The sequence below is a fragment of the Netta rufina genome (assembly GCF_964035555.1).
Source record: "Netta rufina genome assembly, chromosome: 2".
NCBI lineage: Eukaryota > Metazoa > Chordata > Aves > Anseriformes > Anatidae > Netta > Netta rufina.
Window position 1 is genome coordinate 117,000,974 of NC_140124.1, and position 72,089 is coordinate 117,073,062.

The 72,089-nt window shown below is 40.3% G+C and overlaps 1 protein-coding gene across 1 annotated transcript; it reads left to right on the top strand.

Annotated features, from left to right (window-relative positions):
• Positions 1-1,975: 1,975 nt before the first annotated feature.
• SS18 (SS18 subunit of BAF chromatin remodeling complex) lies at positions 1,976-40,668 on the top strand (the record flags this gene model as incomplete). Its single annotated transcript, XM_084281317.1, is given in 12 exon segments — positions 1,976-1,996; positions 1,998-2,045; positions 2,610-2,686; positions 3,873-3,957; positions 16,003-16,156; positions 21,458-21,679; positions 30,218-30,385; positions 31,085-31,189; positions 33,322-33,414; positions 34,135-34,257; positions 36,748-36,881; positions 38,992-40,668. Coding segments are annotated over 12 exon segments (1,257 nt in total). The 3' UTR covers positions 39,019-40,668.
• Between the last annotated feature and the right edge of the window lie 31,421 nt (positions 40,669-72,089).

The window sequence follows — 72,089 nt, forward strand, 5'->3', positions numbered from 1 at the left end:
GAGGACAGCAAGCCAGATTACCGTCACATCGAGCCAGGGTGCCGTGTAATCAGGGCATGGAGAGGAACAGGCCTAAAACAGGGGCCTTGGAGAGGGGGATGCAGTGGGAGTGCAGCAGCTTGGGGACAGCAGTCTGGGAACAGGGGAATGAGGGCGATGGGCAGCGGCAGTCAGTGCCAGGACAGTGGAGCCAGGAGGAGCAATCTGGATGGGGAGAGGAGGCAGCCTCGGAGAAGCAGGAAGCAGGGAAGGAGGCAGCACTCGTGGCCCATTGCTCAGCACATAGAGAAGTGGACGTGCCTGGAGAAAATAAAGCATTTTCCAAAACTTCGGCTGTGCATCTTCTGCCTCGCTTTGCAACCGCCCTCAGCGACTCCCAGCCCTGACAGGAACTGAAGACTTGGCAAATCTGCACAGGAGGATCCGCGGTGAGGCCAGAGCCCCCCCAGCAGCAGCAGTGGAAAAGCGGGGCTGCAGTGGGCGACCTGACCCTCGGCAGCGAGCGCTTCTCCTTGCCCACTTCGCTTGGTAAGGGGGAAGCTGCAGAGGCCGGTGCTGAAACCAGCCCCACACCAAGCAGCCGGGGGCTCGGGCTGCCCACTGCTGCTCCCCCAAAACTTTTATTTTATTTTATTTTATTTTATTTTATTTTATTTTATTTTATTTTATTTTATTTTATTTTATTTATTATTTTATTTTATTTTACCTTATTTTATTTTACCTATTTTATTTTACCTTACTTTATTTTTACCTTACTTTATTTTACCTTACTTTACATTAATTTACCTTACTTTCTTCTATTTTACCTTTTATTTTATTTTATTTTATTTTATTTTATTTTATTTTATTTTATTTTAATTTTATTTTATTTTATTTTATTTTACCTTATTTTATTTTATTTTATATTTTACCTTATTTTATTTTACTTATTCAATTTATTTTACTAATTTTATTTCTTATTTTATTTTACCTTATTTTATTTTACCTTATTTTATTTTACTTATTTTATTTTACTTATTTTATTTTACCTTATTTTAATTTATTTTTACCTTGCTTTATTTTACATTACTTTCTTTTCTTTTACTTATTTTTCTTTTATGTGTTCTTTTTTCCTTTCCTTTCCTTTCCTTTCCTTTCCTTTCCTTTCCTTTCCTTTCCTTTCCTTTCCTTTCCTTTCCTTTCCTTTCCTTTCCTTTCCTTTCCTTTCCTTTCCTTTCCTTTCCTTTCCTTTCCTTTCCTTTCCTTTCCTTTTTACTTATTTTGTTCCTTATTTTATTTTACCTATTTTATTTTATTTATTTTAACTTAACTTTACTTTAATTTTATTTTATTTTATTTTATTTTATTTTATTTTATTTTATTTTATTTTATTTTATTTTATTTTATTTTATTTATTTCCTTTTATTTTATTTTATTTCTCCACCTGTCAGTTTTGGCAGCCGCTCGGAGCGGGCTCTGCGCTTCCCCGCCCCCTCCCCCCTCGCCCCGCCCCTCGCCTCCCCCCGCCCCGCCCCTCTCCCCGGCGCGGGCTGCCCGGGCGCGACCAAGTGCCGCGAAGGGCGGAGGGGGGAGCAGCGCGGCCCTTGTAACATCAGCCCCGCAGAGCACCCATCCACCCTCCCACGTCCCCCCCCCCGCTGGCTGTACCACTTCGCCGCCCGTCCGGCGCTAGGGAGACTTGGGATGGAACGTACCATTAGCGCACAGGGGGGAAGGGGTGTCCGGGCAGGCGGCGTGACAAATAGCGGTGTCAATCAAACAGCGCACCGCCAGCCCAGCCTCCCACTCCTTTATAAAATATCTCTGAAATGACTTCGGCTCCTTCGCTCCCCTCCTCCCTGCTCCAAAGCGCGAGAAAACCCCCTCTCCTTTCCTCCCCCCCCCCCGGCGGGCTGGCGATGGTGCGTCCCGCCGTGTCGGGGCGCCTTAAGGGGCGGGGGCGGGCGGGGGCCGTGCTGCCAGCGGCGCCGCCGCCATGTCGGTGGCCTTCGCGGCCCCCCCGGCAGCGGGGCAAGGGCGAGATCACGCCGGCCGCCATACAGAAGGTGGGCGGGGGGGGAATGGGGCCCACGGCGGGGTTATGGGGCCGGTTTGGGCGGCTGGTGGCTGGGTGCGAGCCCGCGGGGGGCTGCGGAGGCCTCGGGCCCGCTGCGCGGGGAGGGTGCGCGGCTGAGGGGGCGGGATCGGGCCCTGCCAACGGCCGTTTCGGGGCCTCTGGGGACCGGGTTTAGTTCACGGCTGTGCCCTGTGGAAGGGGGGGAATAAACTCGGGGTGTGCGCTTTGAAGTATGTTTCTTGGCAGAGGTTAAGTGAAGAAACTGAAAAACTGCTCGTAGATCAAGCACAGGTGGCTGAATGGGGAACTACACAAACATAACAGTGGCTTAAAATCTTTAAACTTCAGTCTCTAACTAAAATCATTTCAATTTCTAAAGCTAAGGGGGAAGGCTAACAGTGCTGTATAACTAACTGGTGAAATTAGAGCTTTCTGCAATGCTAACTTTTCTTGAAGGAAAAAAAAACCTCTAAGGATAAGAGCAAGACCCAAATTTATCTTCAGTATCCCCTAAACAAACCTAAACTTAATTCACGCTTCTTTATCGTTTCAGATGTTGGATGAGAATAACCACCTTATTCAGTGCATAATGGACTATCAGAACAAAGGAAAGACATCTGAATGCTCGCAGTAAGATACTGGTCCAAATCCTGTGGACAGGATAAATTTTCATCCAGATCACAATTGTTGATTTGTTTAGCTCACATTGAAGGAAAACTGCTGGGAGGAATAGCAGAGTATTGCTGCAGATACTGCACTTTGTGTTTTTTTTTTTTTTGCTGTATAGTTATTGCTTTTGTCAATTAAATGTTGCAAATTGATTACTGCAAGTTGGTAGTATGATGATGCTAATAAAAATGGGGCTGTATAACTGAGATAATCTCCTGTATCATAATTAAGCTTTGGGAAGGAGGGACTCCTGCCTAAGAACAAACAAGATCTATCCTAAAAGTCTGGCTTGCTAAAGTATCCCCTGCAGATCTGTTGTCTACTGGGCTTTCTGGGGAGTGATCAGGGAGACAGCTGCGGAAGGAGGGAATTATTTTCCCATTACTTGGACAAATATTCCATCATGTGATGACAGTGGAGTATCACAGTATGGCTCTTGAGGCCCTTCTTCAGAGAACTGGTAGTCTGGGGGGAAGATGGGGTCGTACATCAGTGTTTTGGCTTTATGGGAATGCTTTTGTTGATATGAGTAGGGTGTAGCACAGTTACTATATTAAGCTGCGTGCAAGCATGTAGCTACATATTTGTACTCTGTTCCTGCTTTCAAATCTGTTCATGTGACTGTGGGCTGGATGTTGAGACTCCGGAATGTGGTTCTGTCGCAAAAAAATAAAAATCCCCCAGCAAACTTCCAAAGTTCAGGGTCCTGATGGAACGTTTGCACTGTTCTTGGTTGTGATTCATATTAAAGTGATACCTTGCATCTGGGGACGTAGCAAAAGCAGCTCCCTTTCCCTAGTGTTTCTGATAGAAATGACACCAAACAGCCACGCTTACTCTAGATGTCTCCTGGTGACTTGGTTTGAGGCAGGAAGTGAAACAGTTGAGAGCAGCATCGCCACGTTTTAGACTTGAACTACCAAGACAGGAGCTGTAGAGAACAGGCACAGATGTCACAGAAGATCTGGGAAAGGTGAGGCAATAGGGAAGTGTGGGACAAAGGTGTAGGATTCCTGGTAATGGTACCCCTGTCTCTTTAATTTTACTTTACATAAGTAGCTTTCTTGACGTGCATGGAGTTGAAGTAAATGAGGTAACATTGTCTTCCTGACTTAATGTCTTTTTTTCCTGTTGTTCTCTTGGGTAGGTACCAGCAGATGCTGCACACAAACTTGGTTTACCTAGCCACTATAGCTGACTCCAACCAGAACATGCAGTCTCTACTACCAGCAGTAAGTATGGAATGGTGTAAAATTGAGGGAAGAGATTTTATTTGGGCTACTGGGGTGGGTAAGAAGGTATTTAAGGTACTATACAGTGAATACAAGCTGCAGTGTCTCTTTGTGCTATGTTTAGAGTCTGATGTTCTCACTGCTTCGGTCAAGCTCACGATCTGACCGGTTTAGCTGAAGACTGATATTCTGGGATGCAGCATGCAAAGGCTAGCTAATAAGTTAAGCCAGACAACCTGTGTGTACTGCGTTTTCTCACCTGAGTTTTCCTTGTGCGTCTCATCATCACCTCACATAACAGTACTGTTTTTTTCCCTTGCTACTGTAGGGAAAGGTTGGGAGTTCAGGGGATTTTCCACTTTTTTTTTGCTGGAATATCATCCATTCTTCCGCCTCCATGGAGCGAGGTGGTTGGATAAATGTCTGCTTTGCAGGATTTTAGGGATGTCTTAAATGTTTTGCTTCTCTCCTTTATCTGAAAGTGACCTTTGTGGTAGATAGTGATGTGTAAGAAATAAGGTCATGCAGACTCATTCTGAGAAACTGCATAGCTTTACAAATGAAACATTTGTTGGATTTGCCTTTTGTTTAATTGATAGTTTCTCTGAATTGGTATTTCTGAACTTGTATTTCGTATCATACCACCAATTTTTACTTCTTTTCCCCTCCTTTCCATTCCATATGGAATGGTAAGGAAAGATACAACAAACATGAAAATAGCTTGCTGTCTTTTTGTGTGTGTTAATCAGAAAGCTTGGGGAGTTCATTGTGAGTAACACGAGTAAGTTCTTTGTTTTTTTGGTAATAAGACTTTTCTTGAATTAATATAGTCTTGATTCATTTCTGTAATATGAAGCTAAAAAGAATGTCTATAAAACAGCCATTCCTAGATACTAGTTCTCACCAACTGAAATTGAATTACTTTTTCTTTGGTCTCTGGAGGAGTGTTCTCCAGTCATTGCTACTAGCAAAGCATCTTTTCAAGTTGGTACCTAGAGGACTATAGAAACCAGTGCTTCATTACGTCCAACCTGTTGTGCCTGCAGAGGCTTCTCTTTTTATAAATCCAAGCTTGTAGCTGTGGGGGAAGGGAAAGAAACCTTTAAGAGGGTTGTGCATTACTCAGCTAATGTTTTTTTGGAGGCTTAATTCATATCCTGGTTCTGATGACAACTGGAAATGAATTTGACCTTATTGTAGTCCCTGGTGCACAGCCCTGTTCTCACTGTTGAATGTGGTGACATTCTCTTAAGAAAAAAATGAAGATAGGGCTGGGAAAGACTCTTGCAGATCAGGACTGAAGTACACTTCTGATATTGCATGTGAAGTGTAGTCTGTAGTAGTGACAAAATTAGCTTTTCCTTCTTTGGATTACTGTGTGGGGGATAGAAAGGCAGCTTCCTAGTTTTTCTTCTACGATAAAATACAAAATGAGATTTCAGTGTTCAGCCTTACTGAAATGTAAAGGCAGTGACCTACCAAGTCAAATCTTTGAAGGTCTGCCTGAGATGTGGTAATTTCATCAGTTAAGCATGGCTTTTAGCTGAGGCATTTGGAAAATCATTCTTTACGGTAGCTATCTTCCCAATGCATTTTAGCCAGGGAAATTTGGGAACATGCAAGCTACAGCTTTTTTGAATGTAAAACTTGTTCAGACTTCATTTGTTATCCACTTCAGACCTGAGGAAGCTTAAACTGACTTGGAAGTCACTTGGCCTCTTGGACTCGATGATCTTGAGGTCTCTTCCAACCTAGAAAAATTCTGTGATTTGGCATGTACTTCTCTGCCAGCTGTTCAACAGTCTTACTAAATTCAAGGGTTGTGGCAGGCAGCAATGCAATGTGGAGTAAGATGCTGGGTGTGTAAAAACCTATGTTTTTTTAATAGAATATATAAACTTTATGTGGAAAGCTACTGCAATGGTAGTAACAGTGTAGTGAACCAACTGTGTTGTGCAGAGAAATGCTTTGATGAAGGGCTTAGAGGTGAGGAAGAGGTGAAACTAAGCATTGCAGGCTGTGGTTGAAGAGATCTAGAAAGACTTGAAGCTCCAACAAAGTTCTTGTTGTCTTTGTATGCACAGTAGATGTTGAATATTATATTTACTCATGATAAGGGGCCTTCTTCACATCAGAAGACAAAGGAAATGTTCATCTCCTTGAGCTGACCAGTCTATTTGTTGAGTTGACCAGGGCTATTTTGTCCTGTCTTCTGAACAGGATGGGAGCAGTGGCTAAGTCTGCAGTTGATGCAGCTTTTGGTGCCTCTGAATGAGTTATGACGGTTCTTTTCTTGGACAGCAGTGGAAAGTCTATTTACTGTCATGGTATAGGGTCAGCTTCCCAAAAAGGGTTTGTGTAATTGAGAAACTCAACACGTTTGACTTCCATTTGTCTGCTTTTAAGGGAGGCAACAGCAAAATACCAGTCTTCTTGAAGTGTAGAGAACAAAGATGCAGTTAAAAGGTGGTTACTGGGACTTCCAAGACCAACCCCCCAAAAACAGCGGTGTGCACAGAAGCAGTATGCACACAGTGTGTGTTCCTAACTACGTGGTGTCTCAAACTGCAAAGCAGGCATCTTGTCCTTCCCAACTTTTAATTCTTATGCTTTCTTGAGACAATGCTTTAGTGACATTAAAAACCTATTGCTAACTATTGAATGAAAACAGCCTTATCTCCTCAGGCCTTCTCTCTTCCACATGCTGCTTCTTTTTACCAAGTATTTATAAGAAAACAACTCATGGCTGTCACGTTTCTGGAAGAAATAGAAGGAAGTTCTTGTACTGCACTTGAACGTGTTCTTTTTGGCATATTTATAATGGGCAAATATGGAAGTTTGCAGGAATTATGTGATAGGAAAGGTTTTTTCTTTTTAAACACAGAAAAACTTAATTCTTCAGACTTGCTCATGCAATGCTGCTTGCCTTCTGCCAGTATGTGGAGCAATTGATTTCAGTGTGTATTTCAAGAATGATGAAGATAAAGGGTTATGATGATTATTCACTTCTGTAACATACTATCTTAACTATCTTATAAAAAGTGCTAGTTTATTCCACCAGCAAGGTAAATTCTGTATGTGAAGTGACTTGTAAGAAAACTCACTGAGTTGCAAAAAAAAAAAAGTATGCATTCATTAAACATTTCATTAATTTTTTAATAACCTTTCCAATATTACTAAATTGAAGACATTGAAGTGACTTTTCTTGAGAATTTTCTCTCAGAAGTGAATCCTTTTTATAGGACTAGTCATCCCTTCTGTATTCTTCACAATCTAGTCTCAGTCTTGTCACAGGCTGTCATTATAGTTACAAAACACATTATACAGTGATGATGGATGTTTATAAAAACAAATGTCAATAAAATGAAATATTGGTTACTTCCAAAGAACCTGATTCAAGAGGTAACAATCATTACAACATCTTAAAAGTACTTCAGTACTTTTCAAATGGGCACTGTTCCCTCTGTGCTTCTAATGTACTTGTGACATGATCAGCTTATAGGAAAAAAAATTTGTCTTAGGAACTGAAGAACATGCTTTACTTTTAGTCCTTCATTCAGAGTATAAAGTTGTTTAAAATATGCTAATTTAAAAAAAAGACAGCACCCAGGAAATCCAACTGTGACTCACATTCAATAACTTAAAATTTACAAATTCCTCATTCTTACCAAGAATGGGGGATCCTAAATTAATGAAGTTCATGTCTGAGTGCATGCTAAGTGCTTGGTAAAGTCTGGTCTCTGTGACACCACACTAGAAAATCTATTAGTGGTATCTTCTTTCCTAATGATCACAGTTGGCATTGGTCTTTGAACCTCTGGCTTAATTCTTTATGTAGTGAGGAGTAGGGTAAGTGTTGATAAAATTATTTTTGAAACAGATGCAGAAAGCACTATGGTATATTGTTCTGGATTAGCCTTTCAGAACACAAGTCCATGCCAAACTCAAGTTCAAGTGTAAATTGGACTAATAACGAATGGCATAAAAAATGTTGAATGTTTCCTGCCATAAGGCAAGTGAGCTATTAGAAGTGGAATGTGAATTTTGAAGAATAATTGCTCTAATTAAAGGTTTGATAAACAGTTCTCAAAAACTAATTTCTAGAACACTTTTTGAAAGGCAAACACTCCATAGGAGGTGATGACAGGAGCATGAAACTAGCTAATGTTCCTGAGAAAAGGAGGAATGGTGTTGGCGTTCATACCCATCATGTTATGCAGGTACACTCCAAGGAGGATTTCTTCCACTGTCAGCAATTGTACTCTTTTTTAAAAAAAAAAAAAAAAAAGAAATTTAGATACTTTTCAATGGGGAGTTTCATGTTAGAGAAACTTTAACAAATGAGCAATTTTCCAGCTGCTCTTTGAATGAGGCAAGTGGAGCAGCTCTGGGATAGGGAAAAGAAATTAAGCTTTGTGTTTCTGTACTGTTACTAGGAATTCTCAAGCTGGTGTAAATCCTTATTTGATAAAAGGTAACTTATTTGTGTCTGCAGTCTCAGCAAAGAATATAGTTTCTTCCATTATTTCTTCTTTAAATTCTTTTTTCATTCTACTTTATTTGCTGTTTTGTGCACCCAAGTCAGAAGGGGTAAGGCTCCAACAGTAATAATGTCTCTGGTAGACAGTTTTAGGCCATCTTTGTTGCTAAGGAATGAGAAATTAAGGAACATTTAGGTTCCTTTTGTAGTACTACAGTTCTAATAATTTAGCATTAACATTGAGTATCTCAGTCTAAACACTTCACAATGAAATGGTGAAGAAGATTTTTTTCTTGAGGTTTTACGGTTCTATTAGAGATGAGATGTAATTACTTCTGTCAGTAGACTAGTTCCTAGTTAGGACTAATAACCAGTCCTAAAATCAATGCATCATTGTGGAGCTGTGTAAGTCCTTTCAGAGGTATAGCGTGTCTGTATCAATTAATCCTTTGCTCTATGGATCTGCTGTACCTGTTTCCTTTGCTTGAGGCTTTGGGTGCTATTTGAGTTGACCTCTGGATGAACACTGATTTCTACGTAAGATGAACGTGGAGGCAATGTGGTTATGGCGTATTAACCAAATGAACTAGTTTTACAAATAACTAGTCAGATTTTCTTTATTTACTTGCTTTAAGCAGAGCATGGAAGGCATCTGTCACCACAGAACTGAGAAACTTCGCTTTATTAGGAGGATAGGAGATCTTGTAGAACTGTTAATGTGGTGTTTTTTTTTTTTTTTCCTAGGAAAACTTAAGGGCAAAATAACTAAATTGCCTATAATATAGGGTTTGTGAGTTGCTACTTACCTAGTCTTTTGCTGAGTCTCTTCAACAACACTAGTACATACATTGCTTTGTACCTTTTGGGGCTAGTAGAGTCATCCTGCTTTAGCAAAAGGGAATTAAATATGATGCATTTAAAAAAAAAAAATTCAGACTGTGGACCCTCGGGTTACCCATGTGTGTTGTAATCTTGTAATAAAAATTGCTTTTCCAGGTTGATTGTTTTGCTCTGGAGAGGCTTTTAAATGTTGGAAAGAAGTCTGGCTGTTTGACAAATTTCCTGTTCCCTGTGCCTGGTTAAGCTGACATAACCAGTGCTGTTCTCTCATCAGCTGTGGTTCTGCTGTTTGCTGTTTTAGTGTTTCTGTGTGATGAACCAATCTGGAGAATCAGTCCAGGTTAATTACGAGGGAAGGTGGATATTCTCCATCTGGGTTAGTTCAGATTAACTGCAGGGCTGTGTTGGTAAGACTGAAAGGGAGATGGTGAGCAGCTGCAGGGAGCTGCTTAAGCCAGAACTTCAACTAAAAGAAATTCTTACCAGAGCATGGGGTTGAAGATGTTACCATGTAAGGGGTGAGTTCAGACAGTGTGCTACTGCAGGTGAAATAGGAGAATCACTCCAACTTCTGAGAGCTGCTGTGCCTATATTGCTAATCAAATGTCCACATGGGGAGCTAGTGCACTGTGTGCAAGAAACTATGTTGCCTGCTAACTTCTGAAGCTGTTTCAGAAATCACTAAAAGCTAACAGCCAATTTCATTAAGGGTTATGCTCCAAAATGTAATTCTCCTGTACTTGAAGATGTGATTTGCCTCTCTCCAGTAGTGTCTGTACAGTATGTGTCTGTTTCAGCCCTAGACAGTTTGCCGAGGGTGGTACCAGGCACTCTGGCAGCATCAATGTTGTATGGATACCAGTCCTTCTGGTTGTACCATTTTGCTATTTCCCCGATGAAATGTGCCTCAGCTTCTGCAGGATTCCTTGTGCCTTAATTTTTTGCTGAAGGTCTTCTGCCTGGAATAGAGGTGGAATTCTTCTCCAGGGTTATTGAATGCAAGCAAAACTTGTAAATATTGGACCAGATATTAAAGCATCTTAAAAGCCAAAGAGGCAGGGTGTAAATGGCTGTGGAACAGGAAGTTCCTGCTTTTGAAGACAGATATGAACTGTGTTTTATGGAGCTGTGAAGTACCTTTAATTTGCCTAGTTTCTATAGCTGAGGGTTCCCCAAGCTAATGCCTACAGTTAACTTATTCCTAGTCTCTCACAACAAAATCTGAATTTGTACCAGATCATTTAACTTGATTTAAATAATTTCTAGTTGTATTGGGAGTTAAGAATTGTGTGATGACTTTAAGTAAGAGAAGAGCTATTGCTATGGAGGCATTAAGTAATTTAGGGTTAAATTTTTCTGTTCCTTAAAATGATGTTAAGGAATATTTGTACAGTGAGATATTTTTGTGAAGCCATTTGTACAGTTTGAAACAACTAAAGATTGCAGTTTCTTCTTTGAGTAAAATGCTTAATTACTATGTCACAAAATACTGTAACATTTTGTTCAAATATCAAGTCAAGAATTTTTCTGGTTATTGGAGGTAGTGATGTAAATCAGGACTTAAGAATTGTAATTTAACAGCCAGTTCCTTACTGCTGCTGTCACAACTCATACTTCTGATAATGGTAGCACAAATTACATTTGTAGTTAACAGTGGTACATTAATTAGTAGAGGCCATTGTAAATGTTTTCCACATAGAAATCCCCTCTCTTCAAGTATTACTGAGAGGTGATTCATTTTTTTCATTTTTAGAGGTGGTTCATTTTTTCATTTAAGATGTTCTCAGTACAAGGTACCCTGCACCTGATAAAGAAGAGTCACAGCCCAATTACGTGTATCTTGGTGATTTCAGATCTCAGAAATGTATCCCTTTATGATCTTATTTCCCACTCGGACACCTCAGGAAGTGCTCTGCAGGTGCCATCACTGTCTGTCAACAGGGTACTGTTCTCTGAGACTGGGACAGGTGCTGTGATATTAGCAATGTGATATTCACAGGGCAAGATATCTCTTGGGATGGGATATCTTGCTTTGTAGAACAGGGTATTTGAGGACTGAAAATAAAGATGACTGATTAAATTCTGAGTTAGGGCTTCTCTTAGATTAGGAAGCTTTTATGCTTGCACTGCATGTGGTTCTTAATTGCTATTCTAAGACAATTTCAAGAAAATTGTATTTGTGGTAGTGTACTTTCAGTATTTCGTTAGATGTATTGATTAGTGATACTTTTTTTTTTAAGTGTGCTGAACACTATTTCTTGTATTTTACACTTTTACTGCTTTAGGAATGTTGACTACTGAATTGGTATTCGGCCTCAGTTGATATAACAATAAATTTTCCATAAACAAATCTTTCAACCTGCTATTGATGGTAAGAGAAATCTGATAATTTGACAGAGGGCAGGGAAGAAATGATAGATAAAAGTTCCAGATGTACCATTCCACTATAATAGATTTTTATTGTTTGCTGTTGTGCATTTGATCTATTTTATAGCTTATTCTTAAAAGTTTATGCTTTCAAATAACTTTTGGGATTTGTAGGATTTTGCTGAAAGTTGTCAGTTAAAAATGTTTATTTTTCTTGTCTCAGTTTTTATTAATTTATAATTGCAGGCAAATTTAATTCTTTATCTAGTTTAGCTTACCAGAATTAGGCAGAATAGTTCTTTGTTTTTCATGCTCTGATAAATTTTAAATGCTTGTAGCAATAAATTATATTCGGTATGTTTGGGGAAGTGAGCCAGAAAGTAGTGTTTAACAAGTTAAGCTATGTCTGACACTACCTTACTTCTAATTCTTTGATTTTTTCTTGTAGTAAAATTTCAAATTTTCTACTAAATAACTGGAATAAAATTAGTAGAGATCTTAACTTGCTTTCTGTCACTTAGCCAGCAAAATAAGAAGTGGCCTTTCCTCTGGTTCTGTCAACCCACCTACAAGCGGATGTAATCTCATCCGAATGATGGAGATTAGGATTCATGTTGGGTCACTTTGCTTTCACAAACTGTGCCGGTTTTCTTTTTTATTTTTTAACTTCTTAAAAAAAAATTTGGCTTTTGAATATTACGTGGTCATTTTGGACTTCAAAAGGTCTTCATTGTGCCTAGTGCATATTACCTGGGATAATCAATTTCCTCAACTTCTGTAAAGAACAAAAAAGGCTAAATGACCCAAGGTTATACTCCTTTAATTAAAGGTGATTTAAAAGAAGTTTATTACCTCTAGAAGTGTGGAATAACTGATAGAAATAGGGAAATTGCCATTTTAAAATATTTTCCTTGTTTTCTTCTGGGTGTAGCCAGTAGAAAAATGCTCTGGCAGAATTTCACTGGGGAATAATTATATCTGCAGCAGACACTTCTTTTTAATTACTACTGGGTAGTGATTGGTTTATGACCCTGACATAAAGGCTTATATCATGCTTAAAAATATTCTATATAATCTAACTCTGTTTCTATTGCATATATGTATGTGTAATTATCTCCAAATCCTATTTAAACCTTGCTCTCATGTCCTGTGTTGATGAATTCCTCAGGTTTATGTGATTTATGTGGTGTCTTATATGTTTAATGTTATTCCTCAATTTATTGACTGTTCTCCTGGGGTTTTCTTTGTTGTTAAAGTATAAATTGGATGATCTACTTTTTCTGTGGATCATACATTAAATTGTATTTCTGTCATATCCTTTTACGTTCGTTTCCTCTCTGTTTAAAAAAAAAAATTGTCCTTTTTGACTTGTTTTGCGTAAAAGGCATTCAGTCTTTAATCACTAGTTGCCTGTCTTTGGAGTCCTTCTGCTTTTATAGTATTTTTTTTGTGATTGCTTTCCCCAAACCAAACATGTACCACGGTCACCAATACCATGGCATTTTGTTCCTTGTGTTGTGTGCCTCACTGTTATTATATCAAGTGCTGCAGACTTGCAGCTTGGAGAACAGGGTTCACAATCTGAGAGCTCTGTGATTCCCAGAATCAATCCTGCTACTTAAAGGGTGCAGGGTTTGCTACCTCCTGGTTTTCTTATGGGATAGTTTATATTAATGAAAGATTACATTTATTAGCAGCTTGGACCTTTTTCTTAACATTATTTTCAATGCTCTCAAATGGGTTCACACAGGTCTTTGTCCCTTTCTGTATGTAGAAACTTCTTTTGCTAAATTATCTGGTAGTACCTTTTTGGGTGCTTTAATTACTCCTACTCCCAGTTCCCTGTGGTTTGAAGCCTTTTGCAGGGTTTTGCACCTATTGGGATTTTAAAAATCCTCGGTGGTGTTTTTTTTCCCCCTTGTCCTTGAATGTTCTCTGAACACTGTTTCTTATCCCTGCAGCATCTGTCTTAGTATTTAACAATAGCTGACTTCAAGTTAGAATAGATCTCAGAGTTAGAATATATAGTTTTGTCTCAAGCTTTGGAGTTTTTTAGTCCATCTTTCTATGCATAAGGGCATGCATGTGTCCGTGCAGTGGCATTTGCAGAATAAAACCCAACTATTAGGTAATTTTTTTTAGGACTTCACAGTATTTTTCAGTATCAACATGTTGTATGAACATCAGATTTAGTTGAGATTCTTAGTTGGAATCTAAGAAGTTCATCTTAGTTTTGACAAGTGCTAACAGGACTTGCTAGCATTCAGCTGGGATGCTTTTTTGGTTTTGATCTGTTTCCTAGTACTGGGTTGTTGTTATTCCCTGAGCTCCAGCTCCTCATGCAGAACCACCAAGTATTGGTTTTCCTTGTATGCCAAAAAATACTTCCTAAATAAAATCTAAAATGTGTGTGTTCTCATTTGTTTCTCTGTACGTTGGTTTTAGATAATTGGTAGATGGAAAGGTAGGATGATAGCAGACTTTAAAAGGTGAAGGAAAGGAAAACTTAGCTCATGTGGCCTTACTCATCCCTTCTGCTGCTCACTAGTGGAGGAAGATGAAGCAAAACAGAGCTGCATTTCACTTACTGTTCACAGCTGCCTTTCACTTCCACCTTCACCTTCTGCTTCTATTATAGGTTGAGGAAGAAGCTTGCTCATGAAAGGTCATTCTCTTTGTTGTGGAGGAGTGGAAGGAATTTAATAAGAGTCATCTACTTGCACTTTTCTTTATCTCCTTCCTTCCTCCTCCTGAGAAAAAGTATTTTACTAATTTCTTGAGGTATTTCTAAGACTATTGCAGGGAAAATAATACCTGCTTGAGCCATCTGAAAGAATGTTGAGAGAATAAACCAGTACTGCTCCCTCCTCCCCTCTCCCTAAGAAGTGAATACATGTCTCTATTGCACACATGTCTTAAAACCATCAAATATCTGGAGTTGGGAGGGACCCACAAGGACCATTGACTCCAACTCCTGGCTCCACACAGAACCACCTAAAAATCAGACCATGTGTCTGAGAGTGTCTGAACACTTCTTGAACTCCAGCAGCTTGGTGCTGTGACCACTGCCCTGGGAGCCTGTCCCAGTGCCCGACCCCCCTCTGGGTGCAGACCCTTTCCCTAACCCCCAGCCTGACCCTCCCCTGTCCCAGCTCCATGCCGTTCCCTCGGGTCCTGTCTCTGTCCACAGAGAGCAGAGCTCAGCGCCTGCCCCTCCTGCTGCATGGGTGTTACACATTGCTATTAAGAGCCTTGTAATGAGGAGATGTAGTGGTATGGGGAGCTATGCTAGACAAGAACTTAGTTCACCCCCTCTGTTCTTTCTCTGAAGAGTTTCTGAAAAATACACCCATCCCTCTCTCACGGGAAGGGCTTTTGCATGAATAGTTACAGCTTTTTAGACGGGGTCCTCAATTCCAGAAACCCATGCTTTCTCTATCACAGAGATTTTTATTCCCCTGAAAGCGTTTGGCTAGGATTCGTGAGGAGGCTAGCGTGCTCTCACAGGGGTTTTTAATAGGAAAATGAAGCTGGCTACTGGCCGTTCCTTTGCCTCCTTCCATCGCCAAGCGTAGAACCTAATAGCGAATTCCCCCTTGTATTTGTTGTTTTTCTTGCTCTCCCTCTTTGAACTCTCAAGGTTATTCAGTTATTTTCCTCACAATTTCATTAGGAAATTTGCCAAAAACATCCTTTCTAGGCAGCTGTCTCTGGACCTTTGGAGGCCAGCACTAATGTGCTTCCAGTCTGTAGGGGGTGTTTGGCACAAAATTATGAACTAGGCCTTCGGTGCTTCAGGGGAGAGAGGAGCGATCTCAAACATTTTACCACACCCAGGTGCAAATTTTTTTTGCTGGTCTACGAGCATTTAGAGACTTTCATCTCTTCTTGTACCTGTTTTGTCCTGGTGCGAGGTCTGTTCACGGCCACAAAGCGGTGATAGGAGAGGGCTGTGACGGAGGAGTTATTTTTCCATTGAACAAACGTTGCCTTGAAGGAGAGCTGCCGTGTGGGAGGGAGCAGTTCTGGCAGTCTCGAACTGTTCAGGTATAATTTTTTAATGAGGCATTGATCTGTGTTTTTTTTTTTTTAATTCTGAAGCAATGCTCGAAGGTGCGGTAGCGCTGTCTGCCTGTAATACCTCATGTAAAATTGATAGAAATATTAAATGTTTGGCGAAAATTAATACCGAGTTAAGCGTATGAGGGGGGGGGGAAAGCCAGAACGGCTTCCCTGTGCCTCCTCCTCGCCCGCCGCCTGACAATATAGGCACGCAAGCAGCCGCCGTGCCATATGTAGGTATAATATATTTGTCAGCCTAACTGCTTCCCGTGTTTGACTAAACTGTCTCCTTTCAGCCACCCACACAGAATATGCCTATGGGTCCGGGAGGGATGAGTCAGAGCGGCCCTCCCCCGCCGCCGCGCTCGCACAACATGTCTTCCGACGGGCTGGTAGGTGGGGGCCCTCCTGCACCACACATGCAGAACCAGATGAACGGCCAGATGCCTGGTAAGTTTTTCTCCTCCAAGACATTAACACCAGCGTCGCTTAGCAACGGGAACGACATGGGGGCTCAGGGGATACTAGATTGTTGATGACAAAACTGCTTTGAATGCCCCCGAGTACGAGCTCTCTTAGAGTTTGTTAGCTACAGAGCTACGTGACCTGTATTCAGTGTTTATCAGGCTGCCCTTGGGCTTTGATGTAGCTGACACACAGCATTCCTCTGATGAACAGAACTGGCTAAATTTAGTCTGTTTGAAACCATGCAGTACAGCTGGCTTTAGGAGGCTTACTGGGGAAAGGTATTGGCCTGTGGCTGAGCGAATGCAAATCCTTCCGTAAAAAGGTGATGTGAAATGGTCACGGCTAAATAATTAGATAATAAAACACATCTTAAAGCGTGAATCTTGGACGTGGGTAAATATTTAAAAATAAAAAGTTAAAAAAAAGATTAGATCACTACTTTACAGGAAGTCATCCAGTTGCCGCTAATCCTCTGTGTTCTTTATTATGGAAGATGCATTGAATGGTAAGGTATTTGTAGAGAAATGGCCTCCAGATTATTGTTCTAGGTATAAATTTTGTCGGTTTTTATGCCATCCTATTTTGCAATAAAAAGAAAAGTGCTTGAGAAGTCAAAAACAAAGCAGTGAAACAAGACAGTAAAATTCCACATCGTGCCTACTGGTACTGGCTGTGGAGTAACTACTCCCTCCAGCAGTCAGATCAGAAAGAAGGGAGCCCTGGAAAAGCATGCGTCTTTATAGAGAGGCTGTTTTCCAGGATTTCCACTCATAAAGTCGAACTGCCTATTTTGTGTGAATTGGCTTTCAACTTAAAATTGCATTCACAGGATTCCTTTTGTTCAGGACTCCTTCGTTGTTCTGTATGGAAGAACTTGTCATACAAAAGCTCTTCAGGGTACTGATTCTTCCAGGAAAGGAATCTGTGGTCAAAGGATCTTTGAAAATTTCACCTCTCAGTGGTCACGAGGATAAGCCCCATGATAATAAACACAGTAAACAACTATGCAAAAACTATAGCAATTCTTACAATTTTTGCTTAAGTCTCTAATTTGTGTTCAAATCTTGATAAAATGGACTTGATAGTGACAGCTTTTCTAGGAAGAGTAGCTGAATAAAGTCCATAGGTTTTTTGTAAGTATAGTAAAAGATCTAGAGATGTTAGTTTCATCATACATGTTGGTCATGGTCTGCATTTGGAAGTGGAAAGAGCAATATATACTGCTCCCTAAGTAGGGCAGAGATACTCTGGTTAAGGAGTCCTCTATCCATCTAAGATCCATCAGCTCCCATGGAGAATAGCATTGCTTCTCACAAATCAGTCTCTTTGACCCTCCAGTGTAATCATATTATTGTTATTATAATGATCTTTTCCAAGGAGAAGGATTACTAAGTCACAATGTGAGCATAATGACTTCACTGCAGAGCCACAGGGGAGAAAAGTCACTCCTTAAACATACATATTTTGTAATTAGATGGAATAAGAAGAGTGCTTATGAAGATACGTGAAAGGTAAATAGATTTGTTTGGGTATTCACCTAGACAGATACTTAAATAGGGTTTCCAACAAAGCTTTAATTTAGCCTTTCTTCCAACATACACCTCTTTTGAATGTCTGTTCCTTCCCTTCTCTGTTTAAGGTTGTCTCTGAGGATGTGAAGATAAACAGCTTAGGATGAGGGCATCTCTAATATCGGGAAGGCATGCTAAAATCATTTCAGAGTTACACTCTGGAGAAGGGGAAAGAGAATCGTCTTGTGAAGTGGATAGCTGAGTAATTTTTCTTAAGTGTTAGCTTGCTTCTATGTGAGCCTTTCCATATTTAATGGATGCATATTTGCAATTTATTCAATCTGTGTAGTTTTCTTTTTATAGTTTTCTCTTTATAGGGTACTTAATGTAAAACTGCACAGATACTTTGTCACAGACACCAGACACAAAACTTGAAATACCTGAAGAGATGATCTGTCCAAAAGAAGTTAGGTCGCTAGTGGGTAAGCGAAGAGAATCCAGGGTCAACAAGTGCAAGTTGACTAGCCTAGAAGTAAAACGTGTTCTCTTAAAAATGCTAGCTAAGGATTTCTGGAAGGCCTTATCCAAGTAGGGGCTTCCACAGGCCTGAGTGTTGTTGGAAGGGCTGTAACTAGACAGTTCCTCTTCAGCTGATCAGAAGAGTTGTCCAGTAACACTCAGCGCATGAGTTGCTAGAAAGTTTTTGCCACAGCCCTCTCCCCTTACGTGAAGGGCAAAGAGTGATTTTTCTCATGTTTGTTCTGGTCAATAGAGAGCCTAAACTACTGTTGAGGCCCTTAATTGCACCCAATGACAGGTGAGTGTCTGTATCCTCTTGCTGGGGAAGACAGCCATGACAAGCATTGTTCAGGTTGTAGTGCAATTCAGTGTTATCTGTACCTGTGACAAATAATGGGTTTTACCTTAAAATTTAAAAACAAATCTTGTTTGAAGAGGTGTATTCACTGAGTTTGTGTGATGTCAAGTGTAAGGGTGGTCTAGGTTTGGAAGGAGATGATGAATAGTGTTTTTCTGGTGTGAAGTTACCTTCCTGATTTCTTCAGCTTGTTTAATAATCTTCAGAAAGTCAAAAGGTAAGCCTAGCCGTAGGATTCTGTGATCTTTGTCTTGGCAGTGGTAGGTGTCCTTCCTGAGCAGTAGATTCTTGAGTATTTTGAGTTCTCCCAAATTCTTCTTTGCTTCTTGCATGTGTAGTCTCAAATGCACTTAGGCTGACTTGCAACTTAGTCTCAGGGCTACTATACTGACCACTAGTAGTTGAGAGGAAAAAGGACTTCCTGTTATAGTTAGGTAAGGTTCTTACTCCACTAACTTGAGGATAACACAATCTCATACAGCATTTAAAGCAGTTACTTTAATGACAGTTTTGCACTTCATGTGTCATTCATACTCCGTTCTTCATTCATATAAAAAATTGTGTTCTTATGCAGAACCTCCTGTTGTCAAACTGTATTAAAAAGTTGTTTTTCAGATATGTTCATGCTATTTTTCATTTGCAAGTGTTTTTATTTTCATACTGCGGTATTGGCTTTACCTCTGTCCTTGTCTCTAGCTAACCACTAACAAACTTCCTGCTCTAGATCCCAGAACAAGTCTGATATTTCCTCTGCCCGCTTGCTCTTATGAGTGCTTTCTCCTATTTTGGCTTACACTTCATGGCTAGGGTAGCACCAGCCCATTAGGGAAACTATGAGTTCAGCAATTTCTTTCTTGTGGTGCTTTGTATCTTCCTCATTTTGCTTCACATATTACTGGTTTTGAAAAACTTACTCCACTGTATCGTTGGTGAGCTCTCTTAATACCTGTTACAGATAACTTTTTTAAAAAAAAAATCCCACTCCCAGATCCTGACTTTCTGGTACTAATCCTGTGTCTTCCTTCCTTTTCTTAGGAAAGAAATTGAGCGAGTAGTCTTCTCTCAGTCCTTTAATAGTTGCTTGGCACCATGGTCTGGAGATTTCTTCACCTTAGCTTTGCTTCAGCACATTAATGATCACATCGTTAGAGATGAGCTCATTTTTCCTAATTGAACAGTCTCCCTGTTCTATCTATTACAGGGTTAGACTGTGTTAAATTGAAGAAGGCACAGTGCTGGCAACTGTACTTCTCTGTCATGGTCATAGTTCTATTCACTGTCTCTTTTTCCTGTATTTGTGGATGATCTGCCTCTGTACAATTCAGCAATCTCTGCTTACCTTGTTTTGCAGGAATGGTGAACTGCACGTATGATACCTTTTATTTTCCTTTTCACTTTCCTCAATATAATCCTATCTATTCATTTCAGTGAAGTGTCTTGAAAAGGTCAAGTGGATAAACATATTCTTAAATGTATTTTCTTTCTTGGTGTTTGCTTTTAGTAGCTGTGTTCCTTAACTTGTTACCTTCTTGTTACCTTTTTATTGTGTTTTTGTTTACAGGTCAGTTGGTATTGCCTTTGTGACCTTGTGTACAGCTTTTAGCTCAAGTCCTTATTTTTGCCTTCATTCTGTTCTAGATTAGCCCAGCTATTTCCTTAGCCAGGGCAGAACACAGGAGCTGTTTACATGTGAAGGCAGATGCTTTCTGTGCGTGTGGAGATGCATAACCAGATCACTGTCCTCCTGCAGCTCTACTGGAATAGTTTCCTTTATGTTCTTTTAAGTTCTCTGTATTCCTTCTCTCTATGTTAATGAGAGAAGCCTGTGGCATGTTTGGCAACAATGGTGTCTTTTTGGTGAACTGTGTCAATGCTTCCCTTGTTTACAGTTGACCTCTTCTCTCTCACATACTCTAGTTGTACATGTCTTCATAAACTCTTCGTGTGATGCTTGTCATATGCATAATCCTTGCCTTTCATTTACTTTTCTCACTTCTTGTATTTATATCTAGTCTCTTACTAATTTTACTCCTAATAGCTGTTCACTTCTCCCTGATGAAGTAATGAGAAAACGGCTCAGATGGTATTGTAGCATGATGTAATTAATGTTTGTACTTCTTGAAATATCCATTTAGAGTAGATCCAAGTCAAAAAACAGTCCAGTTCCAACCTGGGTTTCAGAAAGAGGGGGATTAAATTAAAATATGTAGATGGCCTTGTGGATATAAGAACCGGTTGTTCTTCCTCTGTCGGCATGAGAAGTGAGCTGATAATTTGTTGGCTGTCCTTTTAGTCATCATCTCCCACCCTAATAATCTGTACATACAGTTGCAGAATATGGACTATAGTTATGTTCAAACAATGTTAAATATGACTACAACCCTTTTTGTTCTACATTTATTTGTACCATGTCAGTGTTAACACCGTCTGACTTTAGAAAAAATGTTACCTTTCAGAAATACCTAGTATATTCATTCAAATAAACAAATGTTATAGTAGTTGTAACAACTAAGCTTCAATAGAGCTACTGAGCTCTAACTAAATTAACTGGTCCTGTGCTTGATCTTGTGCTGTTAAGGGTGAAATTTTGGGTGTCTTGTGTGAGTACTAAAAAGACAAGTTTTGTTATGGTTGTAAGATGAGCTGTAAGATAATTCACACCTTTGTTTTAGTAGCTTCAGCTGCTCTACAAAAGAAAATATATTGTGTAGTAGAACTGCACTTTGATATTGTTTTTAAGTTAAAAAGGTGGGAACGTTGTGAGCAAATACTTCTGTTTTAAAGTAATTGTATTTAATAACTTCTATTTAGTTCTTTGATTCAGTGTTTATATTTGCTTGTTGTATAGTGCTTAATGTAGAACCTTCCCTCCTCTCCCCGCTTTTCTTTCCGAAGGACCTAACCATATGCCTATGCAAGGACCTGGACCTAACCAACTCAACATGACGAACAGTTCCATGAACATGCCTTCGAGTAGCCATGGGTCGATGGGCGGCTATAATCACTCGGTGCCATCCTCGCAGAGTGTGCCCGTGCAGAATCAGATGACTATGAGCCAGGGGCAGCCGATGGGCAACTATGGTCCCAGACCAAACATGAACATGCAACCAAACCAAGGTAAAGGAGGTGCCTGTATGCTTCCACAGAAGTGACTTGTTCAAACTTTATTAGTTGGTCTTTTTCTTGTGGATTTCCTACTCCAAATACCCTTGTCCTATGTTTGTAGGACCCTATGTTCCTGTTCTCCAATGTGCCAGTGACTTTTTATTTATTTACAGACACTGAACTGTGTTCAGGTGTTGTGTGAGAATCTGGGATTTCATCTGCTTTCAGGAGTTGCAAATTTGAACTGCTGTTTATTTTCCTCAGACTTCAGGCTTCTAAGTGTAATTATTGCTCGGGTTGATAAAATACATCTCTGTACTCTTCAGTCTCTTGAGTGAATTGAAAAATTAGTCAGGTAGCCCTCAGATTTTTGTACCTAATTAATCTTTGTTCTTTGCTGCATGCTGGTTTAGCTTGGAATGTCTGTTAATCTTCAGAAATAAAATTCAGTTCCAGGACCAAATCTGCTACTCCCTACTGTTTTCAGTAGATGTCCTTGTATATATAGTAAAATTCAAAACTAATTTTGTTTCTAGGATATTTACATAGCACAAACAGATGATGTATCCTGTCTACAGTCTGGTCTTTACTGAAGTGCAAGGACATCACAGAATTAAAATATTGTATTAGAGTCACAACAGATCAAATTATTAAATTGCCTCTATACTGTCTATTCTTATAAGTGTCCTTTACAAGTCAGCAAACAGTATCTTCTGCTTAACTGTTAAATCTGGACACACCACCCATTAGAACACACAATGTAGATTTTTATGCAAGGCTTCTGCTTTTGGCGAAGTTTTGGTTTTGTTCTTCAGTCTGTGTGAACTTAAGCATGCTTACTAGCTGAAGGGTATGACTTGAGTCAAGGTTTTAGTCTTTTTTTTTTTTTTTCTGATGCTGTGGAACATGTTTTTTTCTTTTTCAGGGCTATCTTTCTGGTCATGGGGGGGAACATCTAGTGGCATTGTCTTGATGAGTCTTCTGTTGTCCACATAATTAATAGCATTTTTCTTGAAATGTAACAGTAAAGGAGACAAACGATAGGCACATAGCAGAGGAAACCATTACAAATATTCATATTTTTGACTCTCTGAACTCACAAGTTATCTGTGTATTCTGGGCAATCCACAATAGAGTAATTTTGTAGGCATTGTAGGATGCAGTGGAAAAGCCCCATACATGTTCAGTTGAAACTTCTTGGTTGCAGAGAGTTAACAGTAAATATGTAGCAGTATGCGTGAGGGAGCCATCAACTGAGTTGTTCCACCAAAACCAACTTACTTCGTATGACTGGCTTACAATTTAGGACTAGTGATTATTCCATCTCAAAACAATGTTCTTTACTATTCCTCATAATATTCCCATGCTGCATTTTCAGTACTCTGTGAAACTTGAAAATTGTTCATTAGAAATTAGGCAGAAAGATACTGAAAAGGTTTCTGTTCTGAACAAATAATAGTGTGGGCTTTGGGGAATAAAGAATAAAAAATAGGTTTTGTGGAATAAAGAATCAAATGGTATCTAACCAAATTATAGGCTCAAGAACAAGAGTAAAATCTCCTGTTAGAGCAAGAGCTAGCACCATTGCCTGCACGTAAGGACACAGTAAGCTTTCCCATTAAGGTTCAGATTCTTTCCATCTCAAATGTCTGCTTCAAGGTCGAGTACTTCATGGAAGCTTCACAGAAGTGGAGAATCAGATTAATTTCAGATAGCGGGGTTAAAAATTGCATTTTAAAGATATTTTAGTGTGGCACAGAAATACTAGTAAATAGAGGACTTAATATGTAAATCATAGGATGATTTGGGTTGGGAGGGACCTTCAAAGATCATCTAATCCAGCTCCATTGCTTCAGAGCAAGGCTTTGAAGCTGGTCCATTATGCCATTAAGGTGCTGTTTGCTTTTGCTGTTTCAATGAAAATGTTGTCAGAAACTAGTCAATTTTCAACTGTTGGGGTAGGCAATGTCCTTCTAAAGATGTGCATGGTTGTTAGGTATTGATAGTGAAGATTTTTGACCTGGAAGTATTCCAAGACATGTTTACGTAATACCTTTCTGCCACTTTCTACTCTTGCTTGTTGCATTTGTTTTGAGATTTTTTAGCAAATTAGTGGAAATGTAGGTCTATCTTCCCTCTCTTGTGACTCCAAATGGCAGTTAAGTCTGTGGTAAGTCTGCTGAGACCATGATAGATATAAGTTGGTGGCCAAGGCTTCTTAATCAGCAGTGTGTGCTGCTATCCAGAATGAAACAGTTCTCAGAACTTCAGTATTGCTGTCAGGAAGCATTTGTGAACCCCTAGGCATGCTTTGTTTCTTTGCTTTATGAAGAGGTGATTCATACTTAGAATGAGAGATTCTATTGTTTCTGTCAGTTAATAATGGCACCAGCTTAATATAATGTTGCGTATTCTGAAAGGTAAGGTCTTAGCATCTCAAGTTGGCTCTTAACATGTTTTTACCTTAGTCTTTCCCTGCATGTGTTCCCCATCTGCAAAGGAGTGAGTCGGATGGTGAGGTTATAATGCCATCTGATTTCACGGGAGTGTTGTGAAAGCATATTCTTTGTGAAGATTTGGGCTTTTCAGTTATGAGTGCCATAAGAAAGCCCATGAGTAAATTAATAATTCTGTCCTGAAAGCTGTGTTTGAATAGGCATGGCATCTCACCTTGAACAGTTAGGAGGAAAAAAAATGTTGAGTAACTTTTCAGTGAATAATATCTACTGTTACTGGATGAGGCCAGGACTTGTAGAAAAGTGTGCTATTATGTAACAGAAGACACCATAACATGCAAAAAGGTTTGATTTGAGTGTTTTTAACATAACATTTTATGTGCAGACTCTAGCAAAATGTCTTACTGCATATGTAGTTCTTGAGGTAGATGCAATTGGTAGGAAGAAAATTAGAAATTAAGGAATATAATACATAGTAACAAAACCCATTGTTGGATTTATTTTTGGTCTTCTCCATACTCATTGATTTGTCTCTCAATAAAAAAGCTACTGTAGCAGCAAGAAAAAGATAGGAAGCAGCAGGAGCTGATTGGATGTAGAAGCTCTTTCTTATGGGTGCATTTCTTCTTTTGTATGGTAAGGTCTAGTTCCATGAAGTCAAAAATTCTTGCCAGTGTTTGACTTCTCAGATGGGAGGGGTAACCGTAATTTTCTGGAACCTGAAGCTTTTATGGAAATTCCTCCTATTTATACTGAACAGGTCTTTTACAGTGATAGATTTATAATTCAAATGCTTTAAGAGTAAGAACCAAGAAAGTAATACCTTTGCCATCTCAAATTTTGTTTCTCATATTCTCTTGCTAGAGTCCATTCCCTTGCCAGAAGTGCTTGAAGCAAGTTGCCCAACTCCCTCAGTAATGATTTAATAAGCATTACACATTTGTTTGAGGGAGGAGCAGAACAGGTTTCCTTTTAACAGCTGAAGTCTACATGGAAATGAGTTGTTGACTCGGTCACTTGAAGAAGACGAATTTTGGAGTCTGAAATTTTTTTCATGACAGTCTCATTTATATTAGCTTATGAAACTTCCACTGAAGTTTTAGGGGTCTTCTGATTATAAGTTAATAGGAAGAGATCACAAAGGTTGCTTACTAGGCTAGTGGGGAATCCCTTTTGTTATCCACACAGAGAAAGGAGCAGCAAGATGGGAAGGAACATTCGAAGTTACATGAAATGCAAACATACTCAGGGTATGAGAGATCAGGATGAAATGTTTTCTGAGGGTGAGGATCTCTGGTGAGTGTCTTTCCATCTGTTCGTTCCCATGTAAGCGAAGTCTTAGTTTCAATATCTCAACTGCTTACAGCAGCAGTGGTGCCGTGGACAAAGCAGAGCAATCTCATTTTTTTGACATCTAATCTCTTCAGGAAAAATAAAATTGCTTTCACACTCTGAAGTGGAAGTGTGTTGTTGCTGGCTTTGTAGGATGTCTAGCTGGAGAAAACACTGCAGTTCCAATGTCTTGGAAAAACAGGTGTAAAGAGGTGTCATGGTTCTGTTATCTTCCTGAAGAGGCATAAAAGCCAATAATGGTAACTAACGGATTTCTTTCTTATGATATGCTTTTAATCTTTTTTTTTATCTTCATGTATTTATTTTTCCCTTAAGTGGCACCTTAGGTAATGGTTCAGTTTGAGAAAAACTTCGTGGGGTAAGCAGTGTTTCAATGACCTTTAATTTGCAGCCTAATTCATAGGAGTAGCAAAAAATTACATATCCTGCAAGTCGTTCACAAAAGTGTTTAAACTTCTAATGTTAAAACAATGCTGGGATTGTGGTTTGACAAGGGCACCTGAATTCTAACTTCTCTCAAGAATCTTGAGAAAATTGAAACTTAAATTTACCCTTTGGTAGAGTTTCTAAAGCTAGCTCTTGAAAGTATTATCATCAGTGTCTGTTTGAAAATAAGTATTTATTGTATATTTTTGTAACCCTAAAGGAAAACACTGACAATAAAGGTTTTGTTGAGGGCTGCTGTATTTCTAAGCTTACACTTCATTATTTTTATACAACAGGGGACACAAAGGTGAGATTTAGCACTTAGCAGGGTGCATTTTGCTGATACTCTAGATGTGAATACCTGATTGCTTTATTGTTATCTGTGCACATTGTGAAACACCGTAAGAATAGACTTTTTTTAGCAGTAAGATCTACACATTTAAGACTGAAGAAACAACAGTTACCTGTGCTTTTTTGGTTATAGCCAACCTTTCCCTTAGCTTTTCAGTCAGAACAGCAGAGCTGTTCATGAATATGGTTCCTCATTGCTCTTCTGCCCCTCCAGAAGCTTCAACCACGTCTGTTATTCCTGTCTCTTCTGCTGAAACAGATACTGGAGGACAAGGCTAAGGAAGCATTTTGAACACCTAAGCTTTCCTACAGCTTGTTCATCCTTAGTGCACTTCACAGATTTGTCAGTTTTATTGGAGCCTATTATAAAGTTTAAATTTATTCTCCCCTTCTGCTTTGTGTATGACTATTGACAGGTTCCCCATGTAATTTCTTGCCACAAGATTAGCTGGAATTATAAGATCGATTACCCAACCTATTGTTACTTAAATCCTCACACCAAATCCTCACACCTTTTCTTTCCTATACACTTGTTCTCCTTACGAGACACTTGGCTGGAGCAAGGACAGGGTTTTTGTATTTACTTGGTATAGAAGACTTCTTGAATTGAGCAGTTGAGGAGAATATTGTGCTTTCTTGATAATGCAGACTTAAACTTAACATTGAAAAGTACATTTTTCACTTGTTGTCTGACTTTGTTTATACACTTACTTTGCAAGCATGATTTGGGTTTACATTGTGCATGTTTCATATGCCTCTTTAGTGTCTATGAAAAACACCTGCACTCTTCACAGGCCATACTGTATGAATTCTTGCCATCTTTTTCAGACGATTATCCCAAGAATGATTCCCATATACTGACATGTGAAGGCAGCTTCCTTAACGTAAAGAATCATTTGTAGGGCATATCTTGGGTTTGCGTTACCAAAGTTAGAGTTGTTCCTTGGAAGTACAGCAGTCTGCCTCTGTACCTGCATATTCACTGTGACAGCCCTACACAATATTTTCTTAAACTCAGCTTGCATGCTATGCAAATCAGATATCTTGTTCCCTCTCCAATAAAAGTACTAAAGTTTGCTGAAGAACAATTGTCTGTGAAAGGAGTTTTTGAGATCAGTGACCGTTCTGTCACAGTACGTGTTTTTTTGAACTTCTCTGTGATATCTCCAATTCTGCAAGAAATCGTAAAATGACTTCCACTGACTATAGTTTGATTTGACCTGGCTGGAATTTCAAGAGCTATATTTTAAGTGGAATGTAAAAATGTACTATAAATCACAGAATCACAATTATCTAGGTTGGAAGAGACCTCCCAGATCACTTAATCCGACCTCTGACCTAACACTAACCAGTCCTCCACTAAACCATATCACTAAGTTCAACATCTAAACGCCTTTTAAAGACCTCCAGGGATGGTGACTCAACCGCTTCCCTGGGCAGCTCATTCCAATGCCTCACAACACTCTCAGTAAAGAAGTTTTTCCTAATAACCAACCTAAACTTCCCCTGGCACAACTTTAGCCTGTTTCCCTTTGTCCTGTCACCAGGCACATTGGAGAACAGACCAACCCCCACCTCGCTACAGCCTCCTTTAAGGTATCTGTAGAGAGCGATAAGGTCGCCCTTGAGCCTCCTTTTCTCCAGGCTGAACAAGCCCAGCTCCCTCAGCCGCTCCTCGTAGGACTTGTTCTCCAGACCCCTCACCAGCTTCGTCGCCCTTCTCTGGACCTGCTCGAGCACCTCGATGTCTTTTTGTAGCAAGGGGCCCAAAACTGAACACAGTACTCGAGGTGCGGCCTTGCCAGAGCCGAGTACAGGGGGACGATCACCTCCCTAGCCCTGCTGGCCACACTGTTTCCTAGAAACTCTTAGATTACGAACTAATGATCTTAAGTTTTTGACCTAAGCTTTGCAGAGGGGTTTTCTTGGTTACAGTTGTGTCATATAAGCATTAAATTATGAATATAGGTAGTTTTATTGTTCAAAAAATCAAAGTTCAATCACCCCTCAAAAGTACTACATAAAGGGGTTCTGTTGTGTGAGCTGATGGAGGACCACGCTCCTCTGCGAGGCATCTTCATAGTAGGAGAGAGCTGTTGAACCAAACTGGAAGGAGGCCAGGCGCGCAGTTATTAACACAATGCACAGTCTGATACAGGGAAGTGAATTCTCATTGTGGCTCTACAAAGCGTTAATGAAGTTCTAATTTAAAAAGCAAACAGAAAACCTCTACATTGCACCGTGGGGACCCAACACATTTTATCACATTGTATTGTGACTAATATTAATATTGTTAATTAACAAGCTTTCTTGAGATCTAGGAATATTACGGCAACAAGTTCTTATTTTTTTTTTTCAAGGCTGCCTAATCTTTCTCAGTACCTCTAAACAGGAAATCAGTGAAATGGAATGATCTAAATTACCTACTTGTTCAGAAGATGGAAAAAAAGAACTATATTTTAAGTGAAAAATAATTACTCAATTTAAACTGCTTTTTTAACTTTAATATTGGCATGCGGAAACTGTTGTGCTGAAGAATAGAAGCAGAACTAGATCATCTTAAGAGCGGCCAATATTTATCTTCAGAGGAAAATTAAGCTTAACGTAGCTAAGGCCACTTCACTTCTCACTGAGAGATTCCACACAGGGGTTTAATGGGATTTAACTAACGCACTTTGAATTCATACCATTAATTAATTTGGCTTAACTTTCTCTTGTAACCCCACACAGAGAGGGCCTAAGTGCCTGTGTTCCATTCCTTACGTGAATCCATTGCTACTGACTACACCTAGCCAATTTGCTAGTGCTGCGGTTTCGATATAGGACCTTCTGCTTGTGCTCCAGCACCTAGTTATTAACAAATAAAAATAAAAAATGCAATGGCAGAACTTACCTAGTTTTACTCTGTGCTGTCTTCCTTTTTGTCTTGATATGGAGGGACAAGGAGTGGCTGAACTAGTTTAATATTTTGATTTGTTCTGGTTTTTAGTGTGACTACTTAATTTGTTGCTTTGTGATGTATTTTAAAAAGAGCTTAGGGTTTCACTGATATAAAATGCGTAATGTGCATTAATTTGTTTGAATTAGCACGTTATAAAAATGTTGTTTAAAAAGTATAGCTCATTGTTACACCTTCCCATGTTTTTAATACTGAAATAACTCTTGTGAAGTGGTGCTTCGGAGGAAGTGAGGAGGCTATACTTCTTAAAAGTTATGTCAACATAACCTGCAATCACATAATAAAATGGCTTAATCATCATTTTCATTGCTACGTGGTGTCAGCAAGACGCTCTTTAACAGTCTGCTTTCATTACTGGTTTGCGTTTCTCTAAGTCTTAACCAGATTTTCTTGATTGATAAGACGTGGGCAGTGCTTCATCTCTGCTGGTCTCTTCCTGTGGCTCGTAGAAACTTTCTGCAGCTTAGTATGGAAGATTTCTCTAACCTAGGCCTTTTCTAGGCCTTGTGGGTCTGTCTTCATAATGCATATCGTGTGATTGTCTGACTTGGTACAAGCGGTTCGTCTTTACAGGCTAGATAAAACTGTTTGCTTTGTGATAACAGGTAGGTGGTTTGTTCATGGACTATAACAACTACATGTGTATTAAAACTATGCCCTAAGGAATTCGTGATGTTAAATAATGTTTCTATAACTTGTTGAGTTTTCACCACCAGGTATTCATCTATGCTTTCTTTGAAGATGATTAAAAAAAAAAAGTTTCAGTTCAGTTGAAAGCAGTTTTGCTTATGCTTAGTTCTATTTTGTAACTTGCTTACTGAGTTGATTGCCTACGTTCATTGCATGCCTGTCTGTCCAGAAACAAGCAATCCTTCTGAGAGCATTAGAAGCACGGAGTTTTTTGATCTGTTTGTTTAAGGTTGAGCTTTCCTTAATAGATTTTTTTTTAAAGATTTAGTCACGAATCATGTCTTACAGAAAACATTTGCTGTTTTTGTTTCATAGGTCCAATGATGCACCAGCAGCCTCCTTCCCAGCAATACAACATGCCACAAGCAGGTGGCCAGCATTACCAGGGACAGCAGCCACCCATGGGAATGATGGGCCAAGTTAACCAAGGAAATCACATGATGGGTCAGAGACAGATTCCTCCGTACAGACCACCACAGCAAGGTAGGACTTCACTTCAGTGTTCTTACATGGATTTTAAATAACCATTAAAATAATTATTTTGAATCATGTTCTTGCTTACACCAGATTTCAGTCAAATCATTGGGTGTCCAAGTTACAGACTGTTTGCATACTCTTTGTTATCTTCATAAGGGTGGTTCTTGAAGCAACGGGTTACTGGTATCACCATGAAACATGAAGATGAGTTTTTCTTTTGAATTCTTTCTGATAAAAAGCATCTAAAAACATGCATCTTGTATGCTGATGCAGAATTCTGTTTCGATATTAAAGTGAGAGGTATAGAAAAGGAACTAAGTACCTGTGTAGTTCTGAATTTGCTCAATTACAAAAAAGGAACAGTGTTGTGCAATATTGCTTTTTTGTTCTTTTTTTCCAGTCCTTTTAGAAAAGGAGTAAATTTATTTTTAACACCTTGGTGATGTTAAATGCATGTTCCTAAAATGAGCTCAGAACTGAAGTTTGATACATATGTGCTTAATCTACTGCAGCCAAACGACTGTGTGTGTATATAGATGTATTTTTTAAGAAAAAAGTCAATCAGATTACATGTTGTCTGAGATGCAGCAATATATGGGTGGGGAGTACATCTGAGAAATATTTCTCATAGTAAAATCAGAAAATAGCAGGCTTTATAATAGAGAAAACAAGTTATTTACGTATTGACTGGTTGTGGTTTTTCAGGCCCACCACAGCAGTACTCAGGCCAGGAAGACTATTATGGGGACCAATACAGTCATGGTGGACAAGGTCCTCCAGAAGGCATGAACCAGCAATATTACCCTGATGGTAATCTCTCATAAATGTTAACTTTCCCGTTTTCTATACCTGCCCAATATTAATGTAGACAAATGCCCAAAGTTAGGGAATGGGACAGCAGTAGTAATTGAGTATCGTATCTCACATTGACAAAAGCTTCCAAATTCAGAATTGTTAACTGCAGTTTTAAGGTACTGTGACTAGCTAAATACTCTGAGGAAGTTGTAAAATTAATTTGTAGTAATTTTATTTGAAACTGTAACAACAGTATTTCAAAATGAAAATTCTGTAATTGGTGTATCTAAGGAACCCTCCATGCTTTTAGCATATCTAGTATAATGGAGATTAATTAAAGCAGCTACCATAACTCTATTATAAATAAGAAAGGGGGTGATATCCTTTTATTAAGGAGTCTATTGAAATGGAAAAACTTGCTTAAAAGAAGTTTTTTCTGTAAATGTTCTATTTTTTAACTTAGTGCTTAGTTCTAATGCCGCACAAATGTATTATTGCGGCTATTGGTATGGGCCTTTAGCGTAATTTTTACAAAGGAATAAAATGGTCCCTGCCCTGAGGATCTTGTAATTGTGAATCCTCTTTCGAACTCCCCCCAGTGCTTTCAAGACAAGACCATAACTTTGAATTGCATAAATCTCTCCTACCTCATGGAATTTAGAGTTCTAAAAGCTATTGGATTGTGTTATAAGTTAGAAAAGTTGTGAATAACCTGTTTTTAGGCTGAGCAGAGGCTGGGAGAACAAAGGTGTTGACTCATGACTACTGTGAGAACCGTGTGCAACTTAATGGTATCTTACGAAGTTCAAGGAATGTGGTAGATGTTGATGTTTAAGGGGGGAAAAAAAAAAACACACATACAAAGCAAAGTTAAGTAAACTACTCATTGCAAATAGAAGGACACAAGTTAGCTGTCTGAATTTTAAGTTCTATTAAATTGACTTTAAGATGCATCAAGCTATATCTATAGAAGTTTACAGGCATTATTTTTGGAGCTAAATGTGCAGTTATTTTACAAGTTGCGTAGCTTGTAATTATTCACCTATTTTGGAACTTGTGTTACACAAGAACGTGAAATGGTTGTGATCAGTTTACTGTAGTAAGGGGAATTGGACATTACCATTGACAGCTCTGTGGCAGCACCTATGAATCCAAAAACCTATTCCTTCTAAAGATTCATTTCTAATCACTACCTCATTATTCCTCTTCAATAGAATATAAAGAGCATATGTTTTAAGGCTTGTGTTAATGGTTATGTGTTTATATTAAATTCAGTCAATGAAGTATTGTAGAGTTCCAGAACTGATTACTCATTAGTTTCAAAACTGTTTTCTCCTAGACTACATTCTTGGTATAATTTTATTCCAGCTTTAAACACAATTTTGGCTTGTTTTTTTGACCAGGGTAGCAATGCAATATATTTTCTGTCATCTGTAAGACACATTTGTTCTTAAAGCAACAAAGAGGTAGGGTGCTTACTGAATGTATTGGTTTCGTAATCAGAGATGCCTGTAGCATCTGAAAAGGAAGGCTCACTTGTAATGATTTCTACTCAGGATTGGAATGTAAGAGGAAAAGTTTACTTCTAAGCTTTGTAGGAATCCTGTTTGTAGGGAAAAGTTGACCTTGAGAATGTTATTTTTCTGTCACTTCAAAGTTTAATGTAGACTGTGGTTCATAACTTCATCGAGCTTTATTTGTTATATTTCACACCGCTTTTAGCATATGCTTTTGAATTGGAGATCAGCAGAACAGGTGTTAGACAAAGTATGATAATTGCTTTCTTTGTTCATTCTAATTTAATTCAGGTTATTTACATGTGAAAGGCCTAAATGCTTTCATTTTTTTTGAGTGAAAGATAAAGTACTTTTTTTTTCCCCCAACAAGGATTATCAGAAGGTTAAGACCATCCCTTGCTGTGATGTTGCTAAAACTAGTGCTTTAAGCCTTTTTTTTTTCCTGTCACATGTTAATTCAGTATGAAAGGAAATCATATTAATAAATCTTTGGCTAATACAATTGAAAATTATTTTCCATGTATATCCAGTTGAAAACTTTTTTTCCTTTTTCTGAGAAATGAAATATTCTTAGGGTTTTCACTCAGAGGCCATTAACGTTTCTTCCTGTCTCTTGTCGAATTGATGTAGGTCATAATGATTACGGTTATCAGCAACCGTCGTATCCTGAACAAGGCTACGATAGGCCTTATGAGGATTCCTCACAACATTACTACGAAGGAGGTATCTATATACCTTCACACACATACGCACATACATTCCCTTTCCTCCCCCACCCGCAACGGGACCAAAAACTCCTGCACAACACAACTTATACCCATGCAAAGCTCTTGTAGAATACTAGTTGCTGGCTGTCTTGAAAATTGCAGGGAACTTGGAGCATTCAGAATAATTTCTTGCAAACACCTAAAATATATAACCACAATTTGCCATTTCTAACAACAGTAAAATGACTAAAACACTTTAGAGATTTTTTTAATCTCAATGGAAATTTTTATTTAAACATAAATTTCTTGGTTCAGTTGTATATCTTTTTGTGTGTGTATATATTTTGTATAATTATAGTGCTGTTAGGAAACAGCTTGCTGATCTTGTGTAGCTAGTCTGTGCTCTTGTAGCTGTCCTTAATTTTGTCTTTTTTTTTTTATTTTATTTAGCATAGTCATGATCTTATGACTGTGGTGTTCCAGTAAATGTAATGCTCGTTTGGCAGAGATGCTGAAAATGCTGCAGTTCAACTTTGCAAAATTGGCTTTAACTGCAGTTTGTTTGGCCGAATTCCTTCTGTTTGGTTTGAGTTTTCTTTGTTTCGTTCAGTTTTTGAAATCAATATTGCATTTTCATTTTGTTCTTGTGTTGTTGGCTGTGCATCTTAGAAGGAAAAATATTTAATGAAAGTAAGTATCTTCAGTTGTTCTCTTCTTTCTTGCAATCATCTTACAGGAAACTCACAATATGGTCAGCAGCAAGATGCATATCAAGGACCACCCCAACAGCAGGGTTATCCGCCACAACAGCAGCAATATCCAGGCCAACAAGGCTATCCTGGACAGCAGCAGGGTTATGGTAAGAGCCTGAGGATGCAGACAGTAATCGCAGGAAAGACTAACTGATCCTCATATGTTATTCTCTCCTTGTTTTACTGGGTTGAAAGGCCAAGCTTGTGCAAGAATCCTATTTCATTGGACCAAAACAAAGTGTAGAAGATAGTATCTGTTGGGAAGTAGGTCTCTTGGCAAGCTTGGATTATGTAGTTGCACATAAAGCTGAACAGTGGCCAGATAATGTTTTCACAAGTGTCTGTAACTTAGAAAGGGTTCACTCTTTTGTGTCCTCTGTAGGTGAACATAGAATCCAGAGGGCACAAAGATGGCACAGAGCCACGTATACCCCTTCGCCTCTGGATTTGGCATTTAAAACAAGATTTTAAAAAACTATTTAAAAATTTCATCAAACATAAATGAATCATTCTACTAACATTCATTTCTCTACTGATGAGTACAAGAATAGCATTAGCTATGATGCTTTCTAAGAATTGGTCTTAGAAATGTTTGCACGGACAGTGCAAACCTTGCAATGTATGTCAGGAACGAGAAACCCTCTGCCACAAGTGAGACTATGTATCCTTTGGATTCAAGGAGAATCTCCCAAACAGGAAACTTAGAGTAGTAGTATGGATTTTTTGTGCATTATTTTTGAAAGCTGTAAGTGAGAAAATCATACTGAAAATACTGATCTTAAGTTTTTGCTTGATTGCATATTGTAAAGCTGTACCTATTTATCTTAAAAGGTACAGAATATGAGAAGGAATCTCTGAAATCTAGTTCCATATATTCTGACTTCTAGGTTTGTGGTAGGTTTATATGCTAAGACTTCCAGCATTGTGGGTAAACATGGAACGCTGACTACTTTGCCATGGAGATAAAATCCCATGGCATTTCCAGGGTTTGCATTAAATCCAGTTACGTTGAGTTGAGTTTTAAGGGCATACACTGAGATTTTAAAAATTCCTCCTTTGGTATGTTATACATAAATTAATAGTTCTAAAATGTTTGTATACTTAAATTCTTCTAAGCTTAACATAATAACAGACTGGAGATCTATCTAGCTTACTATTCTGAATGTCGTCAGAAAAGAAAAATTTTATTCTGAAGACTTAGGTTAAGAAATAGTAGAGGAAAGGGATAAAGATATCCATTGGAGTTACTTAGAGCATTTTTAACACAAACTTTTCAATTTTTTAAAGCAAAAATAGATATCAAAGTCCCAAATTAATAGTTTCCATTTTTATTTTATAAAATCTATCACTGAATATTTAGAATTCAACCATAAAGAATTACCATGAATAAATAAAGCTAAGTTTCATTTGTCAGATGAACACAGCACTTTTTAGGATATAGTACCCTTGCTCGATTTAATATTTAATTGCTTTCTAATTTGCAAAAATAAATCAGCATCTCAGTCATTATTATAAATCTTTAAGATTTTCGTCCCACTGTTCAAAGCTGAAACTGCATAGTTCAAGGAGACTTGAGACCTGAGGAGAATGGTAATAGGCTGTGGAGCTTTTCTTTGCTAGGTCTTTCTGACCATTTCATGGATCCAGAATTACTAAAAGTTACCAGGTGATGTGGTTTTGATTTTAAAGAAGGCACATGCGTGGAGTCTCAGCTCTTCCGTACTATCTGTGCCAGTTTTTAAGGCACGGTGTTGAAATAGCTAGTGGCATTGAAGTACTCTGTACTTCCTATCTCCCAAGGCAGGAAGGGATGAGGTTAATTTTATTTGGAATATGTCTGCTTTGCTTGATGGTAGCAACGTGCAGCTTCCCCGTGGTAGGCAGGCTGAGTCCCTGTGAACAGTGACAGTTTGTCCTGACAAAAGAGCTGCTGCTTCTTACAGCCAAAAAAGGCTGGAACCAAAGTTCTTTTCTATCCTATTCCTGGAAAGTTAAGATGACTAGAAGAGTAGGGAGTAGACGGTGCCCTTTTTTCATCCTACAATAGCATTTACCGGTTGTCACAGCTCACATTTTATGCATGTAACTCGCTTGCCTGACATCCCATTTATGATTGCCTGCTGTGGTGTGAGAACTGACTTTTTGGCAGTGCAGCACTACTGATCTCTTCAGAGTCCGAATACTAAATGCAGTTGATCATATGGCTGCTCCTGGCATTAGGAAGTCCTGAACTGGAGTAGCACACCGCAGGAGGAGAGTGTGCCCCCTAAATGGAGAGTGCCCGTGTTTATAGTTTATCCTTCTTGCCTTGTTCTTCTCTGTTCTGTGACCTCATGTGTGGGACTATGTGCACTGGGAATTAAAAATAAAAAATAAAAAAATCAATGGTTGGAGCACAGGCCATGTCAGGTAAGGTGCTTTTTTAAGGGTGAGAGGACCACTGCTGTTCCCTAACGTGTTCTTAGATGGAAGACCTAGTTGCATGGTTGTGACACTTAGTCCTGCTCGGTTGTAAAAATCCAATGCTTTTCCTGTTTGTTTCCTAACTACTTAAGCAATCTTTTTCTTCTTTTCATTTCCATGTTAACATTCTCCAGGCCCTTCCCAGAGTGGTCCTGGACCTCAGTATCCCAATTACCCACAAGGACAAGGCCAGCAGTATGGGGGATACAGACCCACACAGCCTGGGCCACCACAGCCACCACAGCAGAGGCCTTATGGATATGACCAGGTATTCCCTCATTCAGTCACAAAGTTATGATTCTTACACATTCCTTTGGTAACTTTAGTTTCTTGTGACATTTAAACTGACAAATGTGAGGACATGATCTCTGGTGTGTATGTGTAGTTCTCTTGGGTGTTGTTTCCAGGTGAGATATCCAGAAGCGTTTGTCTAGAGGTGTGTTTAATCATCCTTCCCCAAGTTTGCAAAGTTTAATGCAATTTGGCAAAGTGAGACCCTCCAGATAATACTTGTGGGCTGTAAAAATTAAGTTGATCCGTTTCATAGACTAATACGGAATGACAAATATGAAAATTGAGGTTGCTAAATCTCATGCTGGATCATAACTGCGTTGCAGTAAAAATGATTTAATTGATTTTTCCACAAACAGGAATCCAGTAATCCTTGTTTCCAGTTGCAGAAGCACCTCAGGTGTACAACTTCGTGCTGTAGAGCTGTGTGAGGAGATGGCAAGCCTTTTTTGAACAGGCTTCCTCTGAGCAGTATTAGAGGGACACTAAACATGGGAATGAAGTGACCAGAAAATCAACTTTCTTTTCCATTGCTTCTACGATAAGTTTAAAACAAATAAAAATACCCCACCAAAACACTAGGCTGGAGTTGTACTGGAGGACTCCTGGGGGGAAGAAAAATAAGAAACACAATCTGTAGTCCTAAAGTATAAAATACATGTTATACCTGTAGGATGTACTGAACCCTAAAAAATCAGATCCTTGCAGTATAAATAGTTCAGGAATGTCACTGAAACATACAGTATTATTTTCCCTGCCATAAATAACATTTTAGTTATCTTCATTTTAAGATACAGTTGAGATTTTAGTGTTTAAAAAATAATAATAAATTCCTGATAATGTCAGTAGAAGATCAGTTGAATTTAAGAACTCTCCTTTAGAAGTTGGAGTAGCAGCAATTACCTGCATTTCTAAAGGAGAGCAGTTGGCTCCCTCTCTACAGAAATTAGAAGAGGCAAGGAGGAAGAAACAGACAAAACTCTTTTAGTGTGGTAATTCAGAGATACATTTATAATTACTGAAATGAAAACAAGATGCTCATGCACTGACCTAATAGCTTCCTCATATAAAGAATGAGCTAAACGAAAGTGCTGAGGTGGTGGCACATGTAGAGTTAAGGAAACAATTTCAGTTTGAGTTTTTTCCAGCTTTCTTTGCAATAGAAGTTGATAACCCTCTGTAGGTATGCTCTAGTCCTTCAGTTTGTGCAATCTAAGTTCTACAGGGAAACAGAATTATAAAAGACCTCTCCACACTTTTGTGCTAGCCATTCCCAGAGGAATTGCACTGCTTAAGTTCTCATCTGGTCTGAATTTTTTCTTCCCGATTGGCATAATACACTGGAAAAAACTGACACTGTAACATAAAAATGAAATTTAAAGTATTGCCATATTGTGATGGTACTTAACGTGGAATAGTGCTGAGGCTGCGCTTTGGAGAATGTTGGCTTCGTAGCACTCTCCTTGTTGCTACAAACCTTGAACCCTGTGGTGAAGGATCATGATAAGCTTGTAGCACTGATGCTTTCACCTCTGCTCTCCTCTGCAGTATGTGATGTTATCAATGATGGTAATAGTTCTGTGAAATGGATTTATGGAATAATTGATTCTAGTAGGATAAGCTTACTAATTCTTTGTGTACGTTGGTGTTTGAGCTACATATCGGTCTATTCCGTGATGCTTGATAGATGAATTTTTTAGGTATCTCTGGAAGCAGGTTAGCCTTCTAAATTGCTTGAATTTAGGTGACCTTGTCTTTTTAAGATAAGTTTTTGAAGTTTAGGGGGGAAATAATTACTGTCTTTCAGTTTCGGTGGTGTTCTGCAAATTTTACAGCAGTGTATTAAGTTTAAAGGCAAACCATTCTGATCAAATTAGATTCCTTGCTTTAAATCCATTTAATCTTGCATTAAAACGAATGATTTTTACTGAGCTGAAGCTCTATACTTAGTCAACTCAGTTTACCATTTGCTGTCATTTGTGTCCACCTCATAACATCATAGTTTCTTTAGAAGATGATCCGATTTCAGCTTTTAATACAGTATAAGATACCTTGTGGTCTAATTATGTTTTGAATTTTCTTTTTAGGGTCAGTATGGAAATTACCAACAGTGAAAAGTATTCACATTCCGGTAGGCAATATCTATTAGCAGCCATATTGTCTTCTCAGCACTGTGGACACCTTCCTGAGATGAGAACCTCCCATTCCATCTAGTTTTTGGAAAAATCTTGTGGCTGTTTTACGGTATACAGTCTTTATGGGTTAATTGTTAAAGACTGTAGCTTCTCAGAAACTGATTTCACGTCTCTACTCTAGATGGCAATATTGGACAGAAAATATGTGACATAACAATTTGCAGTGAGTTGAGAACTGTATATCAAATAGACTGTTACAGACTGAAAGGTGCGAACAGCTTTGTATGTTTATGAAGGTTATGGGAATTTAATATTTTTTCCACAGATTTCTTTTGTAGGGGAAAAGGGGAAATGCACACTTTTTACAGCAGCAATATTTTGTATATTATGTTTTTCATGTGGTGAATATGCAAGACAGTACACTACTCGCTGGGCAGGATAAGAAATCCACAGTTAAAAATGGGTAGGGGCATAAGTGCTTGGTCGTGTAAGTCTCGAAATGGTGTACAATAAAGATAACAGTGAAAAAAGATGAAGAGCATCACACATCATTGATAGGTTCATGTACAAAGAATAAGAATCCCAGTTAACTAAATGGGAACGTAATTAAGAGCGGTATAGTCTTGTGCAAAGATTAATTTTTTAAGCTTTTCGATTTTTCTGAGTGAAGCATTTTTGTAAAAATGGTTTCTAACATAGTTTGACAATTTTCTGCGACATTTTTTGGGTAACAAGATAAACATTTGGGTTGTATTTCTCAAGTGTTTTGTCACAGCTTCACATAAGCAAGCTGTAATCCCTCTTAATAATTGCAATAACGAAGAATGAGAAGTGTTAATTTTACTTGGCTTGAATATGCAAAGAACTTGAAAAAGAATATGGAGGACAGGACTGTATTGTATAAGTGTATTTTAACCTTTAGTTGAATAATTTGTATGTATCAAAATAGCCTAGAAGACTTTGTAAAACCTATCTAAACTTTCCTGAGTGGGAGTTAATATCTTTAGAAAGGGGGCATTTTGTGTGTGTGTCCATTTTTCTTATTGGTTAACATGAGACCAAGGGACGTTTTACAACATCAAATATAAAACCTGTTGGTGAGGTAAATGCCAAATTTTGTTTTGAACTGCATTAATGCTTATAGTGTTGCATGTGAGATAGAGGCAGCACCTTGATCAGTAGCATAGTACACAAAAAAAAAATGGGTTTGAGACTGTCCTGCAACAGTGTATCAGATAAATGAATATTCTTTTGTGCAGGGATGTGTATTCAAGAATTCCTGGCAATGTTTATAAAGGACAAAATTGAAGACTAGCCCAGGAGTAAAATCTTATTTTTTCAGTTGGTGATCATGGTAGGGGAAAAAAAATGGTGTCCATATTATGTGTGACAATATATATGGAAGACAAGATTTTCAGTTTACTCACTTTTAAAGGGAAAACAATTTTTTCTTAAAGTGGTTTGATAGAAAATACACATCAAGATTTGAACAGATACGGCATGAGGAACGTTATTATGAATGAAATGCTTGTAGGTTCTGTGCCAATTTTCCACCACTGTGTACTTCATTGCTATTTAAAACTGTACTCCATCAATTCTAACGGAAGAATAAATTATTTGTGATTTTAATTTTCTCATTTGTTTCTTTAAATTAGATCCCTATCACTCTGATGTCTCATCTGGAGACTCTGCTGTGGGTTTTTATTTTAGAGAAGTTTGGCCAGGATAGCCAAACTGTATTTGCATTCGAGGACTTTATCAAAATTCTCTTGCCATAGCCAAGTTAATTAGAATTAACTGTTCAGTAATCAGCATGTTGTGTAGGTTGTTTGTTACGAAATTCTTCCTCTGAAAATGAAGGTCCATGAGGCTATAATCAAGATGACTGAATTAGATAAATGAGTTGAGGAGGCAACAATGTGTTGAACCCAACCTGGTGTAGATACGTTATCTCATTTGAAATAAGCTCAACTGACATTAAGAAATAATTTGTCTTGCCAGCCCATCTTCTGTTGTCTTATTCTCCTTTTTAATGGAAACTAAAATTGCAATTTTAATAAGCAGAATTTCCTCCAGGGTTTCCCTCCTAGAGACTACTGCATTTTCAAGGTTTAATTGTTTTATAACGGTCCTGTTTCGTAAAACTTTTTAATTGGTGGTGACAAAAATTACCTTATTCCTCTGATACTATGCCAGCAGAGCAACTCAAGAGGAAACGGCTCCACTCAAAAGTGAGTATTCCTACCAAAATTATATATTAAAAAAGAACCAATTTTCCCTAAGCAAAAAGAAGCTGGCACGCACGACAGGAGCATGATGATGAAACAGCAAGATACAAGGTTCATTTTAGTAATTATTATTTATTAACTAAAAACCAACCAATAGCAAACTTGTGAAAAAGGTGTTATATAAAAGGTGTTACATTTTACAGAGTGTAAAAAATAAGAGCTGCATGGGAGACTGACAAAGCATATGAAGTATGTGAACAGAAATGGTACAAATTTCCAAAGAGTAAAGAAGAGTAGTTAACGAATTAAATGATTTTTAATTATTGAAGTGCTGTGACTTCTGCCATCATATTTTGCTCTTACTTTCCAGACAGTTTTGTCATCTTTTCTGCTCTGTTAAGGAGTCAGAATAGGCAAAAAATGGTGAGCTGTTTGGAATTAAATTGACTTCACCGTGTTCTAACATCTGTAAGCAAGCATGCTGTTTTATAAAGCAGAACAAGTATATCTTTCTGCAAATAGACCCTCTTTTATTTTCCTAAAATCAGTTTTAAATGTTTAAAGTAATTGAGTTTTTAAGAAAATACTCCTGGTAAAGAAGGGCAAGAGACTTCAATGCAAAAATATCATTGTACTTGTGCAGCTCTTACCATAGAGAATGCTGGAACATATTTTCATGTCGTTTTTAAAAATAAAAAGTATCTCAGATTCCAAAAAGGTGGCAATACTTAAATTTATAAAAATGAAGAGAAATTGTTACATCAGCAAGTCCATGTGGAATTCAGCCAGAAGCCCTGAAGAAATTTAAAAAGTAAGTAGCTGATACTTCTATGCAGGCAACAGTTCCTGTAACATAAAATATGAGGTGAAGTTGCTGTATTATAAAATAACTTAAATCCTATGAAATGAACCCAGATGCACCTTCTAAAGTAAAAAGAAAACTGAATAAAGTAGTCAATTATAAAAAAAAAAAATCTCTCTCTATATATATAGATTTAAACATATGTCATCTTATAGTACTTTTTATTAAAGAAATAGTATACTAGATGATAAATAAAAACAATAAAACTAAATTGATTAGGATTACTTTAATAGATTTGTAATAAAATCCAGTGGAATTTCTCTCTTTACATTCACAGTTCTTGAAAATCTCTCAGAAGCTACCATAAAGATGGAATATCCAGTAGGGTGGACTCTGAAGCACTGAAAATCAGATGAAGTGGGAGGGGAGGAGAGTAGGAATAAATGTTAAATATAAAAAATGATGAAGATTGGTAACAAATTATGCCGGAGATCTGTTGGGACCACTGATTAACACTTACTGAATGAAATGGAGAAAAGAATACATGTTCAGGTATTACAGTGAGGTGGAAATGGTGCTACTTAGATTATTCAGCACCTAAAACTTTGAGGAAATGCAGCTGATCACAGCAGAACTTACTAAATGGTTATGTGTACAAATACAACGTAGTAACAACGTAGTAGGTACCGGGCGGTATAATTCCAGCTTAATCGTACGGAGTTAATTAAATGTCAGGAGAAGTTCTGTGGCTAGTTCAGTAAACTTCTGTTCAGTGGGTATGGGGTTTCTTTATTTCAAAAATCAGTACGTGTAAAACAATTTATGTAATAAACAGTAGATTTTGGAAGGGTGCAGACAATACGATGAAAATGGAAGGTAACGCCTTTAAATCTGTAATAAGAAATGTTTTTTACAACGTGCACAACTGCAAACTCAATTCAGTGTATTCTTAGGGCTAGGGGTGTAGGATTTAAAAAAAAAGGAAATTATATATACAAATATGTACAGTTGCATTAGATCAGATTAAATGGTTTCTTTTGAAATAATACGAAGTGTCGTGCTTTGCAGCTTTATGCAATGAGCAGTGTGATAGAGTTTAGAAGAAATTTCTGATGGTTCCTTCTTGACAGTCAGTATTGGGTGTATACTGAGATTTTTTTTTATTTTTTTTTCTTCTGAATTTTCAGAATCTTACTCTGCCAAAGCAGGTAATGGGCATCATTAGCACCAGGCTGTTGCTTTAGGTTGCAGAACTAAACCGAACTGAACTGGAGGTGCATTGCTCTGTTCAGAAAACGATTTTTTTTCCCAGTTACAGTGTGTAACTGCTGGGATATAGTTAATTTTCTTCCTAGTAGCCAGTAAGGGTCTGCTTGGACTGAGGATGAGAATAATGCTGGTAACACAGCGATGTTTTAGTCGCTGCAGAGTGGCGCTTACACTAAGTCAAGGACTTCACAGCTCCTCACACCGCCCTGCCAGGAGGAGGCTGGGGGTGTGCACGGAGCTGGGAGTGGAGCTGACCCCGACTGGCCAAGGGATATCCCACAGCATATGGTGCTGTGTGAACAATAAAGTGGGGGGAGGTGGTCGGGGGGCGGCTGCTGCTCGGAGACTAGCTGGGCATCAGTTAGCTGCTGGTGAGCAATTGCATTGTGTATCACTTGTGTTTTTTGTTTGTTTGTTTCTCTTTTATTTATTTATTTTTTAAGCTGTCCTTATATTAACTCTTGTGTTCTCTCACACTTTACCTTATTCTGTTCTCCATTTCCAATGAAATAGGGAGTGAGTAAAAGGCTATGTGGCGCTTAGCTGCTGGCCAGGTTAAACCACAGCATGGTGGGATATATCACGAAACTTATATGATCAATGAGGTACTTCTATTTCAAACTTGCTGGATGCTTTCAGTCAATTCTCATAATCCTTCTGTGATAGTTTTTCAAGTTCTTGACTAATTTATCAGAATGTATGTATGTGTTTCCATGCCTGTTTTTCTATCTTGATTGCTTTACAGGAGATGTTTTCATTTTTCCATAGATCATGTTTTCTAATTTTCCTTTACCATTCTTCACTTGGTATTAAGAAATGGTAGGTAGTTCAGTATGTAGGTGGCTTTGCATGTTCTCACATCAGGTTTCAGATGGGAAAGAGCTTGGGGATGGAAAGAAAGCTGCTAGAACACCGGTACTGTTAGTCTGAATCCTTCAGAACACAGCATTATACTCACTTGACACTTTTTAAACAAATGGGGTAGGTGAATTGCCATATAAATGCTTTTGCATTTTGGTTCATAATTTTCATTGCGTCTGAAAGTTAGTTTTACACAGCATAAATTCTAATCACCTGCTGCAGTTGGTGTTGCCAGAAGTGTGCTGGCATCTTGACGCAGGTCCATTACAGATGCATTTGTAGAAAAATGCCATTTGCTAGGGCAGGTTTGGTAGAAATACACGTTTTGCTTCCATGAAATTGTTACACCAGTTCTGTCTCCTGAAGTGTTTTTCAGCAAACTTCAGGTCAAGTGAAGAATTTTCCGTCTCCAGTAACAGCGCTGCTCATCCCAGATCCTTCAGACTTGTTCTCTGCAGGGCTACGGTATAAACAAGTGCCATCCTTCTTAGAGTTTGTCTAAATACTTGTTAATGGCCTTACTTGTTAAGGTAGTTTCTTGTCAAGCTGACATGGTGTCAGTCTCAAAGGTTAATGATCTGTGTATCCTTTTTTTTATCTTTGTTTCCCTAGCAATGGTAGAGATCATTTCAGAGCTAGCTTTTTTATATGAGCACCTACCTCACTACATCTATATGGTTGCTCCCAAGGCTCTTCTGCCATGAAATATATTACTTAAAACATTTGGGGAAAAAAGCTCTGCTAATAAATGCCAGAGTTTTTATTTTTTTAAGCCCAATGCGGGCACACATGAATATGGCAAGGTTTTCACTGTCCTGATGCTGGTTTCATATGTATCATTTGCTTTGCTATTCATATAGGCAGTGAAGAGAAGAACACAGCAAAACTGAGGTAACTGTGTGGGTTTCTGTTGTATCCCCCAAAGTTTTTGCTGATGGCAAGTGGTTGATTTTTAGGACTGCAGATGAAAGGACGCCTGGTGGGTACCAGGAAGTCCGTAACCACTACAAATACCTTGCGTGCAGGCTAACATCTCTAATGGAGCCTGGTGTTCACTGGTGCTTGTTATGATTGTTGCTATGCTGTTGCTATAAAGGCAGCACTGATATTTTATTACCGCAGAAACTTGGTTCTGCTTGTATTCCTTGCCATTCTATTTTCCATTATTTTGTGTTTTCCTGCTCTGGGCAGGAGGGCAGAAAGCTAGGATCGTACGTGAGACCCACTCTGAGGAGTGAGTAAGGAACATGGAGGTGAATGAGTTCAGCTGCGTTAGTTTAAGACGTGGTAGACCTGAGGTCTATGGGCCAAGCATGATGATAGTGACCTGGCAACTAAGTTTTATTGATAATCTCCCCCATTATAATTACTTTAATGACATTGGCAGCTGGTCACTATTAAATGAACACTTGGCAGTACGTCTGCACTACCACTTTGTAGCAGTCTTTGAAGTGAGCTGGTGGGCTGAAGCACCTTTTGTTGGGCTGCTTCTTTTTCCACTGACAGTTGTTGCTGGATGCTGTTGTATATGTCATGCTGGCTGGAGTGTATTTGCGTCTTTGCAGCATGTGGGTCATACAACAGTAAATGTAGACTACCCTATGTTATTAGCTGTGCCTACAAATAGTATGTTTAGGTGAAAAACAAGAAGCTCTCTCCTTTGTTGCTGTTGCGTGCTCTCATCATGGAACCACGTTGGTCATCTTTCCTGTTTCCTTTTGTAAGGCATGATAGCTCAACTTTTGGCCATGCTCGTCTTCCAGAAGAACAGCAGGTGAGACTCACCTTGAAATTTGGCATGGATGCAAAGGTACAATTGCTGGTGGAGTTGCTGGAAGATGCCTGCAGTGATAGCAGTTCTTTGTGGAGCTTCCCCCATTGATAAGATCATCTGTAGTTACTCCTTTGATACGTGTTTTGAGACCACCTTCTCTCCTGGTCTGGGAAGGCTCTGTGTAAAATTCCACATGTCTGTGTGTAAATGCAATAAATAGAGGGATATACAGAAAGATGCTCTGAGTATCATCAAAATCACAACTGTTTCTACAAAAAGATGTTTATATTTACAAGGCTTGAGTATTAATATATGCAGAACTTCTTCAGGAAGGACAAGCATATCAGTGAATTCGCCAGTGTATCTTCTCTGAGGTATGCAGAAAATAGATCAATTGTGAATCTGTGGCAGTAATAAATGAGAAGAGAGCAAATGCTGTCATTGTGGCGAGAGCCTGCTCTAGACTTCAGACTAGATCTGCTTGAGGTGCACTGGGGCATTCTGCGACTAACTGAGCTGAATAATCTGAAATGCAGGTGTTGATGGTAATGAGGAATTGTATCTATGCAAGCATCTCTTGGGAAGTGAATGCAGCAACGTACAGGTGGGTTCTTAGGAGAGTTTTGATACGGGAGGTATGGGGAAAGCAGCCAAATGGAGAAGGTCTTCACTTGTGAGAATGAACACAGAAGAGGAATCAACGCATCTCTTGAGTTAAGAGATCATGAGGTGATAAGAGTCCGCTCTTAGAAAAGGAAAGAGAGAAGCAAGTAATTTTTTGAACAGCAGAGCCAATATTTCTCACTTTTTGCATAGTAGTGTCAATTAAATTTATGGTTGGATTCTCTGATGCCGAACAAGTGTTGAGCTCTCACTTTTTTTTCAACTAAAAAAAAATAATAAATCTATTCAGCTGTTGATGAATTGAAGTATTTATCAAATCTCTCATAGTAGGGTTGTTTTGTGACCTGCGTGGAAAAGTAATGTCTCAAAATGACCCTCTCAGCATTTGGTGAAATTTGTCAATTAGGTTGAAATTGATGGAAGTCCACTTTTCCTCAGGAAGCCTAACAAACACTAAACTTCCACAAAGACAAATTCTGTGGTCTCAGAGGATGAAAAGGAAACACAGCATGGGGAAAAAAAGTCTACAGAAAAGAGTTCAATAGAGTTTGCAAGTCCCTAAAGCAATTCTACTACAGGTAGAGGTACAAATCATCACTGTATGGAGGTTCAAGTGTTCATCAGTGCCTCCAAACAAAAGAGGAAGTGCCCTGAAAGGTCTAATGATTAGGATTAAGCTTAAAAGGATGCTAAAACATTGAAATAAAACCAAGGCAAGCAACAAAAAGAAATACAAGTATCCAGAGGTACTGGTAGAAGAAAAGGAAGAGGTGGTCCATTACTTCACAGAAAACAAAAGCTTTAAGAAATGTTGCTGAGGAGTAGTCAAGCTTAGGACATTACTCCCAGACTTAGGTACATTCATTTATGCAAATACCTGATGAGGAACAATTCATTTGGTACATGTATCTTTGCTATAGTTATGGCACGTGATGAGGCTGCTAACCCCATTTTAGGATCGAAGAACTAGTAAAATAACAGCGATAATAATGATACAGTCCAGACGTGTTATCTTAGTGCCTGCACCAGACCAATTCATGGCAGGAGGAAAGGCAGTGGGCACATTAGAGGTAGGCTCTGGGTCGGGATAATTATTCCCAAAGGACCACTGGCAAGGGGTGAATGTGGAGAGAAGATGGTGGGTGGATGTCAGTGGGGAATAACTTGCATCGATCGTATTTATCAAACGCAGTGAGCCGACCGCAAGATCCATAATAGTATATTGGCTCATTACGGTACCAAACATATATCAGCTCTAACATAGATTACGCCTTTACTTTTAATCCCCACTACCGCCCAGGGAGCCACGAACTTCCAGCAAAGGATCTGATGGGAAGGGAGTAAATACAGGGTCTTGTAGAGAACCTGCCAGCTGCAGCATCCCCCTGAAATGGATGCTTTTAGAGCCCGGGAAACCTGTAGGTGAAACTCATTTGGAACATCAGTAGCTGCTGCTATTCAGCTCTACCATGACCTATTTTTAACTTCAGAAAATGTTGCTTTGCTTTAAACTTTGCCTACACAAATTTAGGATGCTACGATTCCATGGGGCCTGTACTCCTGAATGGTTTTTGACCTCGTGAAGCACCAGCGTGAAGTTCCTCATTGGTGCTGAGAAACTGTGGCTTTGGGAGAAGTGAGAATCCAAGTTGTCTACTTAATGGGCTGTTTGGAAGCACCATCCCCTCCTATGGCTTGTTTGTCTTTTTGGTACTGAGAACCTGATGAAGTTGACTGGATGCTCAGGATGTCCATCCACCACCTTCAGCTGAGCAGGAGCTGTCTATGCTGGAGCTGCAGGCGGTGCCCATGCTGGGGGTGGCATGGCAGTCCCTGCAAGGCACCTGAGCAGAAGTGGGCTTTCAGAGTTACTTACCCGGCCTTGACCTTGCTCACTGGTGCGTACACAAAAGGGAGCACATCTTCTGAGGTGTGCTGAAAAAATAACTTGGCACCGCAGGTGGATCTTGCCTAAGCACAGGGACTTGGAACTGGTCCCTGGCTTGACTATGTTACACATATTTTGGTACTTCCTTGAACATCCAAAACCAGGATCAAAAGAACCATTTCTAATTTATCTACACCCTCCTGAAGTTTTTAAGAAAACCATTCCAGACATCCCTTACAGGATTCTGTTCCTAAACCTGAAGCCCGTGGTTCTCTTCAGCAGCAGCAGCAGCTCTACTAAGCCATCGAGACCTCGTGCTTTAATTTCAGCATCCCACTCTCCAGCAAGTAGTTGAAGCTCCATAGCAAACTTGAGTACTTCAAACCCTGACAGTTAGAGCTCAGTCCTCATTCCCACATAAACACAACCATTTTGCAAACATGATCTGATATTAATTACCCCCCTGGCACCAAAAGTCAGGATTTCCTGATGCAGCCCGCTAATGTAAAATGCATTAGTGAAAATGCTGGCTCCGAGGGGTTAGGTTCTCTAAATAAACACAGCAAAGTTCTTCTTTATTCACAACTCCCAGGCTATTCTGAAAGCCTGATTTCTCCAACATGAGGGAAAAAAAAAAAAAGACTAAAATCATCCTTGGGTTTTTAATAGGTTATAAATGCCTTTTTTCTATTCAGTTGCAGGAACTGAATGTCAAGTTGTAGATCAATGAAACCTGACTCCTTCTTGCCTTAGCATGAAGTTTGCCCAAGCTTCTCTCTGTGGTCGTGTGCTTCGTTTCCTCTCTCTAATAGCAGATGACTGAGGATCAACAGGACAGGTTTGCACCTCGCACTTTTGGGCAAAGGTGGCATCGCTAAAATTTGTAGGTAAAAATGGAAACATTTGTAAGAGCTAGGGAAAGTTATTATGGGGGAAAAAAAATAATTTCTAAGGCACTGAGTTGAGAATAATTTTTCTTCCGCTACAAAAGGGAAGGTGGACTCAGATAGAATCAGTTTGCAAAGAAAGCAATGTTCAACTCTGTTAACAAAACATGGCTGTGAGGCTGATGGTTTCCATCTGAGAACGTGCTCATGTCCCCATTGGCAATACCAGCTTAAGGCATTACCACCTCCTGCCCGTACCACAGTGCCCACTGCCTTCTGGTTTGTGCCAAGACTTGAACACAACCAGGAATTCAACCTGGCTTTAGCAGGAAAAAAGGAAAATTGGGTCTGGGTTTTGTTTTGTTTTTCTTTTGAGCAAGGTAAATCCCCCAAGCCCTTCACAGCACCGTCCCCTGCAGTGTTGTCTTGGGCCACCTACCTGATAGCCCTAGTGAGAAGTGGGAACAGGGGATGGCAGCAGGAAGAGCTCACCCAGGATGACTGCCCCAAGCTGCCTGGTGCTGAGCTGTGGCACCTAGAGTGCTAGCAGCAAACAGCTGGGACTGTACCAGTATGGGAGTGCATCAGTGAGGGCTGAGATCAGTTTCCAGATGTCCTCTCCTGTCTGCCACTGGCCATGCCATTGGATTCGTGAGCTCCTCCAAAGTCCCATGCTGTAAAATTTCCACACCAACTAATAAACGCCTGTGTGAGAGGCCACAGAAGTCACAGGCCAACAGGTTGTAAGTCAGCTCAGCCTCCCTGGCCTCATTCCCCATTCTGTGTCCATGGGGTCTTCAGAAATGAGATCCGAGATCTCTACCCTTTCCTGTTCCTTGCTTTTCCCATCTTTCTGTTCTTACAGATCGAGAAAAGGGAGAGGGCTGGAGCCCTAGTCTAGCTTTTTTTATATGGTGTAATGAGGCTGGAGCAGCAGTGAGGATTGTGATCTGTAAATGGCAAGCACTGTGTAACTAGATTGCCTACCTAATGTGTGCTCGGCCTTCTTCCTATTTCAGAGCAGCTAAAAATACACGCACTTGTATGATAAGATCAGATACCAATACAAGCATCTCATCCCCACCTGATTTGAAACAAATGCCTGTTTAATATTACTCCACTAGAAATAAACAAATTTGTATCTGAAATGCTGTCCAGCACATACAATAAAACGTATTCCACTAATGGTCCTGTCACATTTATAAGAAGGGTTGAAACCTGCACTAGGTTGAAAGAAAATTCAATTACAGTTTCAACAGAATACTTGTCCAGATCAAATTTTGTTTGAATCATCTAATGAGGCATACTTAATCACTGGAAAATGGCAGCATTTCTTAAACCAGTTTTCAAATGCTAGCTGTGAGCATAATGCACCTCTTAGTTTAAATAGTTCGTGTATGCCATGGTTTATGTTGGTTACAAGTTTTTCTTGATTCCAGCCAAAATGAAAACCCTTTCGGTCTTGGTATTCTGGCCTTCAAAATTCTCATTCTTAGTTCAATCATGTCCTGAAAATTTCTTTTATTTTCGTCTTGCACACCTGTGGAGGGAAGAGTGAAATGGTAGCTTCAGTCTACTCCAAAATTTGTTCTTAATCCAAAAAAAGTTTGCCATGTAAGTTTTCTGCTGGGGTCAAGATCTGGGGGAGGAGGGGAGAGAATTCTGAAATTTTGAGACTAAATACCTCTTTTCTACTCCGAGTTTTCAGAATTCATTCTTTGTCATGCAGGTCTGAAAGGTTAAAAATAACTGTGCCTCCCGAGACTTCTCCCTGGGCTGTGTTCTTCCCTGGGATTCGGCGAGCTTTTTCCACCCAAACTGGGTCAACCTCAGTGCCTAATTTTAAAATCTCTGGGATCTGATGCTTTATAAAAATCAATGAGAATTTTCCCATTATGTAATCCCAGCAGTCACATATGGTATGCCCTGGCCTGATTCTGCTGAAGCTCAATTTTTTATATTGAAGTAGTGATTACGAGTTTTAAAGAGATGTGAGCTCCTTGTGGAAAATTATGGGGAAAATTCTTCTTATGTAGAGTCTTTCCCTGTTTCTTTATTCAGAGTGTTTCCTCTTTGGGCAGAAAGTACCTTTTGTATTTTGTAAAATATTACAATTTTAAAAAGGAGAATGTTTCTTGTCTGAACTTACAAAACTGTCTTTTAAGTAAAGGTTGATAAAGTAGATTATTTATTTATTTATTTATATTTGCTGCAATTGTTCTTGGGATCTCTTTTACTCTGAAAATTTAATCAGAAAAATTGGTAGTGGGGGTCATAAATATCTGTACCAATACCGTTTTTCTAGATGTTTTGATACCAAAGTTGTTCATGCAACTAACCTGAGAGGTCTGGGAAGAGCAAAAGCTCTAAGTAATACAGGGGACCTTTATTATCAGATAAATTGATTAAACAAAAGTTAAGTTTTTTTGTATGGAAAATACTTCTGTTTCTCTGGTCTCTGCTTAGAACTCTCCTTTGCTGTGCTGCCTACAAAAATATTTGACAACTTTTTGACTGCTTGTCTGCTAAACTGGTGTCCGTCATACCCATATGCCTCTTTCTGTGCTCAGCCATTTCTGGTGCTACCTGTTTGTTCCTAGACTTAGATTGTGTATTGGAATAAGATTTTTTCTGAGCTGTGTTTGTGCAGCACCTAGCACAGTGACATCCTGATGCATGGCAGGGAACACAAGATGCTTCTGCAAAGTAAATTAACAGTATCTTAGGGATTCAGAAATGACATGAAGAATTATTCAAGATTCAGCTCCAGAAAGTAAATCACTATGTCAAAATTGTTAACGATAGCTGTGACAGGCCACTTGGTAGCAATGCATGGTTTGGAATATTATTGTAAACAATTTGACAAATACTTTAGATAATGAACAAAGTAATAAAAAATCAATGTCTGTTCTCAGATAATTTGTGAAAAGGAAAAAGGAGAATATTTATCAAACAATATTGTTTCTGCAAATAGTTCACCTCGTGATTTCAGAGGGGAAATAGGTAGAAGAGAAAATGAGCTCAAATGAGCTCAACCAAACAAACATTGGTTTATATGTCAATATCCTTGTAAACGGCAGTGACAGAAGGGAAATACAGCTAATCTGATATGGAAACAAAGTCGTTTCTAAACTGAGTATTTTGTTGTGACTCTCCTGAACCTCACCAACCCTGTAATGAGGACAAATGCCCCGGGCTGCACACTGCTGCCTAGCAAACTCAGCTTGGGCGGTGAGGCTGTCTGAGGGCCTGGGCCATGCTGCTTCAGTCACACGTCCCAGCTCTTGTGCTCCCTCAAACACCATCCAGCACCGCCTGTTCCCTTTTGCTCTGTGTTTGTCTGTGGTAAATTACTGTTTGGGAAACAACCAGGCACGTTTCTGCATTCCAGGGGAACAGCAGTCTGGCTCGGAGCAGAGTTTCTTATGACTTCTTAAGGACAACATTAATATCATTTATAGTCATCTTAATCATTCCCTTTTGACAGAAACAAGCACAGAAGAGGGAAGCTCCTTCCAGGAGCTTGCCTCTGCCTTATTCATGGCTTCCCCCTCAAGCTGGCGGCATCTGACCCCTGCCTGGGATGGATCTAGACAGGTTTAGAAGCCCAGGAGTTATGTACTATGTACTTCTGGTAGGTTTACCCAGCTGGGCAGCTGAACTCCACCACAACTATCTCTCACTCCCCTTCCCCAAAGGAAATGGGGGAGAAAATACGATGGAAAAGGCTCAAGGGTTGAGATGATATTGTCATGGGCAAAACAGACTCAGCATAGGGAGATTAATATAATTTATTGCCTATCATGAGCACACTAGAGCAGTAAGAAACTAAAAGCAAATTAAAAACACCTTCCCCCCCCCATCCACCCTCTTCTGCCTCCTTGCCCTGAGCGGTGCTGGGGAATGGGGGCTGCGGTCAGTCCCTGACTCTTTGTCTCCACCACTCCTTCACGGTCCCTCTCTGCCCCTGCTCCCCGTGGGGTCCTTCCCACGGGATGCCATCCTTCCTGAACTCATCCTGCGGGGGCTGCCCACAGGCAGCAGCTCTTCAAGCACTGCTCCCACATGGCTCTGTACCATGGGGTCCATCCCCCAGGAGCAAACTGCTCCAGCATGGGTCCCCCACAGGTGGCAGCTCCTGCGTGGGCTCCTCTCCATGGGCTGCTCTGGCCCGGTGCCTGCTCCTGCGGGGGCTCTCCATGGGCCGCAGCCTCCTCCAGGCCACATCCACCTGCTCCACCGGGGGCTCCTCCACCCATGGTGGGGCTGCAGCATGGAGATCTGCTCCATGTGGGACCCATGGGCTGCAGGGGGACAGCCTGCTCCACCAGGGGCCTGGCTAAGCCCTGGCCAGCAGCGGGTCCCTTTTGGAGCCGGCTGGAGCTGTCTCTGATCTCACACGGGGCAGGAGCTGGACTCTGCTCACAAGAGGCCACCCCTGCAGCCTCCCTGCTACCAAACCCTTGCCATGTAAACCCAATACAATGCCATCTCAAAACACGTGTCCCAGCCCCTAGCCAAGGTGGAGGTGTGTCTGTGAGGCCTGCTGCCACATCCTTTCCTTGGCAGTGCAAAGTTTCCCTCCCCACTTCCTGAGGTTTTTGTTTCAGCTCAGTGCATCGTGTTTCTCCTGTCGTTTGGGTTTACAGGCAGAGCAGAACAGCTGCTCTGAAAAGTTAAAATAATTTGTTTTGTTTCTGATTGGAGTTGTGATTTTTCTGAGTTATTTTTAGTCTGATCAGACCTAGGAAAGGAAACAACACTGTAGCTAAGATAAGAGGGAGAGCCAAGCCAGAGGAGTATGGAAAAACTGAGTATGCTCAGATCCCTCTAGCAGTAAGAGAGCTTGTGGCAACACCAGCTCAGGAAAAGCAAAGCAGCCAAGTGTGTACATACATGGGTGGGGGCTGGCAGGGTCCTCTCTGTGCCCATTTGTGCTCTCCTTGGCACACACACTCCTCTGGCTCTTGTGGGAAAGCAGGCACATCCAGTCTGGGGGATGCCTTCGCAGCTCCTGTCCCTCCCCTGAGCAGGGCGGCTGGGCTTGCTCCTCTGGTGATGGCATCCCACCACGTAATCCCTGCCTGAAGAGCAAGGCAGTACAGCAGTCTTCTCACTGAACAATGTTTGGGCCTTCCTGGGCGATGGGGACATGCCAGGGGAGAGGAAACCCTCGTCAGAGCCAGCAGCTGCTTGCTGTACCCTGGCTGCTCGTCCACCTGATGCTCACCTGGGCAGCTGAGGCCTTCCTCAGGGGCACGGCAGTGCTGGCCTCCTGAGAGCTGCGGCCATCCCTCGAATCTCCCCAAACCAGAATCTTAGGAGATTCTAGTGGCAGAGAAGCTCTCTGGAAAAACAATTTTTTTGCCAAATACAGAGACCCTACATTAAAATGAGACTGCAGCTGGAGGATAGGCTGAGTAGCACAAATCCCTCAGGAGGTCTCTTTCCCATTAATACCCTAAAACCAGGCAACATATGTCTGGGAGTTTTATTCTTTTATCACACTTCTTTCCACAGAGTGATCTTCCACTACAAGTAGTAATATTCCAGGGATGTGCTGTCATGTTGTGAATATCCTAATATTCAGAGAGGCTGTTAATCATGGTCTCCACGTAAGAGTCTGCTTGTAATGAGGGGAAGATGGCTTTTTGAGAAGGAAGGTGGCAGCAAGCTGTCCAGCATCAGCTCTACATTTGCTTACACCTCAGCCTGTTTTTTCCTCTGGGATTGTGAGGCCATTTGCATAGGCTAAGTGATAAATGCCCACAACATTCAACTCATTTTGGGAGGTCAGATGTTCTTCTGTCCTTATGCCCATGCAAGGTCAAGATACTCTACGACAGGGAGTGGAGTAACAGTGCTTGACAGCAGATTGTAGGCACTGAACGCTGCCATAATCAATGGAGGTCTATGCTATAAACAGGCTGTGGCGTTGCTTAAGTCTCAGAGGTCTGTGGAAAACATCAAAGAACTTTCTGTCCTCATTACTTTAGAGTGTGTTCATTCAAACTGAACAGAGAGCATCAAGGAGTCTAAAGTTTGTTTAAAGCCTAAGTAAAGTTGCAGCCTCAAATTTGTTTTTAAAGCACCCACAAATAAATAAATAAATAAAAATAAAAAATAAAAGGAAAGCTGACTTTCAAAAAGCAATTGTGAATTCTAGACAAATGTTTAGTTTCAGAGAGAGCAATGAAATGCCCATGGAGTGGAACTGTGGATCATATCCTCTTTCTTTGGCTTCAGACAAGCTCCTTGGCTTGGAGAAAATCAAAAGCAAAGAGTTGGGAAAGCCATTACTGGAGGGATTGATTTCAGTTTGTTGGGGTTACACAAGTCTTGCCCTGACTGCTCTTGTTCTCCAGGAGGCTAAGTGGTTATCTTAAGTGTAAGGGAGTCTCTCCAGATACAGCATCCAGCCAGGCAGCTGCAAGGATACAGTAAGGATCCTAAGACACAGATGACAAAAACCAAGACAAAATGCGACAGTTCTGGTCCACCCAGAAATATATATATTTTTTTAACCTACCTGGCCTGATATACAGAAACATTATTTACAATACTGTCATTTATACCTTTAGAGAAGAGTGAATTTCTTTCTACAGCCTTCAGTTTGCCATCTGCACTTTTCTTTCTCTTGTACAGTCTGAATTTATTTTTCCCGAGGACCAATGATCACCCTATTCAAACAAAGACCAAGTAACACTGTGCGGGGAAAATCTGGCAAGCCTAGTCCTCCTGATGGGTGAAGTATTATTTATCACTGTACTTGATTGCAAACTCTATGTTTTGATAGTTTTAGATGTTAAATGCCAGTTTAAAATGCGGCTCAGAGACTAAGGTGGGTATAACCTGCTGGAAATCAGTGAGTGCTGAAGTCTTTTTATGCTTAATCTTAGGTTCCTATCCAAGGAAGCTTGACCCTTCCATTCAGTTTTCATGCTTGTGATTCTTTGGGCTTTGTAAAGATTGTCTTCTAAGTGTTATTTTTGCCAGCAGATGATTTGGAAGACTACCTAAGGCCTTTTAGATCATAGCAGCCCTTCAGCTGAGTTTCAGAGCCTTCCAGAAGGTCCATGATGCCTGGTGCCTGGATGGTATGGTGTTTTAATGCTGTCCATTATGGATTCTGAGCTGACTTTCCCCTCTGAACATTTAACAGACCATGTCTGTGTGCTCAGACCACTCCTCAGGCTGATTCACTGGGTGCAGGTGACCCTCTCAGAGCACCACCTCCTCCCCATCCCATTTCCTCTTTGGGTATGAACACACAGGTAAACTTTGCAAAGGGTCTGCAAACCACACGTATTGTGATGGATAGTACAGGATATACGTGGAACCAAACAGAAGTCACCTTTTGCAGGAAGTCTTCTGCCATTTTGCTTGGACCTGCTGCTAAATTGGACACCCTCTTGCCTCCCTGCCTCTAGAACTGCAAACCATGAGTGATCAAAAATCCTGAGTTGGATTCTCTCCAAAGAACCAAAGTGGAAGAATCAAAAGACTATCCCAGTATCCATTAGATTACACATATATATATATAAAGAAATTTTGTTTTCTTTTTGCAAAAAAAGAATGCCCCTCCCCCCCTTTTTAAATCCTTTCTTTGCACTATTTTTATGCCAACTTTTAGTCGAAAAATCAACATTTAACACATCCAGAAATAAACATCTCACCTTGCTTGCTCCAGCAGGCATTCTGCACACGCCAAAGACAAGGGAAATCCACGTCACGTAACTGTCTGGACTTTCTTCTCTACCATGGCCTCATTCCTTCCCTATACTTACTTGTTCATGTGCAACAGTTCTAAAACGAAGACTGAGGTATATTCCTTATGCATCCACTGTGAAATTATTTTTCAATACATATTTATGTGAACTGCAAACATCTTTAAATGTAAAATTGTCATTACAGTGTCAACCATCTTGCTAACTACTGGAAAACCCCTAACCTAAGCAGTGCTTTTTATATCTCAGCACATTAATTATATTTAGAATCCTTAATTATCTCTTTTCCATAGACAACTAATAAATTCCAAACATTTAAAAATAATTTTAAATAATGCTGCTTTCTTTGCATATTTTCAATCAACTGCACAAATATCTAAATTAGCTGGTGATTATACGACATTTGGTTTGCTTTAAAAACTGGTGCTTAATTGTCCAATGCAACATTTCCTTCCCTAGCTTCTGTTTTCTTCCTTCTCTCTGGCTGCCCCAGTACCTGCTCACTGGTGCGGGGCGGGATGGGATGGGATGGGATGGGATCCTCAGCCCCAGCAAATAGCAGGGGTGGTGGCTGTCGATCGCTCTGGGGTGACCACCTCCACAGCCCTTAGAGGAAGCTACCACTCCCTCCTCACCTGATTATTCTGTACAGCTTTGCTGATTTCCATGCAAGTACTTATCATTTTAGGAGTGAATACAACTGGTAGTAGGTGTAGCTTTTTGGTAGTGGTAAGCTCTGGGTCTCATGAGCTGCTCAGACCAGGCATCTTCTTGAGAACATCTCAAGTGTATTAAATCCTTGCATGCTCCAAACAGCTGTAGACTGAGGAAAAAAAGAGGAACACAAACTACAAATGGCATTATAAATGATGAGCAGCAATATGTTTCAGACTCAATTGCACCACACATGAACCAACTCTTTCACTTGTACACACTGTTGCAGTCGTACTGGTTGACAAGAAAAATATCTTTTTAAACAAGACTTTTACAATTATTATTATTAATTTTTAATTTTGCAAACTTTTGCTTTAAAATCATCTTTAAACAGGTTTCACTTTACCATAGTTTCCGATTAGAAAGTAAATATTAGAAATAAAGTTTTTGTTTGTTTGTTTGTTTGTTTAAGACACCCCCTCCTCCATATTTTAACTTAAAAATATGTTGCCCCAACAGGTAGGTATGTTTTATGAATGAATGGTTCTTGTGATGTGTCCCCCCCCCCCCCCCCCAGATATTCAAGCAATAAAATTCCTGGCTTTTAGGGAACAAGAATCACATCATACTTTAATTATAGAAATAAATATTGTTATATGTTTGACTTTTTTTTTTTTTTTTGGTACTTGATGTACTTGATACATTTTCATTTGCTTTTAAACTGTTTTTGATGGTTTGCTTCGGAGGGAGGGGGCCAGAGGATTGAAGGAAGCAGGTAAAAAGAAGACTAGGAGTGTGCAGGGAAATATTTCAAAGAGAGGAGGAGATAATACCAGAAGGAAATTATAACACTCAACGTTTTCATTGAAAACTTCATTTCTGCTTTACCTTGTCTGGTGCTCATAAGGTCCAAGTATCATCATCCTGCAAACAACCTCTGACTCCCTGAGAGAGGCTGTACATAGCACCTGTTTAAGCCTAGCTGCATAAGATTTCCACAACAAAACCCACCCCATATGGAAAACGGGTGATGTCTTCAGAGAAACAAGATGATGGCATCAAGGGACAAAAATATCAGTATAGTCTCTTTCTAAAAATCAGAAGAAGCAGCTCGTTCTGGACAGTTTCACATTTGTTAAAGGGAATTTCTCCTGAAGATCCACTGAGTATTTTCATAAGGGAATTACTGAAGGTGGCCTGGGGAGTGCCACCTTCCTGCTTGTTTGTGCTTGCTGAATGTACAGATTGAATAGCACTTCCCAGCGCGGCAGACGAGGAGTCACAGGGTGAGGGTGAGCTCTGCTACAGCATGGTGCGTGGCCTCAGGCAGGTCACTTGGCCTTGCTTGGTGGCAATGGGACCCTCGTGGACCGTTCACCTTTGTAGAGCATGTCTTTGACAACTGGGGATGAAACAACGGGGCTTTTATTTGGAGATTGCTCTACGTTGCCTCTGCGGGGGAAAAAAAAAGAAAGGAAAAAAAGGTGATAATAAAACAAGGACTGAGTTTGCCCTTGGGGTAGTCAAAAAGAAGATGAACATTTGAAGATAGTTGAAGAAATATTTTCTGGCAGATCATCTCATGTGAAAGAAGGAAAGTAGAAGCAAAAGGGAAATACGCCTAACAGAGATTTGTGTCTTGGGGCTTCCTTTTCTGCACGAGGACTTCTGTGTTGCGGGTCTCCACCCTCTTACCATCCTTTAAATTGCTCCATACTGGGGATTTCTTACTGTTATTAGAGTGAAGTGAAGACTCTCCCAAGGATATGTCTGAGCAAACTCTCTCAAAAACTGACAGGCCAGAAAGCCTCTCTGGCTCCTGTGAGTGGTGAGCCTGGAGCAATGCTGAAGAGAGCCAAGAGCTGAGAATGAAGGAAATCGAGCCATGCATGCAGGCAGATGAGGAGAAAGCAAAACCTCTCATATACTGCCTCAGCATCTGTCTCCTGCTGCATTGACAAGGCAACACACAGCCAGGAAAAATCAGGGTAGATCCTTTAATGGAAGAGAATTAGGAAAGCCAGTAGTCTGAAGGAAAACGCTGATCCTGACATGATGATAACCCTAAGATATTTTTTTTACTGAAAGGACTGAGAAAAAAAAGTGAAGGACAAAGGGACAAAGTGCTTATTCTAGAAATAAAAGCTATTTAGTCTCTGTTAGCAGAAAGGAAATATGTCAAGAGCTCTTTAGGCTTCTTCGCTACTGACTATGAGGAAAATAAGAGCACCTTTTTACAGATGGGTAAACTAAATGCTAAGGGAATCAAGTTTCTGGCTGTCATCACACAATATACCCAAAGCATACCTGAGCATGGATTCCTACACATCAGGTCATTCCCCTGTCAATTTGCATGTCAGCTATTAAGAAAGCACTTTGATTATAAAGAAAAGTACACAATTAATCCAGCAGAAGTTGACTGCAAGGTGCCCATGACATGCTTCTCTAGTCAGTCCATTGCACCATTGGTCCATCCAGGTGAGGACTTCCCAAAGGCTGGCACATAAAAGCTGCATTCCCAGCCTTGAAAAAGAAGACTAAAAATTCTGATTATATCCCAGAGTTTTCTTGTTATGTAGCCCCCTCATGAAAAACCAATAGGTTCACCATCTGTTTCCGCTTTACACATGGTGTAGTTACTGACATTCGCACAAAGTGGACAATGGTGTGGGTGCTCCTTTCTGGATCTTTCATGGTTTTCTGTCTGTTTCGCGTGCATTCTGTTACAGGCAGAATACAAGGCAGTAGAGACTTAGACCAACTGAGTACCTGTTCACGTACGTGTATCTCTGCATGTTGCTTTTTCTGCCTCTGATTCCTATAAAGTGTTTTTCCCAGAGGGATTATTTTTTAAGTTGTGTTATAAAGCTGATGCACATTTCCCCTATCCCAGGGTTATTTGCACTGGATTGCAGCTGTAGAGAAAACTCAAAGGATAGATGTGCAACTAAACAACTCGGACGAGATATAGACTGCTACGAAATACATTATTAAGTAAAATGACATTTGATTTGTAGCTGTGAGACCAACCCCTTTTGACATTCAAGGGAGCACAGCTATGGGCTGCCTTGAAAGCCTCCACACATCGATAATTTTTCTGTTGCTAGGAGGAAGGGTTTTGAAGTGGGAAGAGAAACAGAGACCCTCTAGTCAACGGAAGGATCCTCATGTAAGGGTCAAGAGGGAGAAGAACTCTGAGAGAGAAAAAAAATTCAGCTGACCATACTGTGCTATTCTCTATTCACTTTAATACCTATGCCTAATGGTATGATTTAAAGCTAAACCTCAGGAATGTCAGGAGTTTTTCCTCATGATGACATCCCATGTAGGAGGAGTCTCCTGAGTTCTCTCTTGAAAAACAGAAAGATGAAAAACTTGCCTTGGAGAAATTTCCTCTGGATTTGAGCTTGCTGGTGTATTGTTTACTCAAATGATTTATGGACTGGAGATTAGTGAAGTCATAGCAACACTGAAATTGCCAAGTGAAAATAAAACCAGCCCTGTGTACTCTTATTGAACATAATCAAGGAAGCAGCTGACAAACAGGATTTTTTTTTCCCCCATTATGCGGCGACTTTGTATGAGACAAAGCAGATTCTTGCCTTTCAAAACCCTTTGAGCAGTGCCTGGCATCCCAATAACTGGTGTGATTAATTTGACTTTGCCAAATAATGGAGTATTTTGTGTCCTGCCGTACACAACGTATAACCCACAGAGACATGTTTCTTTCTGGAGAAATGAATGGTCCTTCTAGGAGGAGAGGGGTGGACAGCCCACAGGACTACCACTGGTGTTCAACCACTGCATAAGGCTTCTTAGCCATCTCTCTTCATCTCTTTTATCTGTTTACATTGATGAGCCCTGCAGAAGAGGACTGACTCTTGTTTTACATTCTTTGCATAGCAGCGTACACAGTAGGATGATGTTTGTAGTGACTGGAAACTGGTGCTAAAATGCAGGTAGCTCACTCTAGAAAGGCCAGTCTTGAAATCTGTCCTCAAGAGTGGTGTGGCAGGGAGGTGGCACATTGTTGACTTCTTTTGGCTTGTTCATGAGTGGCCTTGTGAGCATGAAGAAAGGCACTGTGATCACTTAGAATAAGGGAGAATTATCTATTTGCTTGTATACACTGACAAATGGATAGCTTCCCCTTTATGTAAATCCTGTTCGGTCAAGGCAGGTAGTTAGAGAGGAAAGAAGAGTGTCTGTGGACCTGGAAACCAGAAAAATAGATAGCAGCTACAGAAGCTGCCAACCTGTAGCCCAGTGCAAGATCAGGGGAGACATATGTCAAGACCAGTGAGAAGAGCAATTTGTTGAAGTGGCAATTTGAGTGCAGAAAGATCAGTCCAAGAACTAAATTGAAAACGTACATCAGTATCTTGCTGGTGCTCCTATGCGTAGCTGAGGAAAAGCACATTGCCTGGAAAGGACTTTTGACAAGATGGGGTCTACAAAGACTTTCTGGAGTAAGGTAAATGCTGTGGTTTTTGGGGGAATGGTCACAGCTGCAAAGTCAGGGGCCCAACTGAGAAGTTGTCTGGAGGCTGTTGAATACAAAACAAAGTTCTTGTGGGGGTGCAGGCAGTGAATAATTGAGAAGGTGTTCATCTACCAGAGATGCGGAACTGCTGGTAACAAGCAGAAGGGAGTGCCCAAACAGAGCTCTATGAAGATGGGCTACCTTGTGTGTTTTAAAATCAGCCTTGAAGACAGCAATCAGAAAAACTTTCCTCTGTTTTGTAAATCTCCATACGGGCTAGTAGGTCCTCTGATGTCAGGCTCTTGTGATCGTGGATTACCCAAGATCTAATCATTCGGTGTTGTCTGGGAGACAGTCGTTTTCTCCGTTAGATACGACACTCCTGACCCCACTGGGTTATTTGCTGCTGAAGCCAATTTGTATAAGCAGTATCAGTATCATTGTCCCAAGCAGGTTACTGGGAGTTCACCTCCTATCACGTATCATTTCCACATCTATACTGTAGTTGTTTGGGTCAAACTGCCTCTCTGTAGATGGAGTTTTGCCAGGGTGACTTGGAAAAGCGACATTACCTTTATCCAGTTCTTACTGTAACAAGAAGGAGGAATAACATCTTTTTTACTCAGTGCTGACGCAGTGGAATACTGCCAAACCCCTGGAAAGCCTCCAAATCGGCACATTTCTGCTGCCCATTAAAAACTAATACAGTAATACCAAAACAGAAAGCACTGTTGACAAAAACATATTTTCCCCACAATTTAAGATCCCAATTTACATGTAAAATAAACATTGAATACAGATTTAATTCACTTTTTACATCCTCTGACGGTGTGTAATAGGAATAACACCTCTCTTAAAGTAAACTAGAAAAAGGCAGACTTTCATGCACTGAATAAAGATCTCAGCTCACAATTTTGGCTTCCTGGGCACACAGCGCTAGTTTAGTTCCTAATTTCCTCTCGAGTGACTTAATGGCACAGTATTGCTTAATTATAGCAGTTGCAAGCTCCATCCTCTAAGAAATATCACTGGGACCCAAACATCTGCAAGATTTTGAGGGAGGAAGATGCCACATAAAATACTCATTTTTGTATTATTTTGTGCTTATTAGCCTGTCATACATCACACAGCTACCAAGCTGTTGGAACAATGCAGCATTTAAATCAGAACCAATGGCAAGCAAATACGAGGTGTTGAGTTGCACAAACTCTCCCTCCGACAAAGTCTCAGGCTACAGTAGGGGGCACTTGCATGTCAGGTGAGTTCTTTAAAAGTCAAATGCAGGTGAACCAGAGCTCCTAAAGGTGGAATATATCTCCTGGGTCGTCCCAGCCTCTCTCTCCCTTAGCTGCACCGCTTTTGTTCTCAGCTGCATATTTATTGCTGTTTTATAACGTCTTCTTTTGAATGTCCCAAGTGATATGGCTTCTACCCTTTCCCTTTGGGAGACTTTCATGGCCTATTAGATCTCACTTTTGGGAAGCTTTTCCCCTGATTTTTTTTTTTTTGTTTTCAGTGTTACTTTTCCTTTTTGTAGTTTTATTCCCTCTACTCCTGGTTATATCCTTTTTATTACCTTTAATATTTCTTCACACACCCTTTAGCATCACCAGAGAACATTTGCATGTGACAAAAATAGCTGTCCCACCTCCTGAGATACACAGGGATTTAGGTTCTCAGAGAAAGGGAGAGAAGACAGAGCAGGTATCAGCATACAAAGCCCTCTCACACCTGCTCCAGCCTATTTGGCAGCACTATTTGCGGTGTGGCCTCAACATGGTGCCACCCTTGGCATCCACCATCGCAGAGGAGCCTGGTCCTAGCAATAGTCAGATGTGGAGCCTGTTCTGCTGTGCTGGTGGCTGGCATCGGTAGGCAAACCCCACACCTACAGCCGCACGGAAAAGCAGACTTCTCACCGCAAAGCTGGTTTTGCTAAGAGCAGGTCCAAATTCTCTATAAAGGAAATATCATTTGCCTGTTCGGTATCTATATGAAATCTTCAAGTGTGATGAGTAGGAAAAAAAGTTCAGGATGCTTTAATGTAGTTACTGTTGCTATAGAAACTATTTCCTGGGCATCTGCAGACCCGGTGCTTGTGTCTCACTTTGTCCCTGGCTACCCAGGAGGGGGCCTGGGGGTGTGCGAAAAGGGAAGGTTGGGAACATGTCAAAGGTATGACAAACCTGGAGGTATTCCTATTGCCTTCTCTGGGAAAGGACTTTAAAAATAGACAGGTGGGGAACACCAGTCTATCACTAATGGAAGAGAGCAAAAGCAGCATCAAGACTCGGAGAACTAAATTCATTCTGACGGAGTTGCATTGAACAAAGGATCTCCAAAGGTATTTGTCTTTTGCTGTCTGAAGAGCTTGGTCCACATGCCCTACCTGCCCAGAGGTTTTCTAAAGGCATATGATTTTTCAAATTTCATTATGAAAAATAGTAACTACTGATCTTGAGAGTTTCCCCTGTACTTTCTTGAAGTGATCAAATGGGCAACAGCTAAAGAAGTCCCGTTTCCTTGGTTTTGATCTCACTCCTGGAGTAGCAAGCACAATGAGAAATTCATGAAAGAACAGTAGAAAGGATGTTGGCAATGGAGAGAAAGCTCAGACTAAGACATTTGAAGAACTTTGTCTCTCCTCTCCATTTTGTCGAGTTGTTAAAATGTTAAAACCGAAGAGGTAGTGCTTCCCTTCCCCATCAGCTTCCCCAAGCATAGTGTTTAAGCGGTCCTATTTCGAAAGGTGGCTTTGTTTATCTAAACAGTGGGTATGCAATTGCAGCGAGGTCAGTGAGAGGCCAGGCAATGCCAGTCAGCTGGGATGTCAGAATATTTCTTTTCTCTTCCCTGGAAAGAAAACTCTACATAATACTTACCTCTCAGCAATTGTATTTCTCGAGGGAAGGGATAAGAATCTGAACGGGGAATGAGGAAAAGAATTTATGCATGCAGATCCCATTAATTGTTGGCCTGGGCTGTGGGGACATTAAAATTTGCCTAGACTCTTTTTAAAAAAGTGGATCCTGCAGCCAACAGTGAAGCAGTGTGGTTTGCCCCCTTCAAAATGCATAAATAAATAAATAAATGGGTAAAAATAAATAAGCAAAAACCCCTTAAATAGCTGATGACATCTTAACCCCAGTTGGTCTTCTGCTTTGCCAAAACTGTCAGCGAGATGGAAGGAGCCTGTTGCTGCTGGTACCTCTGCTGTTGGTCTTTCTGCCTCCCCTCCTTTCTCCTAAGAGTTCCTTTGGAACAGCAAACTGTTAGCCTGAGACATACTGAATAGCTGTCTTCTGAAAAACAGTTTCAATTCCCTTCCACTTCTTAACCAAATCCAGTAGGGTGAGGCACTTGCATTCTGCCCTTTGCATTTTTCAGTGAAGACACCTAAACGTTCCCATCGTTCTTCAGGATTGTGCTCTTCCTGCAAGGAATTGAAGATGAATCCGCCTCCACATGAAATCATTCTACGTATTAATTATTAATCAATTTTTTAATGGGATTTCCCTAGCTCCCTCTTGCATCTCTGCTTTGGACATCCTGGCTGTTTTTCCTGGTGGCTTTGACAAGATCAGGGAAAAAACATTTTATAGAATTCCAACTGAAATACTGAGAATCACGAGAAGAGTTTAGAGAGATTTTTGGTGGAGTCCACTTCATTCGCTGAAAAATGCTATTGCAGTTTGACCAAAGCCAAGACTGACTGACTGAATTTAGCTGAACAAGACTGGAAGGAAAAGGACAAGTCTTGCGCATGGCAAGCAAAGTTTCCAATGGCAAGCAGACTAGCCTCCATCCCTCCCCTGCTTCACCCCCAGGGAAGATGAACAAATCCTACTGCTGCGGGAAGAACAACTTGTATGAGCAGCTGAATTGGGGCAGGAACCATGAGCTCCATGGGCAGCACGGTGGCTGAAGCCTGCCTTCCTACTGCTTCGCACCTACCTCTGCTTGCTGCCCTGCAGTGCTTCTGGCCAGCCGGGAGGCAGCTGGGGACTCAGGCCAGACCAAGATGCCCAGACAGGAGGCTGCAGATGGGCAGCAGAGACTCTTCCCCTCTGTGGAAGCACTAATCGGGGTTTTTCTCCTCTATCCAGCTGTTCACTTTTTTATGAAACTTGTAGGAACTTAATATCTTTGAGACTTCTATAGCTCTTTTCAAATTTGTCTGAAACTCACTAATGGGTTGGAGAATTATTAGGGGAGGACTGACTGACAGACAGCGTGATTGTGGGAGCCTCATTTCCTCCTGAAACTCGTCTGAAAGCAAAGAACTTGTGGGAAAGCTCCTACCACCTTCTCTGATATGGACCTTTTGTATGTCGTTTGGATCCCTGCCCTATTTAATATACACCTTTCGAGTATGGACATTTATTACTTGGTTAGATTAGCTGTACATAAATCTGCAGCCTATTCAGCCTGTCTTCCAGCTGCTGGGAAAACATTAAACATTATCAGTGATAAAAAAAGTGCTTTTTTTTTTTTTTTTTTTTTTTTTTTGAGACTCATAAGTCAAATTTCCACCAGCTTTCAGCAGAGGTCTTTCATAGATCCTTAAAGTGAGCGTGGCTTCCTCTGTTTCTTACAATAGACATTTCTGCTAGAGAGTTGTTCTGAATCATTATTAATATTAATTGTTATCATTATTACTACTGATGAGGGGAAGACTGCATTATTTGACTCTAGGCCTCTTGAAAAAAATAAATAAAATAAAATAAAATAAAATAAAATAAAATAAAATAAAATAAAATAAAATAAAATAAAATAGACTAATTTGTATGTGTCCTCTCCTAAAAGTGCTGCAAATGGCATCTTAGAGAGTGCCCTGGAATATGGGAAAAAAGGGGTTGCATGAGCTGTAGGCATAATGAAATAATACATGTGAAATTCTAGTTTTTCTTAATAGTTGTCTTTCATTCCATTTGACTTGTAAGAGCACGAATAAATATCTTCCCCATTTTCACTGGAAATCATCTTGGCTGTCTAAAGGTGTGTGCTTTGGAACAATCAGATTTATCAGCTTTGAATTTAGATGCTGAATATCAAAGAGATCTTTACTCCCAGCCAATTTTGGTTACTTTAATTACGGTAAGGAGATGGTAATGAACAGCTTTAAACCCCCTGACTAGAAGTATGTTACCTTATTTTTTTTCAGGTTTAATTTCTGTGGTGTTTCTGAGAGCCATAGCGGGTCTCCAGTCAGCTACCAACACTGCTGAAAAGTCCAGCTAGAGCAGGCTTAGTCTTCAGAACAAAAAGTAAGAGCCTTTTGCTCAGCCCACCTTCATAATGGCTCATAGGGGCAACAGATCTCATGTAATTAAATATGTATATATAGATATAGATTACAAAAATTTAAAAAGCACATTATTTTCAAGTGAATTTTTACTCTTCCTATGGCTAGAACTCCAACTGTAAATACCTGAGAAGTGCTCAGTGTGTACAGTCCGTGCTTTTTTTTTTTCTCTCTCATTCAGCCTCTCGCAGCTGACTTTGCTTGGCTTCCAGGTTATATTAAGGCTTTTGGCTTTGTGGCTGCAGGGAGAAATCTCAGCGCAGACGTGGAGCTTAGTGAGGGAGGGCTGTGAATAGAGTCAGCCAGAAATACTGACAGTAAGTCAGGGGTGGGCAGCAAGGGAGAGAAGGAGTGACTGACTACTGGTGAAATCTAGGATTAAAAATATATCATTAGAAAAAAAAGAAAAAAAAACACACAGCAGAATATGAGATTCTCTGAAATGCTCTCTGACTTGAAATCAGAGCTCCAATAAAACCTGAAATAGAAAAAGTTCTGACTTGCTCTGTTTTGTATAAAATTCCCTCTTTACCTTTCAGACATGGATCAGGTACTGGGTGTTTCCTTTCCTTCTGTTCTTTAAAAGCCAAATTAAATCCGTGGTTGTTTTATAGAGAAAATTGTAAGCTAGGGGGGTTTATAAAAAGATCTGTGGAATGAAAGGTTTAGTCTTTTGACAGGGAGCTAACAGGGGTGCTGCATATACTCAGCTATCGCAGCCGTTCTCCTGCAATAATTTTTACTGACCTTGGCTCCAATTTTATGCTCATTACTCCGGCAAACGGCTCATTGTTTTCACTGGCAGCTTTGCCTGAGTATGAAATTCAAGAGGAAGCTTTGAAACTGCAAAGACATTGTTGAAATCTGTAACTGTTGGATTGATTTAAAGTGAAAGCCTGGGCAGTGATACCACAGCGTGTCTGAAAGCCTGAGACAGCAAAGGCCTCTGTAGTCAGGCGAGTGCATGACTGAGCATCCTCAGGTCTGATCTGGGTGTCCTACCTAAAATGCTAAGGAGTGCCTGTGACATTAAGAGCTACGTGTTAAATGAATTTGCAACGTTAACACAGGCGGTGCACAGGTGAAACCTGCAGTAAATGAGTGCCTTTGCGTTTTTGAATGTAAAACAATGCGTTGGGGCATAAGTGATTTGCATCAGCGAAGATGCGTCTGGCATAAAAAATGAATGTAGCAAAGGATTTCTCACTCCAGTTCAAGAAATCCTCAGAGTGAGAAAGGACAGGGCTTCCTCCATAAATGCAACCCCTGGGTGAACAACCTACACCAACGTTTGCAGGACTTACCAATTTTGCAAGTTTTTAAGGAGCAGCTGTTAACAGGGATTCATCTCACTCCCTTAGCTGACACTTTTGTTAGCTCTTTTGAAGGAAAAAAAAAAAAAAAAAGAAGAAGAAGAAACTGGAGAGAGAGAGAGCTGGAGCTGCAGGGAGTCCAGAAGAGCCCACTGAGCATCCTCCAGATGGCACAGGCTGGGGGAAAAGTGCCACATCAGGGGAAGAGCTCAAGGGAAGGAAGGGAAATTGGAAGAACATTTAGAGGACACTGAAGTAGGGAAGGGGAGCTATAACAGCAGAAGAGGTACCACAATTTTTTAATTTTTCAATTGGCTAAATCAAAAATCTCATCACTGATGAGCATTATGCATGAAACTGTGAAGTATGTCCCCGCTGTCTAGCTGTATGGGGAATTTGGATCGCCTCTGGAAACCATCTCGGTGTCTCCACACACTGAACCGGGACTAACGGAAAGCACAGACACGTGTGGTGTGGGGGCAAGTGTTCTGTGCATTTGGTGTCCTCCACTGAGGACCCTGAAGGTTGGGGACAACCACAAACATTGAATAGAACAACTTGGGTCAGAAGGGACCTCAAAGATCACCTGGTTCCAACCCCCTGCCATGGGCAGGGAACGCCTCCACCTCCCACCAGAGCAGGCTGCCCAAAGCCCCATCCAGCCTGGCCTTGAACACCTCCAGGGATGGGGCATCCACAGCTTCTCTGGGCAACCTGTGCCAGGGCCTCATCACCCTCTGAGTGAAGAATTTCCTTCTAATCTCTAATCTAAATCTCTCCTGCTGTAGTCTAAAAGCATTCCTCCTTGTCATGTCATTGAGTAAAATGACAGAGCAAAAAGTTGCTCCTGACTGAGCAAAAAGTTGCTTTCCAAGCCTTCTCTTCTCCAGGCTGAACATCCCCAGCTCTCTCAGCCTTTCTTCACAGGAGAGGTGTTCCAGCCCTCTGATCACCTTTGTGGCCCTCCTCTGGACCCGCTCTAACAGCCCCACATCCTTCTTGTGCTGGGGGCCCCAGACCTGGACGCAGCACTCCAGGTGGGGCCTCACAAGGGCAGAGAAGAGTGGGACACCCACTCACCCACTCCCTCCACCCACTGGCCACTTCTCTGCTGATGGGTGTCCCACCTCCCATGGCACACTCGGCTCCCTGCTGCAGGGTGCCAGTGATGGATGCCCACAGCTTCTCTGTCCTGTCTGAGTCTCCCAAAAGTTTCAGGGTGGTGCAGGTGAAGACCAGCAGGGAGATGGGGTTATACTCAAAAGCTTTTGGGAGACATGCCTTCTTCCAGCAGGGGAATTTGACAAAAAACTTTATGTTCTGCAGGATGTGTCAAGGTTGTAGACATAGCATTTTCCCATGGGGTGAGAGCTCTTCCCCCACATTTCTGATTTTATTTATTTATTTTAACGCAGGAGAAGGAGTAGGTCCTGCCTTCTCAGGAGGCCTGGATCATCTCCTCAACTGTGACAGCTTTTCCCTTGATCTCCAATGGCGCTCCGTGCTGTGTCATTAGCAGCAGCACTGGTTGATCTTGAGACAGTTAATGCTGTTGATTTTATCCTGTTTTTATTTTCTCTGGCTAGGGAATCTCCCTGAATCACCTTCTTGCCACAGCTCCTCTCCCCAGGGTGGGAAGGGGTCTTTCAGAGAGAGCATTTGGGATCTCATGGTGGCAACAGGGAAAAAGTTGCCATGCTGAACTAGTCACTGCTCAGTGCCACGTGTGTTATCCAAACTGGATGAGTGGTTATTCAAGGAGAATCACCTACAGAAGTTGATTTAAGGAACAATGTTATGAAAACCTTTAGAGGAGGGAGATCCTTCTCTCCGTGCCACAGAGGATGTACTGCATGATTCACACCTCCACGTGTCGTGTGAGGGACCTGCCATGGTGCTGGGTCCTCCTCCTGCTGCCCAGTGCCACCTTACCTCTCTGGTTCTCCATGTCCTTCAGGGTAATGCAGAACAGTGGACGGAGGGACCTGGCCCCAGGAGCTTTGCTGAGCCAGCTAACACCTACCAACAGGGTGGGATTGGGGATGGGGCTTGTGACAATGCAGGTCCTCCACGGACTGGGCATGGGGAGGGACCTGCAATGCTCACTGACGTGGAAGATCAGAATGCATCGGCTGTATGCAGAGATACCAGCCACAGGTAGGTACTCCCCTCTGCAGCTGTAGTGAATATACACATCTTGTATTTTCAATTGTTTGTAGAGAAAAGCAACGATGGGAGTTTTTTTTTTTAAAAAACAAAAAGGAACAAGACCACAAAAATACTGTCCCCTACATTGTGTTAACTCAGATTTGCTTTTATTCCCTTCTCTGTCTGCTGAGCTTATTGTCAAGCCAAACAAGTCTCCAAGTGCTGCCAATTGCAGTAGTGGGTTAAGCGATTTGGAGTATAACATCTCAAAAAAGCTATCAGTTACCAAACCACATTGCCCCAAATAGGACAGTGATTTCCAATTTCATCTTTGGGCTATTTTTTTTTTTTTTTTTTGCTACTGTTGACTGCTGTTATTTATTCCATAATAATCTTTTTATAAACCGCTGGACAACTGAGAAGCATGTGAAAGCCTGCAAAATATGTGTTTAAGATGTCCAGCAATGTTGTCTTGTACAAAACTCTTACTTAAAAGTTTGTGCTGTTTGTTTGTTCTTTCTGTCCTTCCTAGACATCAATTTTCTCCCAGAAGCTCTTGATTTTATTTTCTGTAAGCTTTGATGTACTTTTGCAAGCTCCTACCACTGCTTCTTAGACCTCCGCTTCTTAACTAAAGCCATTTATTGATATACTACATCTCTCAGTGAAGTAGTACATCAATAAATTAAAGATTAGTTCAGTGTGTCAGCTCTCTCTGAGCATGCTGGGAAGCACTTGCCACTCCGGATAGCTGTGGAGGCCATGCAACATCCTCGCGCAGGAAAGATAATAACTCTGAAAGATTTAAGCGTTCTCTCCACAACATCTGCTCCTGCTAAATATTATTTGAAAGTCACCTTTTAAACTAATTCATAGATTCTGCTTACTACTAAGCAAACAGGTGGCAGTAAGTTTATATTCTGTAAGGAAAAGTGTCCAAACCAATTTTCAGCTGTCTCTTACTGCATTTCGCTGTTCCTCCTCTCTGATCTGACTTTATGCAGGCTATTCATAATGATAAACAGTTTTCTCCTGTATTTAAGTGCATCAGTTTCCCTGAGTGACATTGACTCCTATTGCACCTTTG